The 72089-nt window shown below is 45.7% G+C and overlaps 2 long non-coding RNA genes across 2 annotated transcripts; one reads left to right on the plus strand and one right to left on the minus strand.

The window, feature by feature from the left end:
• The first annotated feature begins 16202 nt into the window (after positions 1–16202).
• Positions 16203–31799, plus strand: LOC115839992 (uncharacterized). The gene is made up of 3 exons (XR_004034313.2): positions 16203–17247; positions 18157–18309; positions 31683–31799. It is a non-coding gene; the product is annotated as an uncharacterized lncRNA (long non-coding RNA).
• A 29088-nt stretch (positions 31800–60887) lies between these two features.
• On the minus strand, positions 60888–61981 carry LOC132594389 (uncharacterized). The gene is made up of 3 exons (XR_009560541.1): positions 61845–61981; positions 61415–61493; positions 60888–61068 (listed from the first exon to the last, which is right to left on the minus strand). It is a non-coding gene; the product is annotated as an uncharacterized lncRNA (long non-coding RNA).
• Positions 61982–72089: the final 10108 nt, after the last annotated feature.

Below are 72089 nucleotides of genomic sequence, written 5' to 3' on the forward strand. Positions count from 1 at the left end.
GGAGGGTGACTACCCTAGTCAATTACACAGCACGTGGAAAATATAAAAACAGCAGCACAATGTCCGAATCTGCCTCCTAAAAGCATTGCTAAGTAATTCACTGAGCCTGAGACATAGGCAGATGGTGGGATCCCTTGAAACGCCACTGTGAAATGTCTGGAGGCTTTCTAGATTAATAGCATTAGAAAAATGCTGTTAGAAAAATCCTGCATTAGAAACATCCAATGCCTGACTTTTCCCACTATCCCCTTCAGTTTATGCCATCTCTCCCGAGGAAAGGAACTTTTAAAATTATTTTTAAACGTAAGAGGAAGAATTATCAATCCAATAAGGAAAACAAAAGCATTCTAATTAACAGCCGTTCATGGGAGAAGAGCTTGCTGCTGCAGGACTAGATAAATGCCAACCCAAAGCTACAGACATCGAGCAAGCCATACAGTCAAGTTCAGTTATATCATCCTCACTCAGCCAAGTAATTGATATCCGACTATTTTGCCTGATGCGTGTTGATGGAGAGAGAGTGATTTCTCCCTGCACAGGACCAGCGTCACGAGCAGCTCTGGACTGCTGCTCAAGGAACAAAAGAACAGGCAGGGCAGGCTCACTGGGGAATCTGTCCCCAGATCAACCCACCTGAGGTAACGGAGACAGGGCAGCCATCTCCTGGAATTCAAAGCAGAGATCACCCCCAGTCACCTGTCACCTTTTACTAAGTCTCTTTGACTTAGTAAAACCTTTGCATTCTGAATAGAGAACTTGCTGAAGCAACTTACTGCTTGGCAGGAAGAAACTAGGTGGTGATGTTTCCCCCTCCTGTTAGCAGAAGTAGTTATGATAATGACAATGAATGTTGCTTTAAAAAAAAAAAAAAGCCTATGTTTAAAAGATTGATTGAGTCCTTTGTTTCATGACCTTGATAGCTAAATGGTTATTTAATGAATGATTTGTAAGTGCTGTTACTTCATATTCAAGAATCGAGGGAAAGTATCCTTCAGATGCCCGTCTCCACAGTGAAGTGGAGATAATCTCCGAACAGCCATTTGAATCATTAGGGAATCTAATCCCAGTCCAGGGACATAGGATTTCAGTACTAACCCAAAAAAAGAAGTGAATTATACAGCTAATTATCATCGCACAGGCAAATAAGTTCTAGCCATTCAAATCTGCTTCCACTCAAAAGTGCTATTTGTTGAACTTAAATAATGCCTTAGGACTTACTGATATAAACATTCTTATTTGCTAGAAAAGCCTTCATAGAAACAAAGCTCCAAGAGTCAAGCAAAGACTGGGACCAAGAAACATCAAAGAAACACCTCATTGTATTAGGTATTTCCGTGGAGCCTTATTGGGCAGCCGACAACCGTGGGACTCTCTTGCTTTGATGACAATTCAGCAGGCAGAACTCTCAGACACCTGCTCTATCAGCAAACTGTTTTCTCCCAAGAGACAATACCATATATTGGTCAATAGAACCCATACTGTTAGGATGAAAAACACACTCATGGGTTTTTTGGGGTTAAAGGTGATGACCTTCTGGTCCAACCCAGAGAGGTTAAGACCCTGTGTGCTCTAGACACACAGAGGCAGACCCAGGACATGAAACCACCACGTTTTCTGGACTGCTGATTCAGTGCTCTTTCTACCTCACTGAGCTGCCTCTTAGGGAACACATTTGAATCCCTGGAGTTAAAAAAATTCAACAGAAATATTCAACTTGCTTTACACTTGAGATAGACAGCTCTCAAGTGCAAGGGAAAAAGAGGCTCCATCTCTCGGAGCCCACCTTGGCCCAGGTTTGGATGGAACTGCAGTTTCGGGGGGGTAAGGGGGGCAGGCAGCGATTTTGGCAAGTCTGAAGACAGCCTGGAAGTGGCTTCAAAATGTCCTAGCGATCGTGAGAGTTTCAGGAAGTACTGCTGGCTTGTGGCCCACAGACTGCAGGAACTGAGCGATAAGGAGGACACATTCCAGGTGGGGGGACAAGATAGAGGGGACACGTTCTCTCCAGGAGGGGAAATCCACAGAAAAGCGAACTCTGTGGGTGTGATTGTTTCACCGTATAGCACACATTTACTGAGTCTTTTCTATGTGAAATGCATTGCATCTTTTCATGAAATGATGATAAAAGGAGGTGTTGGTAGATGGAAGTGAGGATTGAAGACCTGGAGTTATGCTTAGTATAAAAGTCACTTGCCCTGGGGCTTCCCTGGTGGCGCAGTGGTTGAGGGTCCACCTGCCGATGCAGGGGACGCGGGTTCGTGCCCTGGTCCGGGAAGGTCCCACATGCCGCGGAGCGTCTGGGCCCGTGAGCCATGGCTGCTGGGCCTGTGCGTGCGGAGCCTGTGCTCCACAATGGGAGAGGCCACAGCAGTGAGAGGGCCGTGTACCGAAAAAAAAGTTCTATGTCAGGTACAACAAAGGACCCACAATGGGAACAGAGAGAACTATGGCACCTGGACTCAGGTGGAAACAGGAGGCAAGGCCACTTTTCTTGAATGTTTTCGATTATAAGTCACTGTAGAGGAAGAGAAAGAGGAGGGTGTTATCTGCTACTTAAAATTCCCAGCAACTTCCAGAAAAATATTCTGTATCTTCTAGATACACCGTAAATATTTGTTGAGAAATGAACTGCTGAATTGGTGAAAGAATGACTAGTCATGTCTCATTTATTTTGACTCTTTGTGGAATTATGTTGAATGATTTTTCCAGTTAACTAAGATTTCCTCCTATAGATGTGAAGTCACCTGCTTTTAAACGTGTTATATGGTCATGTTTTTAGTGCTTCAGTCATGTTCCTTTCTTCTTAAATGTATTTTATGGAACATAATTTTGCCTTTTCATTGGTTATTTTACTGTGTACAACTGTGACTTTGAGGTTTGGAAGTGTGAGCTATTTGCCTCCACCCTACAGTGATTTTGTTTTTTATTCGGGGCTTCTTCATTTTCCTTCCTTACCTTACCAATCATCACGAGTGTGCATTACCGTGAGCCAGACATGCCCTAGGTACCTGGAAACAACAGTGAACAAGACGGATGTGGTTCCTTTACAAAGTTTCCAGTCTAATCTGGAATTCAAACAAACCAGGCGAATAATTACAACCTGAGGTGAATTCTTTTTTTTTTTTTTTTCTGGCCGCGCAACTTGTGGGACCTTAGTTCCCTGACCAGGGATCGAACCTGTGCCCCCTGCATTGGAAGGGTGGAGTCTTAACCACTGGACCACCAGGGAAGTACCTGAGGTAAATTCTATGAAGATAACTGCTAAGATAGAGAATAATGTTAGAAAACAGGTGAGTATTCCTGTAGCATGGTGAGCCCTGAAGACCTTGCTCTGAAGGTGACAGCTAAGCCACATCCAGAAGGAGCAGGCCAGCCAACTGTGGGGAGAATGCCTGGCAACTGTTTCCACCCCGCTTTCCCCTCAATCTCATTGCTGAAGTCGGCCAGCAAATATCAGAAACACACATCTGTTAAATCATTAATCTCATGTTCACAGAAAATAGAGATGTTGCTCTTAAGGGGATTTCAGTCTTTCCTTAGGTGAAAATATACGTTTATGACAACTATTTTATTTACTCTTCATCCCACTTTGGAAAGATGTGCAAAGCACTGATCCCCAGGGGAATAAACACTGAATGATGCATGGCCCCCTCTACCTTAGGAATGGTGTTAGTCAAGGGAAGTGAGGCTGCTTCGCAGTAACAAGTAATCCCCGAATCTCGGTGGCTTGATGTACTAGTAGTTTATTTCTCACTCACACAATTTCCAAAGCGGGTCAGCAGCTCTCCTGGGTAGCTCTCCTACAAGTTGGTACTCAGAAATCCAGGCTCCTTTCATCTTGTGATTCTGGCCTCTATCCACAGAAGGTGAAGAGTGCACTGGAGGCTCATCAAATATTTAATTAATTAATTAATTAATTAATTATTATTTTTTTTTTTTTGCGGTACGTGAGCCTCTCACTGTTGTGGCCTCTCCCGTTGCGGAGCACAGGCTCCGGACGTGAAAGCCTCAGCGGCCACGGCTCACGGGCCCAGCTGCTCCATGGCATGTGGGATCTTCCCGGACCGGGGCATGAACCTGTGTCCCCTGCAATGGCAGGCAGACTCTCAACTACTGCGCCACCAGGGAAGCCCTCATCAAATATTTTAAAAGACCAGTCTTGCAAGTTGCTTACAATACTTTCACCCAATTCCATCAGTCCGAACCCAAACGTATAGTCTCACTCTAACAGCAAGGAGGACTGAGAAATGAGGTCTCCCTATGTTCCCAGAAAGAAGAAATGGGATTGATAAAGATATAGCTGGCCTCCATTGTAGGAAGCTCTTAATTTAGTGGCCCAGAAAGTCCAGCAGACACTAAAGTATCTTTAGGAGGGGCAACTGTTAAAAACATTAAATAGAGGTGGAATCAAAGATGGGAGTCCACAGGGATGAGATTGATTAATTCTGATTAATCAATAAGGGAGAGCTGATAAGGGAAGTCTGCTAGAGGAACTGGGTTTAATCGGGGTCTTAAAGGATGAATAGGTATTTAAATGGTAGAAATAAAAAAGTGAAGTTAGACAAAGGCACAAAAATGTGAAAGTTCATACCAGCCAGAAACGGTGAGGCATCTGGTAAGAAGAGTGGGGAAAAAAGAGGGACCACATTCCCAAGGGTGTTGGATGTGAAGTTAAATAGTTGGATTTTGTTCTGTGGGAAATAGGACATCATGAAAGCTTTTTAAATAGGTGGTAATATCATGAGATTTGTGTTTAAAAAAAGATACTTTCTTTTCCATGTATTTGGCTGTTGGCTGAGGTTGGTGGGAAGCTTAATGAGTGATAATTAGGGAAGTTGCTGCTTCATAAGAGGTAGTTCTTTTCTTCCAAGAATTGACAACACTTTATATGTGCTGGAGAAGCTCATTAATCCTCAGTTTCTTCAAGAACAGCACAGATGAATTAAATATCCCTCTGTGACCTACGTACTTTACCGAACTGAGAGACCCTCATGCTGGTGGCCCAAAAGACATATAAACAATGTTACAGGTTGCATCATCTGTCAGCCTTGCAGAGAACTCTGTCCAAATTCTTTTGGGAGAGGCAGAGCCATGTCCCAGCTCCCCAGCGGAGCCCAGAATACTGACATACGAGTTCAGGGATTTTTGGCAACACTTTGGGTCTATTGTCATCAGTACGTTTGGGTTCCAGTTTTCAACTTGTTTCTGATCAGCTAATAACAGCCCATATCTTAAACTTTAACCTAAAAGATAAAGCTCCATCTCTTCATGGATTCTCAATCCTACTGTTCCGTCGTCGTGTTGATAGTCAAATGGATTTCTCCATTACAGCATTTGTCTAAATGCATGGAAATTTCGTTTAAGTCCTAACATAGTTGAAGTATCTTTAGTTTCTTTGTAGCTCCTCATCCAAGGTCCCAACCCTTTTCATTCCCACATCCCCAACCTGGAGAACAGTTGAAAATACAGAAACGGAAAAACCTTGATGCTAAGTGATCTTTCTCCAGAGAAGTTTAGCACACTTCACTTAAGTAGAAGTCTCTGTTGGTTCTGCATTCAATGGCCAGTTCTTTCCTTACTTACTCTTTGGTGTCAAAGCCATGATTTTGTCCAGATATCCTGGACTTTTCCCTAATCTGACTCAGGAATAAATCCAAATTAATCTAATCACAGCAATTTTGTGCCCCTTATCAGTAATGGATTTAGGGGTGACCCAGTGTAGACAATGACGCATGAGTACAGGTCTGCTTGGGGGTTTCTTGGAAATGTTGCCTTGATTTTGAAGAGCGCCGATGCCAGTATTTGTTTCTCTTCTCCCACCATCAAGATATGGTACCTGGAACAGCAGTAGCCACCTTGCAGCCCTGGGGAAGCCCAGCTGGAGCAATGCCAGTGCCCTGAGGATGACTGAGCCAGGAGGACAAGAAAAGCTTAGGGCTCTGGTGGCATTGCAAAGTCACCGGCTTAACCAAACCCAAGGAGTTCTACCAGGACCGCTTTTATGTGAGATGATTCATTTTCTTTACTGCTCTAAGATAATCAGTTTGGACTTTTCTGTTACTTGCAGCAGAAGCACTGTAACCAATAACAATGGCAATTCACAGCGTTTCTTACCATCCCAGTGAGGAAAGCAGATGGTCAGAGCAGAGCACTCACGTTACATCACTCTAAGCTATAATGTAATCAGTGCCCCTGGAGTTGCACAAAGCAGGTTCCGGAAAGCAGGGAGTGAGCAAATGGCTTCATTTGAGTCACCAAGGGGATCAAGAAGAAAGCCAGGAAGAAGGCAACCAAGACAGTGGCTTCCTCCTTGAAGGTCAGCTGGAGCATGGAGCCTGGCTCAGCCAGCTCTGATTCCTTTTGCCCATAAACTTGGGCCACTTCACTCCACATCTCGAAGCTTCAGCTTTTGTCATCTGTAAGATATATGCCTCGCAGGATGCTGTGAGAATACAAAATAATGCATGATAATTCGTGTAGTGTGGTGCTTACAGCCCATGCACTATGGGCATTCAGTAAAGGCAGCTTTTATTTTAACAAGCGTGATGATTCCCAAACTTTTTCTGCCTCAGATCTTTGATGGTAGCAAAGAACCTCTGGGTCATTTATCCTCTTACTGTCACTTGACACCATAAATTCATAGGCCAGAAGGGAAGGAGAGTGTTCCATGAATGAGACTCAATTTGCAGCTGTGATCAGTGAGTCACTACTTCATGCCTGAAACCCACATCCAAACAACTCCATCTCCATATGTGAAAGCTCGTATGCATCAGGAAAGATCCTGGGACCATACCTGAGAACACATTTTCTTTTTTTTCCTCAGATTTATTGAGATACAATAACATTATAACTATATATAATGTTATTATATAACATTATAACTATAATGTTATATATATAACTATATATATAGTTATATATATATAACTATATATATAGTTATATATATATAACTATAATGTTATATAACTATTATATAACATTATAACTATAATATAATAACATTATAACTTTTTTTCCTCAGATTTATTGAGATATAATAACATTGTGTAAGTTTAAGGTGTACAATGTGTTGATTTGATACTTATATATTGCAGAATGATTGCAACCATAGCTAACACCTCCTTCACATCATATAATTACTAGTTCTTCTATTGTGTTGAGAACATTTAAGATCTACTCTCTTAGCAACTTTCAAGTATATAATACAGCATTATTAACTATAATCACCATGCTATACATTAGATCCTCAGAACTTATTCATTTTATAACTGGAAGTTTGTATCCTTTGAACAACATCTCCCTATCTACCCCTCCAAGGCCCTGGTAACCACCATTCTAATCTCTGTTTCTATGAGTTCAGCATTTATAGATTCCACATATAAATGATATCATATAATATTTTTCTTTCTCTGACTCATTTCACTTAGTGTGATGGCCTCAAGATCTGCCTATGTTGTTACAAATAGCGGGATTTCCTTCTATCTTATGGCTGAATAGACATCTTCTTACGTATTCATCCATTGATAGACACTTAGGTTGTTTCCATATCTTGGCTATTGTGAATGAAAACACAGTATAGCTATCTCTTAGAGATACTGGTTTCATTTCCTTGGGATATGAAAAGGAAGTGGAATTGCCGGATCATATGGTGGTTCTATTTTTAATGTTTTGAGGAACCCCTGTACTGTTTTCCATGGTGGCTGCACCAATTTACATTCCCACCAACAGTGCACAAGGGTCCACAGAACCCATTTTCTTTTTTTTTTTAAACATCTTTATTGGAGTATAATTGCTTTACAATGGTGTGTTAGTTTCTGCTTTATAACAAAGTGATCAGTTACACATATACAGAACCCATTTTCTTAAGCTATATTGCCACCTACAAACGGCGGAAAACTGGGTTTGTAAGAGTCATTTCAACCAAGTGCCGCGCCACGTACAGATACGCCGCATTAATTTTTTTTTTTTTTTTTTTGCCTTATGCGGGCCTCTCACTGTTGTGGCCTCTCCTGCTGCGGAGCACAGGCTCCGGACGCGCAGGCTCAGCAGCCATGGCTCACGGGCCCACCCGCTCCGCGGCATGTGGGATCTTCCCGGACCAGGGCACGAACCCGTGTCCCCTGCATCAGCAGGCGGACTCCCAACCACTGCGCCACCAGGGAAGCCCCCCGCATTAATTTTTTTCATAACTACTTGTTAGCTTCCAGTTTGAGAGAAAGACAATTAAAAAAAACAAAAACCCTGGAATGTTCTTGCTTGGAATTGTAATTGCTCATTAGAACCCCGTTTCATTATAATTGTGCAATTCATTATGCTGAGCGCTTCATTAGAAGTATTGTAAAACTGACAACTTGAATATTGAAATGAATCTGATTTAGAGCTTTACTGTTTCTTGAGGGCATTTTCTAATTAATGCAAGTCTGAGAAACCAGAAAAAGTTAGAGTCTTCATATTTTCTTCTGGGGGTCATTACTGGAGATGTGTTTTTAAAAAAATCATTTTGAATTAGGAAGCTTTCTTTAGCACAGAAAGAAAAAAATAGTCCATAAACCCGAAATAGTCACAGTGAGGCCACATCTATCTTTGCAGATACAGAGAGCTCAGAATGATCCGCACTTAATGCTAACCCAAATGTTTTTAGAGCGCTGTTAGGGACTTCGGGGTAAAAAGAGCGGATTGAACGTTTTCGTTTATCGCTCTTTCCTCTTGAAAGCCCGCTGAAATGACAGCAACGGAGGTTTCAAAAGGGTAGAAACCCACAAGGACAAAGAAAATGAAGGGGAAGAACAGAGCAACAAAGTCTTGGCAGCTGCAGGCAGAAAGACAAGGACTATTGACATTTCAGACCCAAGAACCAGAATCCGAAGCCGACAGGGTAGGAGGTGAGGTGCAAATGCATTGCGCTCAGCACCCCCCGGATGTGCAGGAATTAGTGGTTCCAGTAAGTGGCGCTAAAGGCGGGGCTCGAGGAGGATCAGCTGAGAGTCTGCTTGGGACACATTTGGGTCCCCGGCAGAGGGACGGTCACTCGTCTCCACTGGTACAAGTCGAGAGGTTTTTTCCCTCTGGAGAGGGTGGAACAGAGGGTCTCTGGACTGGAAGATTCTAGCAATGGTTGATGGCAAGTCTACCATAATACAACAGGGGGATCAGATGAAAACGTACACATCTAATGATTAGACCTTCCCTCTAAGCCCTCTTAGGTCAGCAAAGTGCTAGCAGCAGGGCCTAGACCCTGAGCATGAGATTGGAAGATGCTTCTTTGAGGAATCTGACCATCCCAAGGAGAAATAGCTAAAAATGGCTCTCTCAGGGAGTTCCCAAGAAAACAGACAGTCAGAGCGGTGGCTCCCAAAGTGTGGTCTCCAAACCTGCAGTATCGGCAACACCTGGGAACCCGCTAAAAATGCAAATTCTCACACCCTGCTCCAGACCTACAGAATAAGAACCACTGGGGTAGGACCCTGAGATCTACTTTAAGAAGTCCCCCACCTATTCAGTAAAGTTGAGAACTACTGCTCTTCAGCAAAGCTCACCATGGACACAAAATGTCCCTTCCTTATAAATGTGAGCAGATGATCAAGGGTGAGCAGATATCTAAAGAAAGATGGAGAACAAAATAAATTGAAATAAATAACAATCTTGGAGGAAAAAGAGACTTTTCAGGAAAAATTAAACTTGGAAAACAGCTAACGTTAATACCCTTGGAGGGGTAAGAAAAGATATTTCATCCATGAAAACAAGAAGAGGTGACTATTTTTTTTAAGAAGGGGTCCTTTGAAAAACAATGAAAATGGGCTTTTGAAAATTTTTAAATATGGTAGTAGAAAGGAAGAATTCAACCAAACACTAAAAAGTGAAGCAAAAAGACAGAAAAAAAAAAAAAACAGGGGGAGAAAAAAAGAAACATCTGAAGGTTAGTCTAGGAAAGTGAGCCGGACAAAGGAAGCAGAGGGGAGATATAATGAAAGAACTGAGAACTGTCTCCCAGCATTGAAGACCATACAGCCCTAGATGGGATCCACACCGTGTCCAGACATTGGATGAAAATAGATTTGTATCCAGACATGTCATTGTCAGATTTCAGAATGTGGGAATAAAGAGAAGATCCTGCAAGTTTCCAAAAAGAAAACCTAGGTGCATACTAAGGATTAAGAACCAGCTTCAAATGTCTCTGGAGCAACATTGGATCCTGGAGGACAATGGAACAAAGAAGAGAGCCTGAAGGAAGATGGTGTCCAAAGTTGAATTCTATACCCTGGTAGACGATTAATCCTATGGGGAGACAGAATAAGTATCATCCAATGTGAGGGTAGAATAAAGACATTTAAAAACAGGCTCAGGGACTTCCCTGGTGGCGCGGTGGTTAAGAATCCGCCTGCCAATGCAGGAGACAAGGGATCGAGTCCTGGTCCAGGAAGATCCCACATGCCGCGGAGCAACTAAGCCCGTGCGCCACAACTACTGAGCCTGTGCTCTAGAGCCCGTGCTCCACGACAAGAGAAGCCACTGCAACGAGAAGCCCGCACACTGCAACGAAGAGTAGCCCCTGCTCGCCACAGCTCGAGAAAGCCCGCACTCAGCAACGAAGACCCAATGCAACCAATAAATAAATAAATAAATAAAATAAAAACAGTCTCAGTTTTCGAAGTTCTCGGATCGAGAGGTTAAATTTTATAATAAGAACTGGATAGTGATCACTGTCAAAGTATCAACTTCTGATTCGCAGAGACACTTATCAGAGAAGTACTTAAACCAAGGACTTTGTGACTACTGTTTGTCCTCTGCATCTATTCTCATCCCTCTTCCATCCAGGCTCCACCTGTGACCAGAAAGTTCTCTCTCCTGAAGACTTGTCTTTCCAGCCTTCCTGTACATCCTTGGGATACTAAGCAAACGCTTTTGTTCTCAATGAGGCTTCATCTTGCCTCAGTTCTAGAATTTCTATCAAGAGGGGTTTGGGTAGAAATCTAGATGAGGGGGTAGGAGGCCAGCCCTGGGGTCTTGTCTACAAGCTACATTCTTAAAAACTTAGATTTCATAGCACTTTAAATAAAACTTTTCAACGAGATTTTACTGACTCTAAATATAAGGTTAAGAAAATATTGCTTGCCCCATCCAATGTTATTTTTATTTGGGGTGGGTTGGAGGAGACTGATAGAGATTGGGGCTGTGAGCTCAAGGCCCCCACCTCAGCCATCCTTGGCCCTTCATCCTGGGATGATGGCAGGAACAGAGTCATTCTTCCCAGTAGGTAACTTGGAGGCTGTTTGGATGCGCCTTCTCGTTCCTGGGAATGAATGACCTCAGGTCTGACCCACTCGGAGCCTCTCGCAGTGAACCTCCCTCTTAGAAGCTGCTCTCATAAGCTGCCCAGCTGGCGTCCTCAGAGCTGCAACACCGCTTTCTCAGATAGCTACCCTTACAGAGACTTATTCAAAGATCCCTAGATTGGCCAGGGCAGGAATTCTGGGTAAGGGCACAAGGACACTCTCCTGCTTTCTCAGCTTCACTGGGCCGAGCCTTAAGGCAGGACCCAGATCCACTGGGTTTTGGGTGAACGATTTGTTTAGCGTGGTGGTTAAGAGTCTGTCTTGGAGTGAGACAAAAATGGGTTCGAGTCCTGCCTCTGCAAACTATCTGGAGAATGGGACAAATGAACCTGTCTCAACTAGTGGTGGTGGATTCAACGAGCTAACGTATGCAAGGATTAAGCACATTAAATCCTCAATCAGTGACAGTTCATTAACAAAATTAACCACAACTCTCTAAGAGTTTCCTCTGAGGAAAAAGCACTGCAGAAATAGTCCCTTTGGGCTAAGGTATCTAGGAAACGAGACCAAAATCTCTAGGTTCTTTCATTTATATTCTCCCCTTCCCTTTTCCTTCCCTCCCCCCATATTGGCCTGGGGACACAGCTACAAATTAAGTCCAATCTCAGTACTAGTTCTAAAAGCTCTATAACCTGAAAAATATAGAAAAACAGACATATTAGACGTTTAAAGAAAATTTAAAAGACAAAATGAAACACAATGTAAAGCTTTTCCTCCCCCCTTTTATTCTAGGAGTGTGTCCCTATTTGTCTCTAACTTTCACCAGTGGGTAGAGTGATAATAATGCTAATTGGCGTTATTAGTCAAGAGCTTTCTATGTGCCAGAGCCTTTTCCAAGCATTTTACTAAGATTATCTCATTGAACCCTTATGGGACTCCTAGGAGGTAGGTACCTTTCTTATTCTTTTTCGGAGATAAGAAAACTGGGGCTTAGAGATGATAACTAACACGGGGAGGCATACAGCAGCTCACTGCGTGGAAGAACACCCCAACGGTCTGGGTTCCTGAAAGCATGGTGTCAGCCTCGTACAGGAGGGACACCCATGGACTCCACCCTTCTTGTCCCTATGGCTTCTAGGAAAAGTGTGGAAAAGGTCAGTTTTCTTCTTAGTCCCATGTAGCTAGCAGGGAGCTTTCTGCATGTCCAGGGATATCTCTCTGTCCTCTGCCTCAACATACAGAGCTGTGCAGAAGGAGCTGGTCCATGAGAACTTAGAGGCAGAGACTGTCAGGGCTCAGTTTGACCCTCTAACTTGATTCCTATTCATCTCCAAACCCTTCAGAGGCCAGGACTGGGTCTCAGATACTCTTGCCTTCCCCAAAGGGGTGCATAGCAGAAGCAACTATTCTAACTTTGCTACCCACATTTATTTACTTTTTTTCATCTCTTCAGTTCCCTCTTGGCAAGATTATTCCCAACAGGTATATCAGGAGGAAACCTTGACTAGATGATCTGCAAATTTCCGACAACTCTGAAATTCTCTCATTCTGTTTTTATATAACTTAATGTTCTATAAAAGATAAAGATATGCATCACAGGTGTTAAGGGCATCCAGAAACGTCACTGGATATTAGTGCTTTCTGGGAATCTCTTTTAGGCATTGACAGTTGGGGTCATATTTCCACTAGGCTGAGGAGAAATCAGAAGGGAAATGACCTTGAGCTGACCTTGTGTGGGCCACTCTGTGGTCGGCTGAGAGCTCCTCTCTGACTGCTGCCATCCAGCGCAGCCCTGCAGGGTCCATGAAGAGTAGCTAAGGACCACCCTCAGAGGGTACATCGTGGGTAGAGCATGAGCTTGGATATTAAACTCTCCAGGGTTCAACTCCCAGCTCTGCTACTGACTGGCAGCATCAACTTAACCTCTCTGTTTTCTCATCTGAAAAATGCAGGTAATGCCACCCTCTTCCCTGGGCTGTGGTAATGCCCATCTCATGGTAAGCAGTGCATCATCAGTATCTGTTAATAATAGCATCACTAACTAGTCTAATTGCCCTTCCTGTTTTAAAGGCTCACAGCCTATAATGCTGGGCTGGGGACCACTCTCACCGACATTGGGACTTTGAGTTTTGACTACCACTGATTCTCAAGAGCTAAACTAGGAGTAGTTATGGCTATCCCCACTGTCATGAAAAACAATCAGATTTAATTTTGGAAATTTGAATGTATTTTTAATTTGAGCTGCCTGTTATTATCAGTGACAAAGAATTTTCTGACAGGTAAAGTTAACCAGAGATGGACTGGTTGCTTCAGTGGTGGGAGGGCTCATCACCATAGCAGGGGTGGCTGAAGGGTGGGGCAGAGGACTGCCTGGATGGAACATATTAGAGGACATTGAAGGGCTGGTAATGGTTTTTGTTGATGACTTAGTTTTCTAAAATTCCAGATGTGCCTCACAGCTCTCTGAGCAGCCCTGGTAATCTGTCGTTTTTGCCTCAAGGTTCTTTGGTCTTCCAGACTACCCATCAAGTAATTGAGAAACTATAAATAAACGTTAGAAGCAAGCCCCTAATTGATCAACTTTCAGGTTTTCCGTGGTGAGTTTTCTTGAAACTTGGTTCCTGTGTATAATTTGATTCGTGCATCTCTGGGGGAAAGACCTCTCCCCTGATCTTTGAGGACGGTAGCAAATGGCTGCAAAGTCCAGGCAAGGAGGTGGTAGTGCTACGTTTGCAGAGCTAACAGTCAAACCTACAAAACGAATACAGTTTCCACGCAAGGAGGAAGGAGGAGGACAAATGGCGGCCAGACCTGTACATTTACCGAATCAACACCAGTCCCAGGCCACAGAGCCCCGTACGTAGATGCTTTGGCCGGATTGCTTGAGTACTGACATAGCCTTGTAAACTGAGACCCTTCAAAGGAGTGAAAAGAAAAAATAAGTTTAGAGGAACGTTTACATAGAGGTTTCCCTTGGGTTGCAGCTGCCCAACTGAATTAGCATCAAACCGTTGGCCCTGGAAAAGGGTCATGAGAAGTGGTTTTCCCGGCCTCACACAATGAGCACAGTCAGTATGGAAGCTGCCTGGTTCTCATTTGGAAGAAATTTTCATCTGATCCCACCCCTATCCCCAGACTTCTGCCTTCCTATATGCTTCACTCTATCATTCTGAGGCCCATATATTTGCAAAAAGTGCCTTCACCACTGTCCTTTCTCCTGGTGACGTGGCTGTAAAATTCCTCTCCCTCAATCTTTCTTCCATCCCAAGCAAAACTCCCATTCTTGAGTTCAGACTAGTATCAATAAGGAGTTTGGAGTGAAAACGCTGAGAGAACTAATTCACACTAAATAGCAAACAGCTGATAAATTCTTGGAGCGGTCCTAACACTTTTTATGAATTCAAGTATCTCAGTTATACAATTTCAGGGTTTAAAAGTTAACCTCTTGAATGGTGGCATCTCACTCACTAAGGTCAAGGGCAAAAAAAAGTTTTAGCATCGTAAGAGTTACCTCCTTTCCTCTGTGTTGCTTAATCTGATAATAAGGAAATGCTGCATCTGGGAATAGCAGATGGTTAACTCCCCAATATTCAGAGATCCACCATGAGGATAGATAAGAATCATGGAAGCCTCTTTGGACATACAAGAAAGGAAAAGCAAGCCCACACAGGGTCCTAGAATTACTGGTCCTTATCCTGGGGACCCCTGAGATGGGGGTTCTCAGGGATGGGCCTCCCACTCCTATTTATTCTCCTTTCCTCCCTACTCGCAGTGCCAAGTGAGGAACGTCTTTGTCCTTTGGGAGTGCAGGCAGAAGGAGCACCCCTTGATGTTGGAGTTTTGACATTTAAATAATAAATACTAAAACTTACCAAAGGGGCTTCCCTGGTGGCGCAGTGGTTAAGAATCCGCCTGCCAATGCAGGGGACGCAGGTTTGAGCCCTGGTCCAGGAAGATCCCACATGCCGCGGAGCAACTAAGTCCGTGCATCACAACTACTGAGCCTGCGCCCTAGAGCCCGCGAGCCACAACTAGTGAAGCCCATGTGCCTAGAGCCCGTGCTCCACAACAAGAGAAGCCACCGCAGTGAGAAGCCCGCACACCGCAACCAAGAGTAGCTCCCAACTGCCGTGACTAGAGAAAGCCCGTGCACAGCAACGAAGACCCAACACAGCCAGAAATAAATAAATTAAATAAATTAAAAAGAAGAAAAAAAGAAAACTTACCAAAGGCTTACTACGTGTTGCTACTGCTCTAAATGCTTTAATTCATTCATTTACTCAACAAGTACTTACTGAGTGCATCCTATGTGCCAGTCACTTCTAAATGCTGTTTATTCATTTCTTCATCCAGTGCTTGACCTCTTATGTGTCAAGTATTGTTATAAAGGCTTTTCATTCATTTATTCATTCATTCATCCATTCATTCAACAAGTGTTTACCGAGAGCCTCCTGTGTGTCAGGCACTGATCTAGGTTCTATAGTGGTGAGCTAAACAGAGCTTCTGCCTTTACAGAGATGATACTTTATTGAGGGTTGCCAGGCGATGCACAAATAAACAAGAAAACATACAGTGTATCAGGTGATTTTAAGTCCTACAGAGAAAAATCAGCTGAGGCAAACGGGCAGAGTGCCAGGTAGATGTTGCTATATTTAGGTCTCATTGATGAGGTGACATTTGAGCAGAGAGCGAGTGAACATGGCAAAATCAAGTCACAGGAAACACCAGTACATAGACCCTGAGGCGGGAGTGTGCTTGGCCTACCTGAGAAAAATCAAGGGAGGAAGGGGTGACGGGAACAAGGGGGAGAGGGGTGAACAAGGTCAGATGGAGCTGGGAGGGAAACTAAGCAGGACTTCACAGACTCTGTTGGACGGGGAACACAGTAGAGTGCTTTGACCACGGGAATGCCTTGTTTTAAAAGCATCCTCCAGCTGCTGTGCTGAAAATAGACTAGGGCATCAGGGTGAAAATCAGAGGGACAATTATATGGCTAGTGCCGAGTCCAGGCTGGAGGGGCCGGTGGCTTGGGCTGTGGCAGTTACACTGGAGGTGGTGAGAAGTGGTCAGTCGCCAGTTATCTCTGAAGGTAGAGCCCATGGGATTTGCTGGTGGACTGGATGTGGTACGTGAGAGAAGAGGAGAGTCGGAGATGATCCCGAGGATTTTGTCCTGAGCAACTTCAAGGGTAGAGTTGACATTTCCTGAGACAGTGAAAGTGCTGGAGGAGCTGTTTAGAGGGAGAGCTGGAATGGGAAGAGTTCAGTTCAGGATATTATTAAGTTTGAGATTCTCATGACGATCTCAGTAAAGAACTCGAGGCGGGCATTTCGGTGCTGGTCTGCCATTCCAGGGAGGCGTCCAGACTAAGAATATAAAAGTGGGCGGAGATGGTGTTGAAAAATCCCAGACCAGACACATGAACTGAGCGTGTATGAGGTTAGAAGAAAAGTCCCAGCACAGAGCTGTAGGGCACGCCAAGGTCTAGAAAAGGAGGCAGGATCCAGGCGGGAGATGAAGATGTAACCAGTGAGATGGAAGGAAAACCAGAATCAACGGTTATTCTGGAAACCAAGCCAGGAGGCGCTCGAGAAAGAGGGAACCATCAACCACGTCAAGTGCTGTGGGTAAGTCAGACCAGATGAGGCGTGACTGTTGTCCACTGGGAAGGTGCCCGAGGCCCTAACTGGAGCTGTTCAGAGGAGCGATGCCCCATCAGGGCATGTCAGGAACAACGGTGTTTATATTTAATTCCATGAGGGATATCGTGTTATATTTCTGTTTTACAAATCAGAGAACTGAGGCGCAAGAGAGGGTTGAACACAGCTGGATTGGAAGTCAGACGGTCTACTAGCTCCAGAGGGCATGCCCTTCAAAGCCTGGTGTGCTTGGAACCTGAAGGCTCTCAAATCACCAGGGGCAGTGGAGAGCCGGGAGAAGCCTGCTGGCATCTTAGGACAGCAATCACTAGGTAAAGGGGACAAGAGAACAGAGAATGTGACCTCACACCCCACACCATCCGCCGCTGCCTCAAATTCATCTTAGCTTTTGGAGAGAAATGCTGGCTAAGATGGGCTGGGCAGGAAAGTTACCCTTTGCTTTTTTGATGGTATTTTATGTTTCTAGAAATTAATTCAGAACCCTTAGAGCATGCTAAATCTTCTAATAGTTAGAAGGTGTGGCATTAAATTGTCATTGGTAGAGAAGATGACAGTGGCTAAGGGTTGGTGCTGACATAGAGGTGTCTTGCTGTGAACTCCGTGCTCACCAAAATTTATCTACGAACTGATGGCAGTCTCTGTGTGATGAGTGGCAGCAAACTCGTGTTTTTGCTGGATAAACGTCTGGTTACAGGTGTGTTTCCATGTCCGGAACAGAATCCGGGGGCCTCTGAGCTAGAACGGGCTTGGAGGAGGGTGAAGGGCAGGTTACTGCACGGGAGCCAGGCTGGAAGGTCAGTGCTCCAGAGCGACCTCGCGGTCGTTCCTGGAGTGGGACTGAGGGAGGGGGCAGCTGGGAATATTCTTCTTCCTGTCGCTCCAGCGTCAGGGCTCCTTTCCTGCGGACCTGGCAGGCTGTCCTCCAGCAGTTACACTGTAAACCCTGGTCAGCCAAGTCTCCGTTACGTTTTCTTGGGATTGAGGTGTGATTGGGGTGAAGATGGCAATCTGGATTCCTGTCCTTGACGTTAGGAAGACGACCAGGTGTCTGATGGGGCCCCTGGAGGGGACGCAGAGAGGGGGATGGGAGAGCCCCAAAGACCTGCGTCCCTGTTTCACGTTTTGAGGCTGGTCTTTCCAGCCGGACAGATGGCAGGGATGGGCTCTAGCTGAAGTCTGCAACGACCTCAGTAAGGCTCTTGTTCTCTTGTTCCTTCCAGAGGATTCTCCACCTTGCTTCTTTGGAGCCAGGGGAAAGCAGGAGCAGCCAGCATGCAGGCGACCATTTACCCTTTCCAGGCCTGGGAGAGAGAAAAAGCAGCTGACCCAAGGCCCTGGGCCCTCAGCTCTCATGAGCTGACATCCGAGAATCAGTGAGTTCTCTTTGGTGCTAAACTTTCTGCATTTTGAACAACTTCAACAGGACCTCCCAGTACTTACATGGCTTTCTCTTTACAACTGTTTGTTCAACTGTACTTATTTTTCTCTGTGTGTATCACACACACACACACACACACACACACACACACACACACACACACACACAGGTAAAGTATCTCTCTTTCCCCCTCACCTCATCTCCTTCAAGAAAAAACCTCTCTGAAAGGGGCCACAGTTTTGCAAATGAATTTTCAAAGCTGAGCACACAAACCTTCCTTGTGGTCAAGGTCCTTATAAACTTGGGAGCTTCATTTTAGCCAGTAGAGCACTTCTGGCTAAAGCCAAACTTTCTCTTTTGTCCTTATCTGCAAACTCAAATTATTACCATTGTCCTAAGGAGGGTCTCAAACCCCCTTCCCAAGCATCCCAAACCAGAGCACTTTAACATCCCTGATGCACAAGAAAGAGTCACGGTTACACTCCTAATCCTGTGGTCGTAACACTGAGCTGTAAGTCTAGCCCCTGCATTGGCAAAGAAAGAAGCCAAGGCTCAGAGAGGCAGTGAGATTTGCTTTCTATCACACAGCTACTTTGAGGAAAAACCATTTCTCCTCACTCAAAGTGATTTGCTCTTGCAATCATGCCCTCCAAGTAATGCCCGATGGTTCCCATGTACGAATTCAAGTCGTGAATTAATGGGAGGGCCAGAAGTTCAAGCCACCAGCATCAAAGGGATGAGAGCTGACATGTACATCCAGGAAATCTGATATGATTGGAGCCATGTGTAGATCTACTTTCTGGGGATAGAGAGAACTGAAAAGCTTGTTTAAACTATTAAGAAAATATGAAGAGAGGGGGAAGATGGCGGAAGAGTAAGACACAGAGATCACCTTCCTCCCCACATATAAATTATTAAGAGAATATGAATCTAATCTTTATCTGCAGTAAGCAAGGCGGGGAGCTGGGGAACGGAGTACCAGAGGAAGCTAGGTGATCTGTTTCAAGACAATGTTCCCCTGACAAAATGATGCTTGGAGAGAAATCTCCTGGAAGTATGGAATGTCTTCCTGCTCTCTAGAATTCCTTGATTATTTCTTCTAAAAGATATTGGTAGGTCATAACATATTTGGAACTCAGAACTTAAATATTTGTTGCTTATTCCATGCCCAGGGTCTCAGAGGTACTCGAGTTTTTGTTGAATGAATGCAAGATGATTTGTGCTAAATGAATACACCAATGACACATTTAAATGTTTGAATACTGCTAACTGATGGATTACTCTGAAATTAGTAAGTTAAAATATAACAGGAGCGAATGTACAGCCATGTATTCAGTCTCCAAAACATCAACAGGGACAAGAGGGAGGATACTTGTTTCAACAGCAGGTCAAATGAAACAGACGTGAGAGCTTTAGTTTACAGCTTAGTAAGAGCCAAAGGTGTGAAGCACGTACTAAAGAGCTGACATGATGTTAGACTGTTTCCGTAAAAGAATGGTTTCTAGATCAAGGCTGGACGTCACTACACTGTGCTCTTAGGTGATTCAACCTTACCTGGAGTTGGTAATTAGTTGTCACATCTTAAGAGGGACGTGGATAAACAGACCATGTTCAGAGAATAGAGGGCATGGGGGCTAAAAGTCTAAATGCCATGATTTATTATGCCCTGAGAGAACTCAGAATGTTTGGCTAGAAGAAACAACCAAAAGTGACACCAAGATTGATTAGATGGTACTCTAAAATTCGTAAAGATTTTATGACTGTGAAGCAGTATCCATCATTTATCACCAAAGGACCTGGGGTAGTTTAAGGTGGCAGCCCCAACACGGACGTCTCTGCTCCCATCGCCTGAAAAGTATTTCAGGTATAAATTAAAATGCTCTACGAGACATTGTTTTCCATAAACAAGGGGTTTAAATTATCCTGACCCACAAATAAAGATCAGCCATATGTTATCTACCCAAATAACCACAGTCTTGTCTGAAATGTTAGATCATGCCACCAATAGATTTTTTTCTATTGCTCCAAATCATTAATAAGAATTTTGACGGCATTAAAAGCAACAAAATAAATCAATCCTTAATAAATAATATATAAATGCTCCTCTTCATTCAGCAATGATTTATTAATATCCACTCACAGAGCTGCTTATTCTCTATCGATTCAGGTTTTTAATCACGTATGAATTTGCCAAACCATATTTCATCCAATTAATATACTTCCATCTGTTTTTAAGGAACTTTAGCAAATGCTTTACTCTATCTATGATTCCCCTTACGTGCTAGGATATGAATGCCGTGAAAGATAATGAGGTTAGTATTGCACGACTTCTTTTGTGAACGCTTAGCTCATTTTCTAAGAAGCTTCACTTCTTTCACTTAATATTCAATTGTCAGACTGTGCCAAGAAATAACAGGCCTCCTGCTCCCATGTTTGAAATTCATCTTTTTGAAATTTGGAAGATCCTGTTCCCCAAAGAACGTCTCAAAGATTATGACCAGGGTTCTGGGATCTTTCCAGACTCTGTGAGACCTCGTCTGGACTAGGGAGGGGGAAACTGACGTAGAAGAGGCAGCTTCACGGGGGCAGACAGGTTCACTTGGGGGTGATTGCCCAAGGGAGGCACCGTGCTGGCAGGATCCTTAAACCTTGTCCAGTCTCAGCAGGAAGTCATGCCATCACACCACGGCCATGTCTCTCACTGACCCCCATGAGAAGAGTGTTTGTGTGGGAACTCAGTATTTCCGATCTAGAGCTAAGTGTTTTCTTACTATTTCTTTACCATTCTAAGCTTTATTTTCCTTCAATGTATCTTTGTTTTACTTTTTTCATTTTGAAGACTTTTCGTATTAAGGGATAAAATTGAAGAAAAATTGGAGGTAATTAGTTCTGTTGTTTATTAGTTGTTGTCACTTTGGACAAGTTGCTTAACCCTACTTTATGGTGTTCAGTTTCATTCTTCCTTAGGCTAATCTTATGTAGCAGTGACTGTCTATACCATCTGTCTTCTTAAGTTCTCTTTCTGTCCATGGAGTCAATCAAGGCACTTATTACCCTTTTAAAAAATGTAATTGCCACAGCTTATTTTTTCCCAGTTTTACTGAGATACAGTTGATATATAACATTGTGTTAGTCCAAAGTGTAAAGTGTAATGATTTGATGTATGTATATATTGCAACATGACTACCACAATACGTTTAGTTAACATCAGTCACCTCACATGGATAACAAGTGCTGGAGAGGCTGTGGAGGAAAGGGAACCCTCCTGCACTGCTGGTGGGAATGTAAACTGATACAGCCGCTATGCAGAACAGTATGGTGGTTCCTCAAAAAACTAAAAATAGAGCTACCATACGATCCAGCAATTCCATTCCTGGGTATTTGTCCAAAGGAAACAAAATCACTACCCTGAAGAGATATCTGCATCCTCATGTTCATAGCAGCACTATTTACAATAGCCAAGACATGGAAATAACCTAAGTGCCCATCAACAGATGAACAGATACCCATTTAAAAAATTTTAAAGGTTTCTTTCTTTAAAAATTTATCCAGACTCACTCACTCTCACAATCTCATGCAGCCAAATCTTTGCTTCTGATTTTGATCCCTACCTCACCCCTTGGACTGGAAACCTTGGGTTGTCCTGCGGTTCCCTGGACCCCTTTTGCCAGGGACATGGCTGGGAGTTCCCTGTGCTTTCTGCCTACACTTTCAGGCCAACCACTGTTCACTCCTGTCCTGTCCTTTTCCCGACACCCTCACCCAGGCTGGACAGCACAGCTGCCTAGGGCCAGAAGGTCAGAGAGTAGCATTGGACTTGAAAGCAAATTGGACTTGAATGAGAGCACTGAAAAACCCATAAGACCTCTAGACAGCTCTATCATTACAAAATGTTCTCAATCCTAAAAAGCGATATATTTGAAAGCAGCATCAGTTCAAAAAGCTTTTTTAGGGAAAAAATAATAGATGTGCGCTGGGATTTACAAGGGATTGGATTTCAGAAGTATTTTAATGTTAAAAAAAAAAAGCGTGTCTTAGGATCGGGGAAACGCGGTGTTGTTCTTAGCATTCGGCGCCTGCCCACACTTCCTAGTGTAACGGGTTATTGAACAGGTTGGAGTGAAATCAGGAAAGAGCTTTGTGTTTCCCCACTGCAGTCTCCCTCAAACCTATCCTGTCAGCTCTCCCCCCGAGGCCTTAGTGTCATCTTGGGCAGATTTTAGAATGCCCTGGTCCCCTTCAAGCCCCAGAAAATCCAGTATAATCCAAATCAAAACTGCACTCCCTCATCCAACAGAAGCTTCTGCATTCTCTCCCAGCCCCACCGCGGCTCGGGTCAGACCTGTTCCTTCTTCCTGTCCCTCCCCTGCTCTCTCTGCTGCTTTCAGGTCCCCGAGGGCCAGAGCCGGGGCAGGGAATGGGCTCCGCACTGTGTAATGTTCCCTCTCACTGCGGATGCACATATATTGGAGAATTGCTCTGGCGCCTTCTGTGGGTTGGTTAGGCGAACCTCCCCGCTGCTCTCACCCCGCCATCACTGCCCACACTCCCTCAGACGCAGGTCAAGGCTGCACAAGGACCCCAGTCCCCGTCGGGGAAGAGGCACTTGGAGATGCGCTCTTAGGAGGCCCCTCGGCTCTTCCTCTCTGCACTTTGCTGCTGGGCTCCCTTCCCCCAAGCCGCCAGCCCTCTTGGCTGTGGTCCTTTCCAAACTGGGGCCTCACAGGTACGCCTCCCTCTGCCCTCTCTCCTCTCCCAATCCTCAGTGGGGGCTTCAGCCAGCGCCCTCCTGCAGGCTGCTTCAGTGGTGAGTCAGGCCTCACGTCTCACGACCAGCAAACCCAGGGGCCACATTTCAAGGCCCTCCCAGGAACCCTCCCATGCCCCTCCAGCCACAGCAAGGGGAAGGCTGGAGAGTTTGAGGGGACCAGCCAGCACCTGGCCAGCGAGTGGGCTGTCCATCCCCCATCCTGAAAATCACTCGAATCTCCGCCGGTGGTGCTTTAAGGTCCCTCTTCATTTATCCTGGAGGCAGTGGGAGGTGGAGGAGGCTTGAGGGAACCACAAGGCTCTCCCTGGTCCTACCATCCTCTCCAAAGAATCCTTCTTCTCTCCTAAAAGCCATGAGCCCCCTCAGATGCCTAGGAGGTTGCTGGGTCGCTTGGCCTCCTCTGTCTAACTTCAAAATGGACGTGGTCAGCCCCTCCCTTTAGAAGGTGGGTGGTACTTAACCTTGTCTTTGGTTTGGAGGCTTTGGCAAAAATAAGACACAGGAGGAGTCTCGACCTACCTGTTACTCTTGTTCAACTCAATTTAACAAACTTGGGGGCTTCCCTGGTGGTGCAGTGGTTGAGAGTCTGCCTGCCGATGCAGGGGACACGGGTTCGTGCCCCGGTCCGGGAAGATCCCACATGCCGCGGAGCGGCTGGGCCCGTGAGCCATGGCCGCTGAGCCTGCGCGTCCGGAGCCTGTGCTCCGCAACGGGAGAGGCCACAGCAGTGAGAGGCCCGCGTACCGAAAACAAACAAACAAACAAAAAAAACCTGCAGGTTGGAGACTCCCATGACGTTGGGCGAGGTGCCAAGGGAAGACCCTCAAAGAACCCATGGAAGTGCTAAGTAGGAGAAAGAAGCATCCTGACACCAGACTGCAGTGGTCTCAACCAGGTGAGCCCTTTCTTGCTCCCACCCTTTCCTTCACTCTGCTCCTGTTCTGGGGAAGCCTGAATCGAGAAGGAGTTCAAACAGTGATGGAGCCAACAAGCTCCTACACCACCGCCACCTCCTAATCTTGCATCTGGCCCAAACTGGCAGGAAGAGAGGACTCTAGATTGTATGACAAACTTGAATTCTGGATTGAACTGGACATTTTTATTATCTGAAAAATGGGGCTATTTGTTAATTCCACAGGACCTGCCTGAGATTTCATCCAGGAGCAAAGAAGAAGCATTCAACTTAGCACAGAAAAAATAGTATAATTGCTTTCTGCTTGCACTCTTTTGAGTCCAGCTCATTTAAGGAAACGCTGGCTCAGTAACAAGAAAGCAGAAGCCATAACCTCTAGGGTCTAGATGGTCTGTGGTCACAGAGGATGATTTGGTTGGAGTCTTGGAAGCATGATCCCCACATTAAGAAGTTCTTATGCATTAGGAACCCACACCGTGAGTGGTGGCCCTTTAATCCTTTCTCCTTTTAGTTTCATCCCTATAATTTGGTCGTCCATCATGAATAAAAGATGCTATAGGACCAGAGGAAATTCCTGTTGCCATCCTCAGGAAGGAGCTGAGCTCAAGGACACGACAGACATAGGAAACATTTGACAAAAGACTGAACCCAAGGAGTGAGAGGGAAGCTTAGCCTCCAAGGCTGGACACAGGGTCTCTCTGGTGGGAGCACCCTGTCCACAAGTTCAGCACTTCACGGTGGCTGAGTGTGGGTGCGGGCTGTGGAAGCAAGCAGGTGAGTAAGAGCTCAGGGTGCGGGCCCCCCCAAAAGATGGGGTAAAGTTGAGGGTGAAGAGAGGGAAGGAGGACTGGGTGGAAGAGGAGGTCTGAGGAAGTTAGAAGGGCTCTGGCAGTGGGTTGCCAGACTTAGCAAATAAAAATACAAGACGTCCAGTCCTTTGTTTAATCTGGTCATTCTACTATAGAGACTGTTGGACCAGGGGAGTGAGAATCAATGTCTTTAGCATTTGCTGTTGTGGCCAGTGGAGTCATCCAGAATTAAAGAGAGTGAAACAGTGTGGAAATAAGAGTGTTCTCCATGTGAATCAGAGCCAGGGCAAACGTTAGAAATACTAAGCTGCATCAACTATCATCACCAGGAAACAGAGTCATATGGAAGACACATTGCTTGCTTTGGTGACGTAAAAGACACTAGAGAGAGCAAATTTACATTACTTGCTTTAAAGAAATACGACTTAAATATAAATGACTCTAAGGGAAGTCACATAACAACGTAAAACATATTAAAAAGTAAGTACCTTCAGCCTTTCATTTAATTTTGAGTCAAATAATTTGTTAAATGTATTCTTTGTGTGACGCATAATTTCAATCTTTTATTTTGCATTTCTGACAATTCAAATTGTGAGAGTATGTTTGGCACAATTAATGATATTTACTGTCTGCTGGATATTCCTAAAAGGCAGAACATCTTGAAAAAGGTCTTCAGGTTATTTCAAACCACTTTCAGATCCTTGTTAGCAAGTAAGAGCCGAGCTCCCATCAGCAGAGGCTTTTGAAAAACTGACAGACACAGGTCCTGATCTGCTAGCAGTATCAGAAACGTGATTTTCATATCAACAGATTCCTGTGCAAGAGGAGGTCATTGGTGCCACCTAAAGGGTCCCCATCACAGGACCTCCCAGCTTCAGTCATGTGATGACAGCCAGCATCAGACATGTTCTTAGAGCAAAATAAAGCTGCACCCACCTCCCCAATATTTGAAAGTCTAAAGCTCTGGGAGACTGAGCGAAAAGTGCCTCACTTACTCATGCCCTCCCCACACCCACCTCTCAGATGAGCCGTGAGCATCTTGAAAAGTGACGCTGAATATACTTTAGGATAACAGATAACAGGGCATCGATGAATAAATCAAGAAACCCTTCATGGTGCAAATAGAAGCTGCTAGCATTAAGGGGAGAGCTGAAATGCATCTTGCAGATCTAGAGGGAAACTTGAAGCTTAGACAGGTGAAGTGATTCACTCAAGATCAATGAGACAGGGCCAGAGATGCATTCCTGAGACCTGGACTTTATTCAGTATACTCTTTAAAAATATTTTCTTAAATTTTTAATACAATTTTTAAAGGTTACTTTCCATTTACAGTTGTTACAAAATATTGGCCATATTTGCTGTGTTGTACGATACATACGCTAAGTGAAATAAGTCAGACGGGGAAAGACAAATACTGTCTGATATCACCTATATGTGGAATCTAAAAAATACAGCAGACCAAGTGAATATAACAAAAAAGAAGCAGACTCGCAGATACAGAGAACAAACTAGTGGTTACCAGTGTGGGGTGGAGGGACAATATAGGGTTGACGGAATGGAAGGTACAAACTATTGGGTGTAAGATAGGCTCAGGGATGTATTGTACAACCCAAGGGATAGAGCCAATGTTTTGTAATCCCTGTAAATGGAAAGTAACCTGCAAAAATTGTATTCAGTTTACTCTTAACATCCAGTTCCAAAGTCCAGATTTTTTTTTTAAATTGGGTTTTCTTAAACCGAAGTGCACCTAGATTTGTGCTGCCGTCAGCACCTGAAATCACAAGTTCCTCTGTGAAAAATGTTGTGATGTCTCTAGAAATTTCTCTCACTGGGAGTCCCAAACTGTTAGTTCCTCACAGCCCCAAAGCCGTCATTTTGGGGGGCCAAGGTAGGTCTCCCCGATGATTCGCTCTGCCCGAATTTGAACTTCGAACATGACCTGGCATTCTTTCCCTCTTTTCGGATTCCACGTGTCCTGAAAACAGAACAGCAGCTCTCGGGAGGTCTGGAGAGCAGGCCTCTCTCAAGTCACCCTCCCGAGGAAGGAAGAGCCCTTCTCCCCCCTCCTGCCTGCAACCCCTGGGGTCCCACGAGGGGCTGGCCTCAGCGCAAAGCACCAATGAGCTGGTGAGCGGCAGCAGGGCCTCTGCTCAGAGAGGTCTGAGCCGCGGGGAAGCTGATGGGTGTGAGGCAGGGTGCATGGAGGTTCACGGAGGAGCAGCAGGCAGCTCTCTGATTATAACTGGGGCTGCGTTTGCCTTGTCGAACATTTGAGGCTGGGATCAGAGTATGAAATAAGAGGATTTACAGTAGGGCGCTTGCATCTTCGAGGGGAAAGGAGTGTGCAAACTCGAGGCTGCCCCGTGGCCTTGGTTTTCTGGGCAGGAGAGCCCCAGGTGGGCGATAATCATCGCTCTCCTGCCCATCCCCATGGTCTCCTGGCCGGTCTTCCCGGCCAGACTCTGGGGGGTAATTTGCTCTTTCACGTTGTGGTGTGAGACGCCTTTCCTTCTGTCTTCCTTTCTTTTATTCCTCATTTTCACAGTTTTACTATCTATTTAAAACTTGTACTCTTTTAGAAAATATAATACAAACGCCTGGAAAAATAGAACCAGTGCAAAAGGAATGCAGCAAAAATTGTCTTCCTTCCACCGCTGTTCCTCCACGAAAGGGCCACCCTCTGGTACCAGTTTCTAGAGTTTATCTTTCCAGAGGTATTACGTGCATTACCAGCAAAGTCTCTATGTATCCACGCGTACGACGCACTTCCTGCCCCTTGCTGTTCCAGGCATACAGTTTCCAAAACACCATCCTGCTTAAAATACATTCATAGACCCCAGTTTTCTGCAGGATAAAGCCCAACCTCTTACTTGTGCAGAACATCCTTCACATCCGTCTCCCCAAATGAGCACCGCCTTCCAGCCCGGCACCCACCTCCCTCTAGCTCCCTCCGCCTCCCACCCCACTTCAGGTTTTAGCCTCAACAGATCTCCAGGCCTGTGAGTCTCACTCCTGTTAGTTCCTTGGTCTGAAGACACTTGCCTCTTCCCTCTTCTGCTTGTCAAAAATCATTCTCATCTTTAAAGACTCAGTTCCACGTGTCACTTCTGCTGTGAAACCTTCTCCAAGTTTCCCAGTCGTGTTGACTGTTTCACCTGTCTTAGGACGCTCCCTGGAAAGTTCTGCATCCCTCAATGGGTGGTTCATTTATTTCCTGAACATCCTTGAAATGCCAAATGTGCTAAGGACCAGAGAGACCATAAGCCATAACACAGTCTCCACCCTCAAGGAACTTAGGGTCTAGTGGGGAAAAGTAACACACTACAACAGAAGTGTGTGATGAATACAAGGTGTGGGGCTACACCAGAAAGGAGCCCTTTCTGCAGACTGGGCCAGGACAGATGAAGAGGCAGAACCGAAGCCGATGCCTGAAGGTCTAGAAGGATGAGCCATACGAGAAGTTATGGAGAATGAGTAAGAGTTGAAATATCCCCAGGAGCCGTGGCACACAAAGAGAAAGGCACGTGCAGACGTTGAGGAGCACCAGAGCTCACATGACGTCGAAGAGCTCAAACAATATGGCCGGAGGCGAGAGCTGTGAGGACAGAGTCAAGTGACTAACGGGAGACAAAGTCTTCTGCTCCGACACAAACAGTTGGCGTAGGAGCAAGTGACTCAACAGGGCTGGCAGTTGGAGATTCATAATCTCTGACTTCCAAGTTGCAGCAGCTTCTGAAAGTTTACAGAGGATTTGGGGAAGGCCAAGGGTTGCCACTTACACGATTGCCCTTGAGTACTCCAGTTGTGGGTGTCAATGAGGTGCTGCTAGGAAATATTTGAAGGTTAGGATTTTGGTGAATTGCTCTGTAAATCCAGGTACACAGTAATAATGCTAAGAGCTGTAGGGATTAGCCTATATTGGGGCCTTACTCTGCTTCCAATGCTATTTTAAGTAATTTACATGTTAGAGGATATTTAATCTCAACTACTTAAAGGGGTGGGTATACCATTACTATCCCCATTTTATAAATGAGGAAACTGAGGTCCTGAAATGAGGTTCTGAGGTTCAGAGGCTTTCCCAGTGGTGCAGAACTTGTCCTTGGTGGAGCCAGGATTGAAACCCCAGCAGTCTTGTTGGAGCCCATATTCCTAACCATTAGGCACCACTGCCTCTGCCCAGCTGCAGTGGGCGGGTGTTTGGGTGAGCACACTGCCAGGCCTAGGAACCCAAGGCTCACTGTTCCAGAGACAGAGTCCGGGAAATCAGGGACAGATGGACAGTAGGTAGGGTGTGCACGGTTTGCCCTTGGCACCCTGAGGCAGCCACTGTCTGTAAATAACAACTTGGGGAGTTTAATTAACAGCCCACTTGCAGGAACGCCAAGAACAACAGGAGCTCCATGGGGGGATGACTTGGGGGTGAAAATCAGAATTGAGGGGCCGTCTTTGCCATCTTTCAAGCTGCTACGGATAGCAACAGGCAGGCTGAACTGGCCAGGTTTTGGCAGGAGAGTGGCTCCATTAATTACACAGATGGATCATGATGCTCAGAAAAAGCCAGTGGATGCTTTGATGGAGTAACTTCTGCAACCATAAAATCAGGAGAAACGTATGGCTATCTCTGTGCTAAATGGGGCCCTGAAGAGATTAACCTCACAAACAAAGTGCAAAGGATATGCATGAATTTCACCAGATGGGGGAAACTCCTCGTGATACTTGATTTCATGCCAGGGACACTGGATTCAAATGTCAAACGATAGAAAAGTTTTCTTGAAAGATGGCGTAAGGAGAAGTGCTGGATTCTGATATGCAGAAGATTGGAATTTGATGTCAATGCCTTGAAGAGATCCCTGAATACATAAGCTTTAAGGAGGGGATGGAGTTGGGGGTTATAGTTATTTTATAGTCACTGTATATATTCAAAGCAAATGCATTTCAATGCCATCAACCCAGCTGTAAGCACTGTGACCTTCTTCCTCTCTCAGGGAAGGGTGATAGTGAGGCCAGTTGGAGATGGCAGACCAGGCCATTGGCCTCTGGGGCAGCACACCTTACCATCTTGTTGGCCTTACTCGCTGGTCCCGCGTGTGGGCTGCATTTCTGCAAGCTGCATGGTCAATGCTTTGACAGGCCGCTGCGGGGAAGCAGGATGAACACAGCATTTCAGGTATGAAGACAGGTGTTCAAATCACAACTTTGCTACTGGCTAATGATATGCTGTTGGGTGAGTCAACTGAGCCTCAGTTTATCCGTCGGTGCAATGGGATAATAATCCCCCCACAGAGACGTTGCAAGGATTGAGGTAGTGACATATGAGAGCACCTGTAAGCTGCAAGCACCATGAAACGCTAGCTTCTGTAGTTAGCAGGATTTTGAGGCATAATTTACCTGATAGCCTTCTTCTACCTCTGGTGTTTCACATTCCCCTTTTGTTTTGTTTATTTTTGCTATTTTTTGTTGCACTAAAATATACAAACATAAAATTTAGCATTGTAGCTATCTTTAACTGTACAATTCAGGGGTATTAAATACATTCACAATGTTGTACAACCACCACTATCCATTTCCAGAACTATTTCATCATCCCCCACTGAGACCCTGTACCCATTAAATAATAACTCCCCATTCTCCCCTCTCCTCAGCGCCTTGTAACCTCTATTCCACTTTCTGTCTCTGTGAACTTGCCTATAATACATATTTCATATAAATGGAATCATACAATACTTATCCTTCTATGTCTGGCTTATTTCACTTAGCGTAATGTCCCCAAGGTTTATCCATGTTGTAGCATGCATCAGAATTTCCTTCCTTTTCCAGGCTAAATAATATTCCATTGTATGGCTAGACCACAGTTTGTTTATGTATTCATCTGTCAGTTGTTTCCACCTTTCGACAATTGTGAATAATGTCGCTATGAACATTCAAGTCCAAGTATCTGTTTGAAGTCCTGCTCTCAGTTCTTTTGAGTATATATCTAGGAGTGGAATTGCTGGATCACATGGTCATTCTACGTTTAACTTTTTGAGGAACTACCAAATTGTTTTCCGCAGCAGCTGCACCAGTTTACATTTCCACCAGCCACGGATGAGGGTGACAATTTCTCCACAGCCTCACCAACACTAGTTATTTTCCTTTTTAAAAAAATAATAGCCACCTACTGGGTGGACGTGGTAACACCATTTGCTTTGAAGAGTATCCGTTATATCTCCATGTGGTGAGAAACTCCAGAGTAGATAAAGTTGCCCGTCTACCCCTGGAACTCTGGCATATCAGGGAGTATATCTGGCACCAGGATTTCTTTTTGCAAAAGTTTTTATCCAAAGCAAAAAGGTTTACCAGGGAGGAACTGGGAGAAGGGCTTGGAACCATAGTCACTTGACAGTTCTGTCCATCTGTTTATTTATTTATCCATTCATTTTTTCCACAAATATTTATTGAATGCCTGTTTTGTAGGGAGCAAGGAAAAATTGTGTCGAATTCTGTGGCAACTGGATTTTAGAATCCACAACACCAAAAATTGGAAGGGACCTTAAGAATCCTCTTGTCCAAACACCTACCCCACTCAGCAGTGTTTCCTAAAACTAGAGAGATAGGAACAGAGCTCAGGTTTCCAACTCAGTGATCAGCCAGGAATAATGTAGCCAAAGCCAGGGAGCAAAACTCCTCAAACTTGCAGGAGAATGGGTTTAAAACAAGGGCAAGCATTTGTAGGGAAGCTCTCTTTTCTTACATCTCACTAGAAAGTCCAGTCACTCGATAAGCCAGTGGGATTTGAACACAATAAAACAAGTGTGAAGAAAACCTGATTAGATAAGGCTTGAGTACTCACATAGTCCTTACATTGTGATAACCTCCCTCCCAAATGTCACCTACAGGCTGTGTGCAGTGGAGAACACCGCTGACTTGGAATCTGAAAGCCAGGCAGGAGTGTGAATATTTGATTTCAATCCGGGAAAATTCCAGAGGACTAAATTCAGAGGATTTATGAACACCATCATATCCAAACAACTGGATTTCATTGACAAACACAGACTTATTTTGTAGCTCAAACTGGGACATTTCAACTATATTAAAAGGCAGAGATAAAGAAATGGAAACAGTAGATAGAATGCAACTCACAGAGTTTCCACATATATGTTTATTTTACTCTGGTTAACGTTTAAGCCTCAGGAGTCCAAAAATAAATTAGAATCATAGACAGCATCATTTCCTAAAGCCGTGTTCTCTTCCTATACACCCTCCAAAGCCACACAAAAGTACAAGATGGACCCCATCTACTCGTAACAGGGAGAGAGCAGCATTTTCTCAGATCCAGGTGGAGCTTTGCAGAAAGGGCTTCCCAATCTTCATGACCATAACCACGGTGTCCAAGATGATAGCTGGAAAATAAGGTTAAATACCATTATAAGAAACTTTCCATAACTTGGATGCCAGCAGCCCTAGCTTCCATTCCATCTGTAATCTGGTTTCTCTACCTCATTTAATATTTTACTACCATTTTTATGTACATGGAAGTACTTCACAGAAGTAATGAATGTCTTAACTATATATAAGGCCTTTCCACGTAGGACTATTAGGTTCAGCATTATTCTGCTGGGTGCTGCAAGGCCCTTTGTTGTGTCCAGGTTTCTGTGCTTATACAGCAGGATGCTGGAATCTTAAAAGGAAGCAGAAGGCTGAAGACTAAAGGTCACCGTGCAACCCGGTAAGTGACAAGGATTCAGCTGGTGACTGAGTCATCCTTGACCCCCAACCTCCCTGACTGCCTTCTCGTCCGCTCTTCTCGTCTGTGGCTGAGCACCTTGAGGTGCTGGTCCACGCTCCTGACCTGCTTCCTGCTGCAAGCCCACCACCATCTAAAGAGTCACCCCATCCCATCAGCCTAGTCCTGTCTCACATGAATCCCATCGCAGTGGCTCTGCAAGAAAAGCCTAAACTCCTTCAATATGTTTTAGAAAGATTTACATTATTACAAGCATTTCAAAAGAAGGAGCGAGGCATCAGTTAAATTGACCATGAAATTAACCATAATCCTGCCACAAAGTATTCAACTAATTGAGATTACAGTCCCAAAACTAACACAGCATTCAGTGCAGTTACTAAAGGAGGTTATGCAAAATACATGCTATGCAAACACCTATCTAAAAGGAATGGATAAGGAAATTTTTTAAAGTTTTTCTTCCCAGTTTTACTGAGATATAATTGATGTATAACACTGTATTAATTTTAGGTGTACAACATACTGATTTGATATATGTATGTATTAAAAATGATGATCACAATAGGTCTAGTTAACATCCATCACCTCACATAGTTACACTTTTTTCTTGTGATGAGAATTTTTAAGGTCTACTCTCTCAGGAACTGTCAAATATACAGTACAGTGTGGTTAAGTAGTCACCATGCTGTACTTTTTTTTTTTTTTTATAAATTTAGTTATTTATTTTTGGCTGCATTGGGTCTTCATTGCTGCGCACGGGCTTTCTCTACTTGCAACGAGCAGGGGCTACTCTTAGTTGCGGTGCGCAGGCTTCTCAGTGCGGTGGCTTCTCTTGTTGCGGAGCACAGGCTCTAGGCACGTGGGCTCCAGTAGTTGTGGCACGTGGGCTCAGTAGATGTGGTCACAGGCTCTAGAGCGCAGGCTCAGTAGTTGTGGCGCACGGGCTTAGTTGCTCTGCGGCACGTGGGATCTTCCCGGACCAGGGCTCGAACCCGTGTCAAGTTCAGGACTGGTAAGATCAATCCTAGTTAATATCTAGATCTGCCGGTTTTCTGTCCCATGGGGCGGATGGGGACCAAATCACCAAACCTTCAGTGAGTGCAAAGTGCAGAGAAACAGTCAATTCTGGGAGGGACTGAGCATGCGCCCTGCGCTCCCGGAGCGGATGTTTCTGCTGGAGGGAGGAACACTTCGGTACCGCGAGAAACCCCGAGGTTTCCGGGTGTCCTTTTTAATCTGCATAGAGACTCTTCTTCTTCTGGTCCCGTTACTCACGCTGCACTATTAAAACGTACTGGCCTCTCTGGGCCTGGAAAACCGAGCCTGCTGACCGCCGAAGCACCAAGGCACGTCTTGGAAGTCCACGGGACACTCAGAGAGATGCCTGTTTCCTGTCAGGTAAGGGAGACCTTACAATGTAGTGATTCTAGATTCTAGCTGTTGCTTTATGTTTGCGGAGAACTTGCTAAGGGGTGGGGACTTCTTCTGCTCGGTTTGTACTTCCATGAGGAGGACTTCTTTTAAGGGACCCCCGAACCTCCATCCACCCATTCCGTCTGGTAAGGAAGTCATTCGTCTGGTCGGGGTATTGGGAGGAGAATCTGAGCCCGCGTGGTTCAACTTTTCCTGGTTCCTCCTTGTTCCATACGTGCCTGCGGGCAGCTCCCATCCCTCCTGTGCAGCCTGCAGGCAGAGGGGCCCAGCCCTGTGGGAAGACCTGCTGAGCTCTGGTCCCTGTGGGTATTTCAGAGGCCAAGTGTTAGCACAACCCGCAGGCTGCAGGTCTACAACCACGCTCGCTGGCCGGCTTATTTGTAATAACGCTGACATGTGGCTCCCCAACTGTTGACCGCCTGTGTCTTTCTCTCTATGGATTTTGAATTCAGGTGAAGATGGGTATTATGTGTGAGCCCCTAATTCGCAAACAACATCAGTGTTCAGAGCTTTACTTGCTTTATTCTAATTGTCCCCCAGTCCAACACATGTGGGTGCCACACAATGTGCACGCCTGTACATTTCCCCCTCCTGTTTCAGGGTCCCCAACCCCTGCTTTCTTCCTCTCGAGGTCCCAGGGCGTCTAACACATCAGGCTGGGTGTCTGGCCTGAAAGGGCTCCAGGCTTCCTTCCACTGTCGGGGACGTATCACTGACGAGGCGCCACGGGTCACACCCTGGCTCCATCAGTGTGCGTGTGCCTCTTCCACTGGGTGGACAGATAGCCATCACTAAGCCCATTTTCCTTGGGCGCTCTGGACCACCTCCTCTTTGTCTGGCCTGACCCCCTTTCCCTTCAAGATTCCTGGGGCCGTTTCCCTTAACTTTGACGCCAGGAGCCCTGCTCTGCCCAGCGGGTTTGGCGGGTCAGTTATAAAACACAAGCATTTTCTGGCAGGAAACTAACCACCAAGGAAACAAGACTGTCTCCAAAATCAGGTCAGCATCAGGTCAGATAAGCACAGCCTGGAATTTTTAAGTATCTGCAGGAGCTGATCCCACAATCTTGTCTCTCTCGTGTGCGAGGGAGGGACACTGGTGATTTTCTGACAGTTGCCAGAACACGGGGCTCTGTGAGAGATAGGACGTGAATGCCAAGCACTTCCCTCCAACCATGGTGGTGAAGGAGCGTTCATTAATACGCGGTTCCTGACGCCACTCGCTCAGCTGCCAGAGCCCGAGGGGGCCCAGGAAGGGGCTCCAGCTGAGGCCTCCTAGCTCTCCAGCCTTGAGAATTGCTGGGGACCTTCCGGATATATTTATTAAAGTTTAAATGGGGTCATGCGGGGTGGCCAGGGGTGTGGGTGATGACACCTCTGGAGTCGTTCATTGCCCAACCAGAGAGACATGCAACAGCCCTGGGGTCCTGCGGAGACAAGCAGGTCCCCACCGAATGGCCTTATGGGACAATTTGGCCACAGTCTGGGCTGGATTGTCAGTTTCAGAGACTTGGCCACTTCACTTATTAGGGGAACAGAGGCCTCTCTTAGGGAAGGAAGCACCTTAGCCATGTTCACAGAGCCTGCTGTGATTAAAAATAAGAAATACACATAACACAGGGAATATAGCCAATATTTTATAGTAACTCTAAATGGAGTATAACCTTTAAAAATTGTGAATCACTATATTGTATAGCTGTAACATATATAATATTGTACAGCAACTATACTTCAAGTAAAAGAAGAGGGAGAAATACACCAGCCACTCAGAGTGGACCACCTGGGTTGGGACAGGTTCTCTGTGATGGGCCGAGTGGACACTCACCCATGATGTTCTTGGCTCTGTGATCAACTGTCCCTTTTTCTGATGGCCGCAGTCTCTTTAGAGATGGAGAAAGGTCCCTCAGTCCCCATTGTTACTGAGTCCTGCCAGGCTGGAGGCAGTCTCTCTTAGATGACTTTGTTCTCTTGCTTTGATCCGCTGTGTGCAAGTTGAGTAGTTTAACTCATAACGTAACAACCTCAATTCCGAATTATCTGGGTTGCTTTGAGACACCCGGTTTATCCCAGCCCCCAGATACGGAGGTGCTCCTGAGGCCGGCCAGCAGCCCTAAGTGCTTCGCTGCACACCAGCCATGAACACACCATGTTCTTTCCCCGTTCCGTGCACTTACTGATGTAATACCCCCCGTCCGACCTCTGCTTCCTCCAAGGCGCAGCTCAAGACCCACCTCCTGCAGGAAGCCTTTCTTAACCTTCCCGCCCTTGATCATCTCTCATCCTTCGAAGCTCCGTAGTACTTGGAGATAATGGAACATAATTTAGCCCTTAAATGGGTACCGGCTAGTATCAATCACTCATTTCCTCTGTGCTCTCTTGCACCAACCAGACTCCAGGCCCTTTAAGACTAGAGTATGTATTCCACATTTCTTCAGCCTCCCCACCATTTCTTGCCCTTCCTGACCACCCGTTATTGTCTGAGCGGTGCATTGTGTCACTCAATTCCGTTCCATCTGAGTGCGTACTCTAGTGTAAGGTATAAGAGTTCTGTCTGCACAGCTGTAGCCAAGGTGGAGTGATGTTAGCTCCAGGCCGAGGTGGCACTAGGCACGGCCCTGTGTCAGGGTCTGATCCTCACGGGTCTTAGCCAGTGTTTGTGGTTGCCCTGAAGGTGGCCCCCACCAGTCTCGAGGGGCAGGCTTTCGCATCAGGTCGATCTGCGCGTGAGTCCTGGAGCCGTCACTTACCAGGCGTCCCTCCAGGCAGGACCTCACCTAAGCTTTCTAGATCTCCATTTACTCATCTGTAAAATAGGAGAGGGTATATATAATACCTCCCACCACACAGATCTATTTTGGGTCTTAAGTACCATCATCCCCTGAAAATATGAGGCATATGGAGAATAGGAGTTAAGAGCAGGGCCCTTTGGGATCAAATCACATGACCTTGATTGACCAAGAGACTTCACTCCCTAAACTTCACCTGTATAATAGAGATTATCATGTGAACCTCCTGGACTTCTTGGGGATCATGCCGGACGATATTAGGTACTTGTGTGTTATTATTATTATTGGTAGTAGTCATCGTAGAAAACTGTTAGCACAGTAACTGGCACATGAAAAGTGCTCAAAAATTGTATCTCCACCATGCTTGTTCTGTTTCCCTGAGGTATCAGGCTAGGTCCGCGGGTCCCTTTTTCCACATCTGCCATCCCCACAGCTCAAAGCAGGGCTTGCAGCCTCGTCGAATCTTTACACCGTGGCAGTCCTAGGAAAGCAGAGGTGCAGCATCTACTGCTGCACAGCGTGCTCTCAGCCCCACCGCACCACCCGTGTTATCCTGCACCTCTAACTCCTCCATCCTACAGAAGACTTGCCATAAATTCTTACTGGAGCGTGGGACATAACAATTTGTAGCGAAATAAAATCTGCAAGATTCTTCCTGTAGCAGAAATTTTGACAACAGCTCTTTTCCCAAAGAACAGCACAGAGGATGCCTGCTCTAAGGGAAAAGCTCTCCAGGAGAGGGGGAGAAAATCCCCTCTCCGCCCTACAGTGCAGGGGACCAGCGGCCTTTTCAGGAGCTTGGCGTAGCGCGTTGATTCCTGCGGCTGCAGACTGATGTGCAGGCTGTCAGCCCACCTCGCTTGTGCGGGATGATCCAGGCAATTCCTCAGAGGACAGCAGCCTTCCACCCTTTGGCCCTGGACTGATGCTAGAAGCCTCTCTGACCTCTCCGTCCTTTACCGTATACAATCCAATCTTGGAATCTACAAATGAAGGCTCAGAGCCCTGGCCAGGTTGAGACGGTTAGTACAGATAACTTCTGAAGTTCTTCCTTCAAGTTTCTGTAGCTTATGGTTTATTACTTAATTTTTATCTCTACCTTTTAGGTAGTGATTTTAATGCAGCTAAACAGGTGCCGTAAGTTACTCCTCCAAGGGCCCTGCTTTTCTGTAATGATGGAGAGATCCACTGTATTCCTGCTTAATCAGATTAGCTTAGATTTGTGGACTGCCTCCAGGAAAAGGAGAAAGGTGTAAAGATGCAGCGTGGCTGTTCTTCATTTTTACTGTAGCTCATTCTCATCCATTTAATTATTGGATTTCAGGAAATCAGGACCATCTAATTGTGTCAAGGCCACAGCAGGAAAACTGCAAAGAGGCTGTAATGACTCGGGGAAGAAGCAAGTCCAGATGTAACAAAGGATGATTCTAGAAGCTTCACCATAGCTAAGCATAATGTGCTACAAACCCAGAAGGAAGGGCTAATGAAAAACAAAGCAACACAGGCATACTTAAAGCCATGATTAGCTGATAGAGGAAGGGAGAGATGAAAAGAACATTAAAACCACTGATAAGTCTAAAATGCATTTACATTTGCCTGTGAAATACAGTTATGCCCAGAAACACATGCCTAGGTCCCCAGAGTCACAGAATAACATCTGTGCCTCCAAGAGACTTCCTGCCATCCAGTAATACATCACTGACCCAGAATCAGTCTTGGTAGAGGTGTGGAGGGGACTGATTCAAGAGGTCTGGCATGGGGACCCCGTTTAACAGACATCCCAGCACGTTCTGATGCAGCTGGTTGATAGACCACACTTTGAGAAACTCTGGAGGAGATGACTCCAGGATTTTTCAGCTGTATGTAATATACACAGACTCTCTAAACATTCGATGCTTTGTATATCTTACACATTCATAGCCTCTGTGTACATATGCAGGGAGAGACTATACACCATCTGTCTCTCCTGTGTATATGGATTCCACATGTGCCTCATTTATAATAGAGCAACTGAACTTTATAAGTTTTTGGTAAAATCAAATAAATACGGTGTGTAGATTTGAGTATTTTCTTTCCTCACTTGGCCCAGGAGGAGAATTTAATTTATAAAGGAAGACCAGAATCACAAACAAAGCTCCACATCTCTGAGAAGTAAATACAGAAGTGTCTGTGTGCCTGACTTCACGGACCCTTCCAAACAGACTTGGGCGTCTCGTCCTTGCTGTTTTGATGGCTTCTCTTTCCTTTCAGCCTCAAACCCAACGTTTGACCTCCAAAGTCGGATGGCTTATGGAGGCTCCAGCACTGGGAAGTTAGTAATGCTGTGCTGTGCTCTGCTCTGCCCTGTCCTGCCCAAGTGGAAATGAATTTGTTTCTCCTCTGTTAATCAGTCACCTTCAGGGATGGCAAGTAGGCTTCAGCTCATGGGCTGATGATGAACATTTTGTAGAGGCGGAGCAAAGGAGTGAGTAGAGAAGGATTCTGGGGTTCTATATGGGCTCCAAATGAAAGCGTGTGACATGCGCCCTTGTTGGGTAGGATGGGGTCACTTTTGTATCACCTATGTGCCAGTCCAGCCCTGGGTTTTATCTTTCAAAGACCTGCTCTTTGTATAGATAATTTTAGAACTGTAAGAGAACTTGGAGGTTTGATAGCTAAGGGGTAGATCTTCCATCTCCTGACTCCACATTTCATGTTCCTCCCAATAACCCAGTTCACAAACATTATCCACACTAGTGGGGCTGGGACTGTGGGAGGCTGTGAAATGTCATCGCCCTCCCATTCTTCCAGGCCGCCTGTTCCTATTCATAGCAGAGGCCTCTTCTGTGTAATCCAGACAGGCTTTGCTAACAGTAGTGATTTGGGGTTGAAGATGAGACAATAGTAATCCCAAACCAGGTTGCTGGGGGTTCTTGGGGAGGACATGCCTTCACTACGCCAGTGTCCTTATTTCCAAGTGGCATTTTCAAGCCTTCCATAGCTTATCAATGATGCCCTGCACTTGTTGAATTCCCCCACTTCCTTTTATTTTTTTCCCCAGCTTTATTGAAATATATTTGACATATAGAATTGCATATATTTGAACTATACAATGTGATGTGATATATTTATACATTGTGGAATATCGTCATAGTCGTTACCATATCCATCACTTCATAGTTACCTTTCTTGTATGTGGTAAGATCACTTAAGATTTATTGTTTTAGCAAATTTCTAGTATACTATACAGTATTATTAACTGTAATCACTACGCTGGACGTTAGATCTTCAGGAGCTGTTCATCTTATACCTGGAAGTTTGTACCTTTGAACAACATCCCCATTTCCTCCACCCCTCAGCCCCCCTGGTAACCACCACTCTACTCTTTGGTTCTATGCATTGACCTTTTCTCTCTCTCTTTTTTTTTTTTTTGAATTCCACATACAAGTGATACCATACAGTATTTGTCTTTCTCTGTTTTGCTTATTTCGCTTAGCATACTACCTTCTAGCTTCATTCATGTGTCACAAATGGCAGGATTTCCTTTTTAAGGCTGAATAATATTCTGTTGTGTATATATCACACCACATTTTCTATATCCGTTCATCCAGAGATACATACTTAAGTTGTTTTTATACCTTGGCCATTGTAAGTAAGGCTGCAGTGAACATTAGAGCGCAGATATCTCAAGATAGTGATTTTGTTTTCTTTGGATATATACCCAGCAGTGAGGTTGCTGAATCATACGACGGTTTTATTTTTAATTTTTTGAGGAACCTCCAAACTGTTTTCCATGATGGCTGTACCGATTTATGTTCCCACCAGCTGTGTACTAGGGTTCCCTTTTCTCTGCATCCTCACTACAGGTTCATTATCTCTTGTCTTTTTGATAATAGCCATCCAGACAGGTGTGAGGTCATATCTCATTGTGGTTTTGATTTGCATTTCCCTGAGGATTAGTGTGGTTGAGCACCTTTTCATGTGCCTGTTGGCCATTTGTATATCTTCTTTGGAAAAATGTTTACTCAGGACCTTTGCCCATTTAAAAATCAGATTATTTATTTATTTATTTTGCTGTTGAGTTGTATGTGTTCCCTATATATTTTAGATATTGACCACTTATCAGATATATGGCTTGCAAATATTTTCGCCCATTCCTTAGGTAGCCTTTTCATTTTATGGATTGTTTTCTTAGCTGTGCAGAAGCTTTTTAGTTTGATGTAGTCACAGTTGTTTAGTTTTTGCTTTGTTGCCTATACTTTTGGTATCATATTCAAAAAATCATTGCCAAGACCACTGTCAGGGAGCTCTTTCTGTATGTTTTCCTCTAGGCATTTTATAAGGTCTTTTTTTCAGATCTTATATTTAAGTCTTGAGTGCACTTCAAGTTCATTTTTGTGAATAATGTAAATGACATTCTCAAGCCTTTGGTAGCTTATCAGAGATTCCTGCTCTAGTTGGAGTCTTCCATGTCCTAACCCAATATATAGACTTGTCAAGTTTGCTGATTCTAAAGCTATATATGTTCATGAACTGACACAGGACAGTTTTTACCCCCTGTGAAGTGTATGACTCTTCCTCCAACTGGCAAGCATTCCAATGGACACAGTTTTCTCTAGAGATCTTGCTGTACACACTTATGATTCATTGGCTTTATTTATTATTATTTTTTGACAGGGGGTGGGGGAGGAGTGGAAAGAGAGATTGAATTAACTGGAAATAAATATTATGCGTCCCCAGCATGTAACTTCTTTGATTTCAGACAGGATGATTTAGGGACCAGAATCTAGGTGATAGGAGAGGAGGATAGCACCAGAGACAGAAAGGGAGGGAAGCTAGTTAGAAGTGGATGAAGCTGAAAGAGGAAGTGAGTTATTGAGTTATACTGTTCTCATAGCATTTTTGTTTTATTGTTTTATTGTAAAGAAGAATCGATAAAAAGATGATGCTCAGAGCTTTTAATTCAGTAAAACTCATCTAGGGCCAAATACAGCTGGCAGTAGCCTGACATTTTAAAATGCAAACACTGAGCTCAGATTTATTACTTTTTATGTTATGAATATTTAAATCATCCTGTCCCAATGGAATCATTTTACACAGAGCTAATGCACTTACATTTTTAATTAAATGAGTAGTCAACCATTAAAAATAAAATATTGATATGAATTATTAGACTAGTTGATTGGGGAAGAAAGTTATTGTGCAAGCAATCAGAGATTTAAGAAAAATGAATAGAAATCAAACAACCCAATTATCGTGGCCCTTGGCCTTAAGGAAGACTGTGTCCAATATATCTCATTTCTTTATGAACAATCACTTTTCAAAATGTCTAAAGAAAATTATCACTGCAAATCCAGCCTCAGGTAGGAAGTCTGAGAGGACAGTACTTAACTGCTTAGTTCCTGCTACAAAATATGGGGGTAGTAATTTTCTTTGTATATCAGGCCCCAAACTTGCTTCTTCCTGGATTCTACATAAAATACAACAACTGGAACTGAAGGTGTCTCCCCTGAATTTCAAGACACCTGTGCTCTTATCAAAGTGTGAACAAATGTAATTTTTAAAGTCACTTGATTAAAGACCTTTTGAAGTCTTTTATTTTAAGTGGAAGAATCATGGTTTAAAGCAAACCCTGGCATTCCTTCTTCTAAGTATGGTTTTCTGTGTTTGATCACCTTTAAGTGAGGCATACCTTTCTTTGAGTTGCACGTTGAGGCTTAACTAATGAAGACTGCTTATTTCTCAAATTCCTTTTAGCAGCTGAGCCTACAAATGGACGAGCACAGATCTCCCTGCCTTCTCACATTTTCTGTGGGCCAATGAATTCTCAGTTTCTGTTCGGTTAGGAGTAAGTTGATAAACAGAAACAGCAAAAAGACCTTTTACCCATTCAAGAGAAGAGCTCAGATTTCTTGCTGAATCCCTCTCACTTGGCTGTTTGATGAGCAAGATGTGTATTGAATCAACAAAACAGGAGACGGTAGCATGGTAGGTGCCGGGTGATCAAAGAGCAAGAAAGGAATGGAGGAGGTGAATTGTTGGCGTTTTGGGGACGGGAAAGAGAAACTTGAGGAGTGCGTGAATTGAGGGTATTGGAAAGCAAACGGTTCAAGTGATGCACTGGGGAGGGAAGGGGAGGGGCTCGGGACGCTGTGGGGAAGAGGCAGGGATGGGGGAAGCAGAAACAGTGCACCAAGTGAGGAAGGCAAGCTCAGGAGCTTGGCACTTAGTGTCATTTAGATCAGTGCTTCTCACACACACAGATCCCCTGGGCACCTTCTTAAAACGCAGATTCAGAGTCAGTCGGTCTGGGGCAGGCCTGCAATTCTGCATTTCTACCAAGTTCCCAGAAGATGCCGAGGCTGCTTGTCCAGACCGAGCTTTGAGTACCAAGATTAGAGGACCCCAGTTTCACCTCTTGGAACGTGAAGAATGTCGGTACCAATGAACGAATTATTTATTAAGTGCCTGTTATGTACCTAGCAATCTGCTAAGTGCTCTGAAGAGGCGAAAAGAAGATAAGAACCCCCTTGGGCAGGAGTTTAGAGTCTTAAAGAGGAGATAAGAGATGCAAACACAAAACCACAGGAGTGAAACAGAGGAAGCTGTGTAGGCTGGACTGGGCCGGAAGTCTTCAGGAAGAGAGGGGTCTGTCTAAGCACAGTGGGGCTAAGACTGGCGGACGAGGGGGAGTGACCTGAAACTGAAATGCACGCAGAGGGGAGAGTGTGGAAGGCAGATGCAAAGAACTGCAGAGATCTCTGCGCCGCGGGGCCTTAGTACCCACTCCACTGCGGCCATGGCGACCATCTCCAGGCTTGAAAAGGCTAAGTGCTGGGGGCTGGGGCTGAGTTCAGCTGAAAAGGCAGGTGTGCCTCCCGAGCCCCCGGCACATTACTGGACACAGTAATGGTCATTCAGTGACCGACTTGTGGTCAGAGCGCTCAGCAGACCACAGAGCACCTACCCTGCGTGTACTAATATGCCCTGCCATAGGCATTGGGATCCAAAGATGGGAAAAAAATGGATTCCCACTGTAATAGTGGGAGAAAAACATAAATGATGGTGGTGGCATGGCAATCTGTTGAAGATACTCAGTTCTTTTTTCTTTTCTTTAACATTTATTTGTTTATTTTTATTTTTTTAGATTAGGAAAGTATGTGGTTTTTAAAAAAATTCTATTGGAGTAGAGTTGATTTACAATGTTGTGCTAGTTTCAGGTGTCCAGCTGAAGATAGTCAGTTCTTATTTGCTTTTGCTGCTGATGGGACTCCAATATTAAATTACGTTTTCCTGTCACTACCTTCTTAGAAGAACAACCACGAGTTTATATTAGGTTTCAGATGCTCTGAGTTTTGAAGTCTTGCAGAAGCAGACATCAGCTGACTTTGGGAGGATCTGACCCTCTCTAGGTTAGGCTGGAGTTGACCAAGGAGGAAGACCTCCCATGCCCACGAGTTACGTGGGTCACATATTGTAATGCGATGACACACATAGGCATCTCGATAACTCAGCTGGGGCCAGGAGCAATGAATGTGCCTGGGAAAGAGGGAAGGCTTCACCCAGGAAGGACGTTTGGCCTCGAAGGATGAGGGGGAAGCTGCCAGCAGCTCCAGCAGAACCGTGGTGAAATCCCTATGTTAAGAGAATGATGTGCCGTGGATTTTAGTTGACACGGGAGCCCATGGGGGGCTATGACAGGAGGTGAGCATGGGAAGGCAGGCTGAGAGAGATCTTCAGCACCCAGCAGGAGAGTGTAGATCTCATCCTTGTTGCATAGTGGTGGTAGCCATGACTTTTCCATCTTGCTTGGATAAGATGTGATTGTCTACACATAACACTGCAACTGGCTTTGGACCATGGTCAAGAAAACAATGATATATTTGCCTAAACTACCTTTAGAATTATTTATTTTCACTCAGCTATTTCCTGAATTATGTGGGGATCAAAGCGTAAACTGGGACAAGTGAACCGCAGGTCCCTTGCTGTGCAGTTTTTGTCAAGGAGCAACTTCCCTGAGCCTCAGTTTTCCCTGCTGCACTAGGAGGAATGCTCATTTTGGGACAAGAACCATAGCAGTTCTCCAGGTGATAGTTCCTGAGTGCTTCCTGTGTGCCAGTCGCATGCTTTGTCCACCTAATCCCCAACCGCCCCACAAGATGGGCTCTGTTCTCAGTGCTTATACAGTTAAAGAAACTAAGGCTCAAAGCATTTAAGTCATTGACCTAAGGACACAGGTGCCTGGGGTCAGACAGGTATTCTTGAAGCTAATTGACAGTTCCTGACAAATATCTGGATTCTGATGTTTCCTGGGAGGAGGTTTGGGTTGGTAGGTGTTGCTTCAGGAAAGTTTGAAAAACTTCAAGTATTCTCATGATTAAAATAAATAGGATATTCTTTAAGAGAAAGAAATGGTGATGTTGTCATAAAATGTGCTTGAAAAATTAAGACCAAAACAGTATCAAGAGTCTTAAACTGTTCATACTCTTCAATTTAGTTAACTTATTTCTAGGAATGCATTTTAAAGAAATAATCTGAAATTCACAGAGATAAGTGACAGAGATGTTCATCTCTGTATTACTAATAAAAAATTTTTTTTCAAGAATGTAACTAAAAACAACCTAACTGGTCAACCACAGGGCAATGCCCACAACATAGAATATTTGGAAATCATTAAAATATTATTTATAAAGGACTTCAATAACATGAGGAAATGTTTATTATACCTTCGTTAAGTGGAAAAAAGGATGAAATAGCATGATCTCAACAATGGAGAATATAGCAAAATGCTACCAATTTATCTATGCGGGAGGGGTAGGATTGTAGGATTAAGAATAATTTTACCAGCTTCCCTGGTGGCGCAGTGGTTAAGAATCCACCTGCCAATGCAGGGGACACAGGTTTGAGCCTTGGTCCGGGAAGATCCCACATGCCGCGGAGCAACTAAGCCCGTGCGCCATAACTTCTGAGCCTGTGTGCTACAACTACTGAAGCCTGCGCACCTAGAGCCCGTGCTCCACAACAAGAGAAGCCACCTCAATGAGAAGCCCGTGCGCCACAAGAAAGAGTAGCCCCCGCTCGCCGCAACTAGAGAAAGCCTGTGCGCAGCAACGAAGACCCAACGCAGCCAAAAATAAAATAAGTAAATAAATTTTTAAAAAAAGAAAAAGATTTTTTTTAAGAAAAGAATAATTTTACCTTTTCTCTAAACTTATCATAGTTTTCCAAATTTTATGCAAGAAAATGAGTTCCTTGTATAATTAAGAAAAAACTTTTTTTAAAAAGCATAGAAAATCTTGTCTAAATAGCAAAGATGATCTCTAATGATATACCTGTTTTATTTCCCACTTGGAGCTGTCATCCCACCTTGACATAAAGTTGTGTATTATGACTCAGAATGGACAAGATAGGTTCAGTAACACTGAACTGGCTGTGAAGGTCCTTTCCAGAGTTGTGGCTAAGAAAAGGAACCCACTCAGTCTCCTGAGGTGAAAGATTTGGGGTCTGGGCTCATGAGACAGCAGAAGTAGCTTTACAATGCCGATGGATGGGATGGGAGAGAGGGCCAGGCAACAGACTTGCCTTTAGAATGAAGTGAGTCTGACTGGAGAAATAAAAGACCTCAAAGAACCACAGCGTTTGATCTGAGAGGAACCTCAGAGATGAACCAATCAACCCCTCATTTTTTCCCAGCTTTATTGAAATGTAATTGACATATAACATTATGTAAGCGTAAGGTGTACAAAGTGTGGATTCGGTACGTTTGTGTATTGCAGAATGATTAACAGCATAGCGTTAGCTAACACCCTGTGATATTGTGATTTATAAGAGAAATATTTCATATATTTGGTCATTCACATTCTCATATGTATTTGGTCTTTATCCACAGTTCCTGGCTCACAGCTCCCAAAACCCTTGGAATTTTCTGCCAGGACAATTGGGCTTATGTTAATGAAGGTGACTTTTGGATCTCACCCCAGAACGGAGGCTGCCTGCCAGGAGAACCGATTCCGTAATTAGAGGGTTGGAACTTACAGTTGCACCCCCTAATTTCTGGGGCTGGAGGTTGAAGGTTGAATCGGTTGTCATTGGCCAGTGCTTTAGTCAATTATGACTATGCAAGGAAGCCTCTGTAAAAACCCCAAAGGACAGCTTTCTGGCTCTTTTTCCCAGAGCTTCCACGTTGGGGAATCAGATGCTTGCCTCTATGCTGGGCCCCATGCTTCATGAGAACAGAAGGACCTTGCTCTATGTATCTCTTCATCTGACTGTTGATTCGTACCCTTGATATCCTTTTTAAATAAATCAGTAATATAGTGAGCTCAGGGGTTTTCCTGAGCCCTGTGAGCCATTCTAGAAAATTAATGGAAAGCAAGGAGTGGGTTGTGAGAACCTCCAGCTTATATCCAGTGGATCAGAAAGAAGCACAGGTTAAAACCTGGGTGTTGCACTAGCATCTGAAGTGGAGGACAGTCTTGTGGGGCTGAGCCTCTTACCTGTGGAATCTGATTCTGTCTCTCGGCAGATAATGTCAGAATTCGGTTGCATTCTCAGACACCCTGCTGGCATCTGAGAATTGCTTGTTGGTGTGGGGAAGCCTCCACACAAGTTGAAATTGGGTTTGGGACCCCTTTTTCATCTCCATCCCATCAATCCTCTCATTTTATAGAGGAGGCAGCTGAGTCCAAGAAGACCAGGTGACTCTGTTAAGAACACAGAGTGAGTGACCCAGACTCCCAGCCCTTAGTCTGTTTCGTTTTTATCATCCAGGGCTGCCTCCCAAGCTTTGAAATAAATGTCTGAGTGCTTTAAATAGGCATCTGCAATTTATTATTATAGTGGAAACTCTGAGTCTCCGCTGTCCCTCTACGTGATCCTAGCAGCAAGCCCAGTGCCAGATGAAATCACACTCCTGACTCTTGGCCATTGTAGCTCTGAACTGGTTAGATCCCGGATGTCCCCGACCAGAATGGCAACAACTCCAGAAGCTGGACTCCTGGCAGAGTGTCTGTCCAGGATCTGGGGTTGGAATCTGCATTTCTGGAATTCATGAAGCTGAAAGGGAGAAGAGTGTCCAACAAATGTGCCATTTTCAAACCGGATACAGCGCCCTGGTATAGTGGGAATATTCTTAGCCCACTTTGTGGAAATTGCTCACCTCTTTCTTGGCCTTGGACATCAACCCGAGGAGATGGCTGCCCTTAGAGCAGTGAGGAGAGGTTGGGGTCCATGATGGTAGCAAGGGGCCCCAAGAAGCAGAACAACCTCTAGACACAGTGCAGAAAATCCTATTAGGATGAAGATGTTGGATGTGGCAGTCATGGAGGAAATGGGCTGGGGTGGAATATAGCTGGGGGCAAAGGGAAATCCCCCCCTGACTGGGAGAAATGGGGCTACTCCTTACTCCTTTCAGAGAAGCTTTCTAAGCTGGGGATGTACCTGGGACTGGTGGTCTCAACGTCAGACTCTTGTGCTTTCTGCACTGAACCTTGCTCAGCCCTGTCTGGTTCCTGGATGTGTCCGCTTCATTCTAGTTCTCTTGGTACCTGGGATCCCAAAGAACCAGTAGTAATGCCTGGGAGCAGTGTCACATTGGTGGAGACAGCAACACAGGTGTGTCGATGACAAGCAAAAGGAAAAATTATCAGGGAGTGGGGAGGAGCCTCTTCCAAGGTTTGAGGTACAGAGTGACCTACTGGTGACAATAGAGGTCATCAATGTTTCCAGCGACCACAGGGAAAATTTGCCAGTTTCCCTACATTCTGTCTGAGGAAGGGGAAGGAGCAGAGACACTCGGCATTGCCATAGCTTTACTAGAAAATACTTATAATATCATCTAACAGGGATCTGTAAGACTTCGTTAAAGTAAAAAAAAAAAATTAATTCAGTATGTATTACCTGGCACACATTATAAGGGCTATATGCTGGAGGATTCAGGTATAAGAAAAGATAACGTTTCTGCCCTTGTGGGGCTTTCAATCCAAGGAGAGACAAAGAGTGAACCATTATTTGTAAGTGCAGCAGGTAGCACAATGGGGAAGCACAATGGACTCCATAGACCGTATGTGAACTTAGGGGAGGGTCCAGATTAAATGTGGTTATGCATAAAGTTCTTAGCATGGTCTCTAGCACATAGTAGGTGCTCAGTAAATTGTAGCTGTTATTTTTGTTATTACTGATGGCCTGAAAAACATGCAGCACCCTTTTGGGGATTTGTGACTTGGGAAGGAAAGTCTGTGATCCATTCATTCATTCATTTGTCCTTTTTTTTTTAAGCTTTTTTTAAAAATTAATTTATTTTTTGGCTGTGTTGGGTCTTCGTTTCTGTGCGAGGGCTTTCTCTAGTTGCGGCAAGTGGGGAACACTCTTCATCGCAGTATGCGGGCCTCTCACTATCACGGCCTCTCTTGTTTCGGAGCACAGGCTCCAGACGCGCAGGCTCAGTAGTTGTGGCTCATGGGCCTAGTTGCTCCGTGGCATGTGGGATCCTCCCAGACCAGGGCTCGAACCCGTGTCCCCTGCATTGGCAGGCAGATTCTCAACCACTGCGCCACCAGGGAAGCCCCCCATTTGTTCATTTTATATACTTTTTTTTTTTTGGTTATATGTTTAAGGGGCTGTACTCAGTGAGAGAGATACAAAAACACGAAGAGTCCCTACCCTGAAGGGGCTCCGATTCTAATTCGTTTAATTATAAACAGATACTTTCAAAATGATGCAGTAAGAAACATATTATTTAACACAAAGACCAGTGATTTCAACTCTGCCTCTCAGGGTCCAAAAAGTCTTCACTGAATGGATGGGAGTTTAGTCTAGAAGATTGTTCTCCGGGGTCCTTTGTTTTATTACCAGTTCTTTCCTGGGTGTGGGGAGGTAGGTAAGGTGATTTTTATTTTTGTGTTCTTCTTTCTGTATTTGATCTCTCAGTTCAATCACATGATGAATTGCCAAAAAAAAAAAAATGTTGGCAAGGGTTCATTGCCAGGCTACCTAATTTTTGGCCGTCAGAAAAGATTCTGAGTAGGCATGTTTCTTATAGAGGAATTCACTTCCAAATTAACCATAAAATGGTCCATCTCCACAAGGACTAGGGCTCAAAACGAATTGTGATTTGATTAAAGTCTCAAAGAATACTAGCTGTGTGTCAAAGAAGGTGAGCCATTTCTGCCTCTGGATCCCCGTGACAGTCATGAAATGTTTGCAAGAAAACAAAGCCTGGCCTCACAGAGGCCATTTCCCAAGCTGTCACCCTCAGGCAGGTCCTGCCCTCTGCATCTCACTGCCCGGGCACCTCGGCATCCTGGTGGCAGAGATTGTCTAAAATGTCTCACAAAGGGGTGAAGGAAAAAAGAATGAACACTTATAGCAGATTCCAAAGTCCTCCTCAGACAAGGAATGTGATGATTTTTTTGTCCCTTTAAGCCTGTGTGTGGCTGAGAGATGAAGACGTGTCCCACTCTGCAGCCTCTTCTCTGCCAGGAGTTGGGACCAAGTCAAGAGTAAAGGCCAGACTCAGCATGTTGACTGATGATGGCCCAGAGAAGCACGGGGCCATCTGATGCTTCCTGCGGCGCCTGCGTCTACCCCTCAGGAGAGGAACGGCGGAGCTGAGTCTGCCAGGCCCACGCCCTTGGAGAGCTCTCTCGTCTCTGACCCTGGGGGCCACCCCACACAGCAGAAGGCAAAGTTAGTTCCTGCTAACTCTGACTGGTGCCGCAATCCACTGGAGAAGAGCCCAGCTTGCCTCTTTCTAATTCCTGTTCAGCACGAGCAAGCAAACTAACACAGCTCTGGCAAAATAGCAAAAGGGGAAGGAAGAAAGCTGAGGACGACCGCTGTTCCCAAGCCCTCTCCCTTCCACCCCAGGACCTGTGCCTTCAGAGAGGAGGCCTGTTCTCCAGCAAGAGGAGATGAGATGGGCAATGGTTTTTTGTTTTTTTTTGTCGTCGTTGTTTGTTTCAGATCACAAGAAAACTCAGGACGGCTGATCCAACTGTGAATTTCATAAACCAATAAATCTGATTTTTCATAATGCCCACACTCCAAGCCAGAGAAAGAAGAATCTGCTCTAGAAAGCCTGTCTCTGCAAAGAAATGCAAAGAATGCTTAAAGAATGCAAGGTTTCCACCATAAGATGCTCTGAAAGTCAGAAGCAGGAAAAGTAGAGACAGAGGAAACAACCCTTGGTAAACACTTGCCTACCCGGACTGCTTCCTTTTTCAGTAAAGCCCTGGATTGTGGTTGCAACCTGAAAAGTAGTGAGCATTCCCCTCTATTTGTTCCCACCTTTGGCTTAACCGGTCCCGGAGGGGTAAAGGCTCAGAGATAAAAGTGCAGGCAAGTTCCCTCTGGAAATTCCACACAGAGCAGGAAAAGCTGGTAGATTCCGGAAGGATTTTCATCAAGATGCTAACTGGGGTTACTTTCAAGTTGTAGGATTTTATGGAGTTTTCCTTTGCTTTTTATATATATTTTTTCTGGATTGTTGGAAATTTTTTTTTATAATAAAGCTGAGCTATGTTATAATCAGGAGTGAAATAAAATATACATATGACTGTGGCTTTCTCCTCTTTCCAGAGACCTTAGTAAAACAAAAACATGGGAATAAACTCAAACTCAAGATAATTGAAGGAGACAGTGGGGAAGAGACCCCAACACATTTTCAGAAGAAGTAAAGAGAATAAAAGCCCGTTGATGGATAATCAGATCCCAGAAGCCATATTCCAGAATGGTGGTGGGGAGAGCGGGGTGAAGATGCAGAGGTAATTCCAGTTGTCTGCAGATGCGCTGGCCGTGGGTGGCACTCCACGCTCTCCTCACCCACCCCTGAGTTTGGAGCCTTTGCAGCCAAATTCCAGTAAAAATCAGAGCTCCGTTTTCTACAGTTGTTGACATCTTTCTGAGAATTAGGGCTTCCAGACCCCTGGGTAACCACCCCCCAGCTTTTGACACTTGAGAGCCTCCCAGCCAGACTCCTCTTTCATCTCAACCAGAGTGAAGCCTGCCTGTCAATAAGCCCCATAAAATGGTGGCTGGTGGACATTACCACGGGAGGGCAATGAATGGAGTCCATTTAGCCCGAGGGCGCAGCACACGCTTCCTGACATTGGGCCTGTAGTATAATCCTAGCTCAGCGCCGGCCTCGGTGTTTATGGAAAGAACTGATTTGATGTATTAACGATTTCAGCTTATATTAAAATAAAGTTTATTGGTTTCCCACCTTGACAATCAGACTAATAGAACACAGAAGACTTAAATATGGTTATAGGAAAAAATGTAATATGATCAACCTTGACAGTGTAAAAACAAATTCCAGCTGTCAGAAAATGAGAAGGGTATGAGAAGAAGGCTGGAGCGCTCATACCTTAATCTAATTTCGTTGGGAATCAAGAGGTACTTTCTATGTAAATCAGTGTAGCCAGTATGGAAAATAGTATGGAGCTTCCTCAAAAAATCAGAAATTGAACTACCATACATAGGATCCAGCAATCCCACTTCTGGGTATATCTCCCAAGAAAATGTAAACAGGAGCTCAGAGAGATACCTGCTCTCCCATGTTCATTGCAGCACTGTTTACAATAGACAAGGAAACAAGCTACGTATCCATCAGTGGATGAATGGATAAAGAAGATTTGGTGTATATATACCGGAAACAATTCTTGCGAGTGACGAGAACATTTCAGTACAATATTTTCAGGTGGTTGGGTAGTTTGGTATGCTGTGATTTCCAATTTTCACCGCTGAACTTTCAAATCTCATTAAAACAGCTCTTTGTTGCTATTTGCTGAGTTAAATCAGCAGTGATTTCAGCAAATAAGCAGACATAACAGGTTTCCTCTTGGCAGGTAGAATCAGGGACCTCCAAAATACACGATTGAGGAAGTGATTTCGGAGCTAAAGCACTGGGGGTGCCTTTACAAGGATTGTCTTCTGTCAGTCCTAACTGCTCTTTACAAGTGAATGACTTTGAAACAAAAAGAAGGCCCTTTCTTCTCCCCCATGGTTGCAGTGTTTGCGCTGGCAGGAGTCTGGGACAGGTGGATTGCTCAGGAGTTTGGAAATGTGTTAGTGTCTGATGCAACCTGGTGTCCTGAAGAACATGAATTAAAAAAAAAAGTTCTGGACTAGAACATCTCTCTCTTAGTTTTAGAGTGACCTTCAATCCCTTAGCTGGCCCTTACCGAGGGCTTTAAAAGTTTTTCTTAGCATCTGGCCGGAAGAATCGTGAGGAAATTCTGCAGTGGCTCCACATTTATTGCGTGTCCCCTAGGGGCAAGGGACCGTGTTGGCGCTGCTGAGTCAGACAGAGTCCCTCCCTCAAGTGGCTCTCAGTCTAATGACAGAAGTAGGACAGGGCTCTGAAAACTATAATTCAAGGTCCAAAGAAAGAAGGGCCGTGAGAAACACCGGCAGGGACAAGTCCTGCAGAAGAGCTAAAGATCAACGTGCTCTTTCTGATGAGACGTGCGGGTTTGCAACGCGCTTGTGTCCAAGGACCCAGTGATGGAGGGAGGACGGGCAGCGCTGGGGTGAGCTGGGAAGACGGTGACTTGTATGAGGGCGCAGGGAGAGACTTACCTTAGGTCTGAGTCACTGTGGAAACAGGAACTGTAAGGACAAATCAGAGGCAGAGGTAAGGAGAGCCAGACCTTCCCCCTGCCGACCCCCTCAGTGCTGTGGCCCTCCTCCCTGACCTTGACACCCTGCCTTTGGTCTTCGTGTGCACCCCGAGAGTTCTCAGGCTCTACTTCGTCATCGGGGTCCCACTCCTGCCGGTCTTCATCCTTGTCACCTCTCTGTCCCCCTCCCGAGAAGCCAGGTCTCTGCCTAGTAAGGACTCAATTACTAAATGACCCAAATGACTGAGTTGGTAATGATTGCACAGATTTGCCTCTTAGTAGCCTGTCTCTAAGAGTGCACCCTGTCACTCCACAGCAGGCCGGCAGAAAGCTGTTTGTGGACTTGTAAGGGCAGTAGAGCCCTGAAAAGTCACCCACTCCAGCCTCCGGCCATTTGTATCCAGACTTCTGAAATCGTCCCCACAGACAGCCAGGCAGCCCTCAGCCCCTCCTGCCTGTGGGTGACTCAGAGACCCATCCCATGTGTGTCTTTATTTTGGGTCTCTACCTTGGTAGCGTTCAAGGGGATTAAGGTCTGAATTAAGGGCACAAAGCCCCTCTTCAGCCCTGGGGCAGCAGAGGAGGGGAGGGAGAGGAGGAGGGTCCCAGCATCGGGGAGATCTGGCCCAGGAACAGCGAAGAGAACAAGCCAGTACTCAGGCGGGCCAGCTGTTTACACCGAGGACGCGGGCCTCACAGCAGCTGCACAGGTCTGTGGCTGCTGACGGGCTGGGGGGACAATGTGGGCATTCATCCCTCCAGCTGCTCCGCTCAGCATGCGCTTGGGACGCAGAGGGGAGCGAATGAATGAGAGGGGAAAGCAGAAGGGGAAGGCAGGCGTCCGACGGCAGGGCCTCTGTCAGCTCTGAGCTGAGCCATTGGCTGCAGGGGAGTGTGCACTTCTGCTGCCTAACCTGCCAAAATCTATAACGAGGCTAGTTAAACATTCCCAGCATTTCCAAAGAGTCTTCATGATATTTTCCCCCAATGAGCTGCCTGCTAAGAAAGGGTGGACAGACCCGGTACCCTCAAACCAATTTGGATGCAATTCAACCCTCCCCCGCCCCCCACCGTGAAGATGAGCTGGGTCAGTGATTCTCTCTGTGATCTCCTGATAAGAGTCCTGGATGGAAAATGAGGAGAACTGGCCTCACCACCGTGACCGTGACCTTGGAGTAGTTGTGTAACTGTTCCAGGCTTCTGTTCCAGGCTGCCATTAAAATGGACATGATAACAGCTGCCCTACCTACTTCACAGGGTCACCATAAGGATGAAATGAAAGAACAGCCATAAATCACGTTATACACGACAGACCAATAAGGCCTCGAGACCGGGGGTGGGCAAGCTTTTCTGCAAAGGACCAGGTAGTAAATTATTTCTGGCTTTGTGTATCACATAAGGTTGCATATTCTTCTTTGTGTGTGTGCGCGCGCACGTGTGTTTAACAACCCTTTAAAAGTGTAAAAATTATTCTCAGCTCCTGGCCTGCACAAAAAAAGCCCTAGCCAACCTCTGCTGGAGAAAAACCGCAGGAGAGGGCTGGAAGTAGGGTCAGCCCTCCAGTGGTTGTGATAAATCTAAATCTAAATAAGTGTTAATAAATAAATAGTATATGGATAGTCTGTGAATATAAATAAATATACATACACATGGTATTTTCTAACTTGGGTCCCTATTAGTGAAACAGCTTGAACCCCAGCCCATGGGCCGTCTCGTTCAAGAGTTCCTAGGCTGTCTTGCCATTTACTGAGCTCTTTACTGTCTAGACTACAGTGTCCATGCTGACTTTCTTTTTTTTAATTAATTTATTTAATTTATTTATTTTTGGCTGCGTTGGGTCTTTGTTGCTGCGTGCGGACTTTCTCTAGTTGCGGCGAGCGGGGGCTACTCTTCGTTGCAGTGTGTGGGCTTCTCATTGCAGTGGCTTCTCGTTGCAGAGTATGGGCTCTAGGTACGCGGGCTTCAGTTGTGGCAGTTGTGGCTCGTGGGCTCTAGAGCACAGGCTCAGTAGTTGTGGTGCATGGGCTTAGTTGCTCCCCAGCATGTGGGATCTTCCTGGACCAGGGCTTGAACCCATGTCCCCTGCATTGGCAGGCGGATTCTTAACCACTGTGCCACCAGGGAAGCCCCATGCTGACTTGCTTAATCATCTTAAATTGGAGGCCAGCCTTCAGCCTCAACTTGGCTTCAGAGCTTCACTGGGTCCCCATATTGATGAGACTTGGGGCAGACCACCCTGCCTTCTTAGCCAGTGCCGCCCGGGCATAGCTCCTGTAGGAAGAGTGGGTTAAGACCTTTATTTGGGGACCACTACTGCCCATGTAAGAAGCAACTCGTGTTACCTGTGACTGCACACAAACAGTACTTTGTTGCAGTGATTTTTTTAAGCTGTGTCATCATTTCTCCCATAATGCCCTAATGAGGTAAGCTGGCTTTGTCACTGTCACTACAAAGAGGGGAATATTGAAACGCAGTACTCAAGACATTAGCATCAACCTTCATGATTGTGTGGGGCAGTGGTTTCTGGTTCTTTCTGTCTCTGATGAAGAGTCATGTCCCTGCTTCCCCTGGTATGTCTCTTTTTTCTTTCCTTGTCCCTCACTCCTTGTTTGAAGATATTAGAAGAGCCTCAGAATGAAGCCCGGATGTAAATAGCAGAGAGCAAAGGGTGTTTGTTTCATTCTCTTCCCTTCCAAAGGATTTCCAAAGAGAAGTGGCAGATCAGTAGCATGATCTAGACTAGAATAATAAAAGCAGCCAGATTCCGATATAAGCACACAGGAGGCAGTGCTGACCTAATAAATCTTGCTTTTGTTGGTACCGTATGGAAATATGATGAAATAAACACAACACTTTAGAACCAGGTTCTTAGATAGCAACTACCTCGTACCTTCTTTTGACAGGAAGGACTGTGTCAGCCAGAAAGGGTGGGAGCTTTCCAGGAAGATGGCTGGTGTTCAGAGCTGAGACCAGCACAGTAGTCTCTTGACTCTGGGCCAGCCCATTGTCCGCTACATCCTGCTGTTTCCCAGGGTGTCAGCTGCCCCAGTGGCCGCATCCCTGCAGGGCTACGCTTCATGTTTGTCATCGCATTGTTGTGATCTTGAGAAGTCTTTTCCTAGTTTAGATAAAGAGCTCTATCATTTCTAATTGGATGCAATGTTTTCCCTCTGAATGATTATTTCATTCTGTTAGTGCATAGGGCTAAAAGCTCAACACTACTGTTGCAGCACTGCATAGAGTAAAGCTCTATTCTGCAGAGGAAAGTTCTAGTCTTTGAACACAGACCACCTCAAACATGGACCAAGGATCTTATAACTGCCTGGCCCTGGTCACAAGAGGGAAATTGTGGAGGGTTCAGGGTAAGTCTAACATCCTCCTGGGAAAAACAACCCAAAGGACCCATTGTAGAGAAGGTGGCCATGTGTGTCATTTTCACAAATGAAGGAAAATACTTTAGACATAAAAGCCTAGCCAAGGACAGTGCCTGGCAACCATTCGGCACACAATGCGGGTTGATTAAATGAATGAAAACTCTATTCTAAGGAGATTTTTATGGTAAAGCTTCTTAGGAGAGGAATTGGACATACTAATGACCCTAACAGATGAAAGGCTTATTTGGGAACACTGTATAAACATCAGTTTCTTAGTAAGAGTGTAATAAAGAGAGAAGGTAGATGGTCGTGTCTGCCACCCAGAAAACTGGGGAGACAAAGAAATAAAAAATTCTTACTCTCCAATTTCAGTTTCGTTTACGCTATGTGCATCTGTTATTGTGTTATATTCCAAGACTTTGGTTTTTACTAAAGTTTGGGTTGATCAACTCCTGAGAGTGTACGAGAGACATGTCCGAATCTCGTAACGAAGCCTTCCTAATAACCATTAATCCCGGACAAGGAGTGTGAGTCCTTGTTAGCTTCCATCCTAACACTGGACATTCTTGAACTTGCCTTTAGACTTTGGGGAGGGGCGCATCCTGCTGTCTGGCGGCTGTGGCCCTTGCTGTAGGACCTCCCAAGTAGCCCAGGCCACCAGCTTCATAGGCACCCTGAGAAGGGACAGACATCTTTGGTGGCACATTCAGGGGAGGGAAGGTGTGCCAGCCCTGCCCTGAGGAACTGCTGATTTTATTTCTACTTCATATTCTGCCATTCCTCTGGGGAAGACAGGTAAAAACACATTTAGAGGAGAATGTAGTTTGTAAAAACATCCCATGACTCCCACTAACTTCAGGATAAAATCCAAACTTAATTGGTATGGCAGACAAGGTCCTCCATGATTTGACCTCAGCCTTCCTTTCTAATCCTCATCCTCTGTCACTCCCCATGTAATCCACCAACTTCTGTGAACTACTTGTCCCTTCTCAAATGTACCATATTCTTTTATTACCTTTGTGCCTTTTGCCTATGCTCTGCTCTGTGCCTAGAAGGCCCTTTTTCTTTTTTGTGATTTGGTGAACTCCTACTCATCCTTCAAGACCCAGCTCACATAGTCCTCAAGAAGCCTTTCCTGACTCTCACAGGCAAAGTTATTTCTTTTCTCTATTCTCCCTTAAGGTTTTGTGCAAACATCTCTGACGATACATAAGTCTCTCCAAGAGTTAGTTAGTTATGGGTTTATCTCCTCCACTCACCTGTAAGCTCCTGATCTATTGGGGCTCTAACTACTTATTATCCCCTGAGCCTAGCCCCATGCCTGGCCATATTAGTCACTAAGAAATGTTGAGTGAATGAATGAATGACCTGGAACTAGGTCTTAGAAGGCTTTGGTGACCCAACAAAATGATTCAATCTCAGCCATTGTCAGTGGTGTCCAAAATGGTCCATTGGAGTACAGGGAGAAAATATTAGAACTGCTGTTTATATTTACGTTTGTCGAAGATTAACAATGAAAGTAAGCTTTCCTAATATTTTATATGAATCCATAGTAGCACATTGATATATACGTTGAGAATCAGGGTATGCATTTAAAACACTGTAGGCCACTGTTACATATAATGGGAAGAGTGAAAAATTCTGAACAGGGAAAAACCATGAAAAAAGCAAGTGTGTAGGAGAATTGATCTTGTAGACTGGAGCGAGGGAGGACGTGAATCGGTGTGGAAAACACTACAGTGATCCACTCACAAGAGATCATAGGAATGGAGTGGGGGGAGGAAGATCTACTAAAAAATTACTTTCATCACCATTATCTTCATTATTATGAGCAGGACAAAGTTTCCTATTGGACAACGATAAGCAGAATGTGTCAGAGACCCTAAAATGCAGTCCGAACCTGGGGGAGCCGACAGAACTCCAAGGTAGAGGCAGAATACTTTGCCCAGGCTTGGATTCTTCTAAGTGACACTTAAAAATTTTTTTCTCCACTTGTTGGAAGGGGCAGCAAATAGGGATCACGCATCCGGCCTGCTCAGTCCCCAGGTGTGGCTTCTTAGTAAAGACTATTTATAGCCCCAGGTGTCAGCAACATTGTGAAATTGCTGTGTGGGAGGGGAGGATGGTGGTTCTGGGCCCTGGCTGGGTGAGTGACCATCTCCTGGCTGCTTCCTGTTGGCTTAGGAAAGAACAGAAGAAGGTGGATTTGTTTGTCAGTTGAGCAAGCAGCCGTTGCCCGGCCTATGCCTGACTCTGTCCCTTTAAATATTAACCATCTCTTAAAACATTTGTGTTTTGTGCCCAAGGCCAAGGGGGCCCCCAAGAGAAAGGAGAGGAGGAAAGGATAGGAGAAAAGAGAGCAGGGTTTGCTACATCAACAATTTATTCGTTCCACGAACAGTAGTGGAGCGTCCATGGTGACCCAGGCACCACCCAGGGTTGGAGAGCCGAGTAGAACCTGATGTCCATCCTAGAGACTCACAGTCCAGCAGAGGAGACAGATGAGTTAACACAAGACAACCGGGAAAGGCTAAGCCCTGGACTGCTCTGTACCTTCTCAGCATCTCCATTTACCAAAGAAGGTTCCATGGGAGAGATGGAGGAAAAGATCGGAGATCTGAAAGTTTCCAGTGTCTGGGTCCCCAGGGCAGTGATTTTCAAACTTCAGTGAGCAAAAAGTGAGCTGGAAGCACTGTTGAAAATGCAGCTCCCAGCTCGGCAGGACTGTGTCAGTGGGTCTGGAGCGGGGCCCAGGGCTCTGCATTGGTCCAGCTCTCCAAGTGGATTCAGATTGAGTGGCCCGTGACCACAGCGGCACGCTGCCCTTCCAAGCAAAAGTCTGGGCCTGGAGCTGCAGGCCCTGGGGCGAGTCCATCAGAGGCTGATGGAAGAAACTGAGAGAAAGGAAAGGGAGCATCAGAGACGGTTAAGGGCAGAAAATGGAAAAAGAAAAACTCTAGTTTTCGAGAGAGAAAAGGGATGTCTCTCTAAGGAGAAGTGAGCGAATATTACCAGGGGCCCTGGGACTGCTCAGTTGACTAGTGTCCATGTGTTAGCCATGATTTTAAGAAAGCACAAAGCAATGCCTTGGGCATCAATAGCACCTGTGGGACCCTGCTTTTCCTTTGTCACATCTCTCGTCTTTCTTCCGGATCTGTCCACGGCCACACTTGGCTCACCTGCAGGCACTGAGGCTGAATAAAGCCATGGGCTGTGGAAAGGGGGACCGTTCTGGAGGAGGTGCACTGACCTGACGCGGTCTTCAGTGACTTGCCTGGTTCGTGGCAGCTCTGTGTCGCCGCACCCTCACCCTCCACAGCCCCCAGGCTAGTCTACCCTGGAGCGGTGTCCAGCTCGCTACCTGGGGAGGCCACAGTGGGCCAAGCTGCAAGGAGACAGCGCTGACGGCCACCAGCAGTTGCCACCAGTGGGCTGCAGGTCTTAGAACTCGTGCTGATTGCAACAAGAGTGTTCTCTTTCTGAAACTGGCTTTAGGCCCAAAGCTGAGTCTCTGGGGTATGGTTGGTGTGACCCCAGCACCATGTGGTTCTTCCTCGGCTCCAGGTATGATGCTTCTGGTTATCGTGGCACAGTCCCTAAAGCAAACTTTCCCCACTTCTCTCCAAGTGGACGTCTCTTCCTTCATTCTTTAACCTCCTGCTCTAGTGTTACCTTCCTTGTGACTCCTCCTTAACTATCCCCTTTCCCAGTGGGAGGCCCTATCATTATGGACTCCTTGTTCCCGTGCGCCCTACCCTTCCGACTACAAGCTCCAGGGATCTTTCCCCTGGGAGTCACTAGGGCCTAATGGTTAGGAACTCTGGCTGACCTGAGTCAGAAACTCAGCACCGCCACCTGCCAGCTCTGGGACCTCAAGCAAGTTACTTCCCTGTCCTAAGTTTCCGTTTCCTTACCTGTAAAATGGGCAAACAGTCATACTTACGATTAAGGTTAAATGAGCTAGTTCTTAGCCCAGCGCCTGCAACGTGGTAGCCCTCCATAAACGTTTGCTCTTCTCATTATTCATATGTACATCCTTACTTTTACTCTAATCCCCATGGACTTAGTACAGATCAGATGCCAGTGATGTTTATTGAATTCACAGTTAAGACATATAAACTTCTCACTGGATCTGTTCATTAATACATTTTAAGAAGGAGTGGGTAACTCAGTATTTTCCTTTATTTCATCAATATTTTATGGTGTTTCCTCTATTCGAGGATTTCTTTAGAGTGGAATTAATCCGAATGAGTTCAGGCAGCCTCTTCTTAATCACGCTTCTTTTCGTGTCCATTGGTTCAGCGTGTTTTCCTCACTTCAGTCCCCATCCTCGTATTTGCTGTCCTGCTTCTGGAGAATAAATCAGGACATGGTGGTCATTTAAAAGCACTTTAAACTGCATCTCAGTTCTCTAGGGGAAATGAGCTATAGAATTCTACTAAGTCTGTTAGAAAGTTTGAATTCCACTTCTCCCACTGTCCCTTTCCATCTTGTGAAATGAAATGGGAAGAACTAAGTAAACTCCAAAGTCCCTTTTAGTTGCAATGGTCTGTGACTTTTAGGCTCAGAAAGGTAAAGCGACTTCTATAAACAAACATAATTTAACGACAGTTCTGCCTCCCTCATGTGGGTAATCTCAGAAAATAGGTGCAACCTCTACTACTCGCCCTGTTTGCTGGGCACCTTTCCTACTTACCTGGGGTCGCTAGAGGCTGTAGGCACTGCTGAGCTAAATGTCCGGATGTTTGGTTTAAGTCCCTCTGAGTTCAGGGATTCTGAGGAAAGATAACAAGGGTGGACTGAGCTTAGACTGAACTAAGCTCTTCTTAGTGATCTTAATCAAGTAATCGAAGGTTAACTATGAAAAGGAAACATCATAAAAGTAAGGGAAAAACTGGTAAATAATTTATGAGTTTCCCTCCCCATCCAGGAGAAGCTGAGCACAAGCGTAATCTATGCCAGGGAGGCTGAAGATGGGGAGTTTGCCCAGCCTGACCCCCAGCCGGGAGGTCTCTGAGTCCAGGAGCCCCTCACAGTGCAGGAGGATCCCCCTTCACCCTAGCAGGGGGCCAGGGGACAGTCCTTTGCCCTGTCTCTTCCTCCCTTTCTTATCCAGTGTGGCTCACCTTGAATGCAGTCCTGGGCCACTGTTTCTCATCCTCGTATAATCCATTCTCTTTTTGAAAAGCATCTTCTAAAAATCTCATATATACCTCTTTCCCCAGAGATTGCGATCAGCGCCCACTGGGCCCAGGCCCGTCCCTTCCCTCACTTAGTGAGGCCAGTGCCAGCTCTGGCGCCTCCCTCTTGCCGCTCTCCATTGACTGCTGCTGATTGGTGATTGGTACGCTTTTTTGTCTCAACACAAACCCAGAGATTCTTCTGTCAAAGACAGTGCCTAACTGAGTCATCCATTCAATGAAAGTCTCTTCAGCACCGTCTGTGTGCCATTAGGCACTGCACGAGGCCCAGGGCGTGCCATGATGGATGAAACGTAGGCGCTGTTTTCCAGAAGCTCCAGAGGGCACACAGACAATTCCAGAAGGATCGGTGTTATCTAGAACTATCTAGAACTAAGTACAGAGGACTGGGGGGCCCAGGGGAAGGAGTGACTGGCTCTGCCTTGGGGCTGGCAAGGTTTTGCAGGCAGAGAAAGGAAAGGACAGCCAGGAACAGGACACAGAGTGTGTGTGTTGAGATGCAGGGTTTGGATGAAGCAAGCCCTATTCAGGAAGTGGCTGGTGGTTGCGGGGGAGCGGGAACACCGTGCATGGGGTGGGAAAGTGATTGGAGGTGAAGTTGGAAAGCTGGGTCGCTGTCAAATGTGAAGAGAAGCTAAGGTACTTGGACTTGATCCTGTTGGCAACAGTATCATCATCAGATAACTCAGCAAGGAACTGAAAAATAATATGAGTCTTAGGTTTTCCAATATAAAGTTACCTGTTCAGCCAGCATCCTTGTCAAGTAATTAGAGGTTAAACTTGAGAAGGGATCAGTGGGGGAGGAACCTCTGAGGCAGCCGTGAGTGTAGTCTTGACCAGTGGAAGCTTCTGTAGAAAGTGGGGATATAATTACTCTAAATCTTCAGCTTTCTGATTTAACTCCTCCATAAACCAAACTTGTTTTGCTGCACTCCTAGAAGGGAATCAGCTCAGCTTCCCACATGCCGTCACTGTATTACAGTGAGAGATGATAAGTAATCAGATTTCTGTCAAAGTGCTTTGTAACACAGGATGTTCTACAAATACGTTGACAGTTAGTACCGCGGTTTCCCCGGGGGATGCTCAGAAGTTCCAACCAGGATACATCCCTACTCAGATAACCTCCTTGGAGAAAGTTGTGCCCTTCAAATTTAACAGGCAGTTTTAAAGCGGAAACACATGACAGTGAGAGGGGACGGGCACAGATGGGCCAGATCAAATTTGGTGGCCGTGAATATTATTGTCCTTGTTATTCAGAATAATAAGCATAAGGCGGCGAAGATAAAGCACGTTTTGTAGATCTCTAGCTTTTCGGCATGTTTTGGGGGTTGATTAAACTGGGTTTTTTAATAGCAGAACTTCTCAGAGCCTTGAATATGCTCACGAGCATGTGAATTCAAAGGAGGTTTTAGACACAGGGTGTCTCAAGTTCATTTGACCACCAAACCCTCTCCTATTTCCTGGTCCACACTGCCTGGAGGCCCTCCAAGACCCTCAAGAAATATTAGAGTCCACTCTCTGGCCACACTGTATTTTAAGAGGAAGAAGCCCATTTCCAGGGGAAGCTGGAGGTGACCTGTGGGGCAGGATTCGTGGCAGAAGCCGCAGCAGAGGCCCAGCCACCTAAGGCCGTGAGTGTTCCTCTCTGCTGTAGCCTTGGGGGCTGACCTGAGGGGCTTCTCCTCCTGTTCTCGGCCGAGAACTGCCCTGCTTTCCATCGGCCTCACCCCACGTTACCTTCTCCTTGTTACCAGCGCTGGCTGGTAGCCTCATCCCTAACTCCTGACTATTCCTGTTCCTTGATATTTTTAGCCCTGGCCCAGAGCTTGTTACAAGAACTCAGCAAGCAGGGCCCAAGGCTACATCATGAATATTCTCTCATTGCTGTAACATTGGCTTATGAAATGTGACTATCTTTCCTCACATTTTTAAGTTACTATTTGGTTCTTTTTGGGGGGGCAGGGGGTCTTTTAGGACTCCTTTTGTTCTATATTCCACCTCGCATAGTTAGTAATTAATTGTTTTGGTTTTGCACGTGTTCTCTAGGGTTTGCTCTGTTTTCCGATCTTTGTCTATTGTCTTCTTTTCATCTCTGATGCTTTGGTTTTCTTTACTTGGGGGCAAGAAGAGACCACAATTTGGTTTTGCTTTCATGGTTAGTATTAATAACGTGATTTTTTAAAGCACGATGTTGTCAGAATTGCATGCACAAAGTGACCTTCTCTGGGGGTCATGGTGAGGACAGCTGCATTGAGCAGGAGAAGTCGTCGTCCCCGTTTTATTAGGAACAACTATACTCTCCGGATTTGGCCCTTCGGTGTTGTCCTCCGTGGGTCTCTGCCCCTCTAAAGATGCTCCTGGGTTCTCTTTTTTTATTATTATTTTTTTTGTGTGTGGTACGCGGGCGTCTCACTGCTGTGGCCTCTCCCGTTGCAGAGCATAGGCTCCGGACGCGCAGGCTCAGCGGCCATGGCTCACAGGCCCAGCCACTCCGCGGCATGTGGGATCTTCCCAGACCGGGGCATGAACCCGTGTCCCCTGCATCAGCAGGCAGACTCTCAACCACTGCGCCACCGGGGAAGCCCTGGGTTCTCTTTTCGAAGCAAAGCTGATTTCTGAAACCTCATGATCCATTACAAAAATTAAACCAGCCCCTCCATTTGAATAAGAAACTGTCCACCAGCTTCAGGCTTTACCTTAATCAGTATTAGTTTTATTCAAGTTGAAAATGTCCTCCTGGGGAGTTTCCTGGTTGCCTAGTGGTTAGGATTCCACGCCTTCACTGTGGAGGCCAGGGTTCGATACCTGGTCGGGGAACCATCCTACATGCCTCATGGTGTGGCCAAAATACAAAATAATAATAATAAAAAAATTTTTTAAATTGAAAAATAAAAATAAATAAAACAAAAAACTGTCCTCCCGGTGCCTCTCCTTCCACTAAAATTCTTGATTCCTTTTAGAGCCTCATTTTACTTAAAATAATACAATTTCTTCCATTCTCTTATGCTCTAGGCCTATATTTCCATCTGTTTATGGAAGAAACCTCTCTCTGGAGGGCCTATGAGCTTGTCAAATTCAGCCTGTCCCGAGACAAAGAGCACTACCCTCCTCATCCTGTCCCGGCCTTGCTGTTCTTACGCATCTGACAGCCTCTGTGCAGACGAACAAGCTTAGATTTCCCAGGCCTCATGGCATCTTCCTTCTTCCCCATTCCGTCCATCTAATCTGATCTAATTCATATTTTTTTCAGTTCTGAATCAGTAATTCCTCTTGCGTGCATCTCCTTCTCTTCCTCCTTTCTGTCGTTGCCAGCTCTTTTCCGAACAGCTCAGTAACCTCCTTGGTGACCTTTTATGAGAACTGCCCCTCCTCTGAGTGCATTCTCTACTCTGCAGCAAGAAAGGCTTAATCAGCAATGAATACTCCCGCCCTGCCCCACCTAGACCCCCACACCAGGACCCGGCATCAGGTCCTCAGCAGTAGACTGAGGGGCAGCCGAGGCAGCTCACGCCTTCAGGAGAAGGTTGTCGTCACTGTGTGACTGAACCAAGCTACTCGAACTGCTCCTTCACTTGCTCAGCCCAAACCACAGGGGCCTTCAACAAAGGACACGTGTTCTTGTGGATCTGGGAATCCCTCCAGGCTCTCTCTCTGGGCCGCTTTCCCCACTTTATGTTCTATGCTTCATACCAGGATCTTCCTGCTAGCCTATCCTCCAACTAGTTGTGGCCCAGTAGGACTCTCTGATGAGTTTTGGAGGCTGATTTTTGCCTCACCCCAAATATCATGGTCTACTAGCCACAGGCAAGCCCTGGGCTTCCCAGTGGCTGGGATGCTGCAAACCAGCTGAGGTCCAGCACCGTGGCCTTCCAGGGGGTCCAGATGGGACTCCCAGTGACAATGCCTGACACTGTTAGGTTTGAGCGATGAAGTTCACTGGCAACCTTTTGGAATCCATAACAAAGATTTCTAGTTTGTTCATTCATTGACTAATTTAACAAATGTTTGTATAGAGAGCCTACCAAGGGCCAGATACATTACATAGTGTTGAGGATACAGCGCTGAGGGTGCCAGACTAGGTCCCTGGTCATGGAGTCTCTATTCTGGTGCTGGAGGGACAGAGAAATATATGTGTCAGCTCATACACGGCATCAGTAATTGTCAGTCGTTCCCAAAGTCTGAAGACAAGCTGTACAATATGTAAGTGACTGAGTGGGGAGGACTGTTCTAGACAAGATCCCCAAGGAATTAACCTCTGAGAGTTGACATTTAAGTAAAGATCTGAATGCTAAGAAGGAGCCGACCTGCCAGTTTGGGTGGGCAGAGTGTCCTAGAGACAGGGACCAGCAGAAGTGCAAAGTGGGAATGAACTTGGATGAGTCTGAAGAACAGAAAGGAGAACAGTGTGGCCGGGCTTGAGGAGCAGAGAGGTGAGGGAGGAGAGTGGGAGTCAAACGGGAAGACACAGACCGTGGAGTGTGAGGCCTTGGTACGCCTGCCTAGATGTTTGCATTATTCTGTGAGAGCAAAGGGGAGTTATGCTCTGCACACCCAGAAAAGGGGTGATACTAGAGACCACGGTGCCTGAGCATCTACGAAGGTTTCTGCTGATGACACAGGGAGTGGAGACTCCCAAGGGAGTGCCACATTTCTTAGACATCCACAGCCGGGGATGGTATCTTGATGGGACACCTGGCCCCTGGGGCTGGTGATGAGTTCAAAGACAAAGAAGACGAAATGGACTGAGGAGGGAGCAAGCAGAGACCTACTGTTCTTTCAGTAAAGTTCCTGGAGGAAAGGCGGGTGGGGAGGTAGAGAGAGGGTCCTGAGATTCAGGCAGGCTGCAGATGCGAGCTCTAAGGCTAACACCCCGAGACAGATGCAGGGTTATGGGTTGCAACAGGGGAGCCATGTTGGAGAAGCAAAACTACTCACACTTAAGCCTGGCTGGCCCTGCACATACCCTACTATTCATTCTTAGCTCTGCTCTCCTGCACAGTGGACACTCTGAACCAACACACACAAGTCTGCAAAAATACATGCAAAAATGGCACTCTGATATTTATGCAGGAGTGTCCAATGTGCTAATAGTATAAATTCCAACTCCAGGCAAAATGATATCCTTGACTTTTTAATGCCCTGATCAACAGATCTCCCTTGAGAAGGGCCTCCTTCTTTCATGATTGTCCTTTTTCTTGGATAGTTGTTTTACCTTTACTAATATGCAATGGTTAAAAAAAACAGAAAAAGAAAAAAGAAAAAAAAAGCAACCCTACTAAATAGAGGGCACTTTGAAAGTGCAAGGACCGCTCCGTTCTCTGACGAGCCCTGCAGCCCTGGCCAACAGTGAGGCTTTGGGATAAAGTTAGGCCTGTATGAAGGATGAATGGGCCCAGTCTGTCTCCTGCAGAGCTCTGCTGTGCACATGGGGCCAGAGTCGTCACTTGGCTCATAAGCTTTAATAGAGCGTCTTTCATTCAAAGATCCCAGGACACTTCACAGCTGCTAAAATGATCCTAAGCAAATATTTGTAGCCACACAGTACAGGTGGGTCTATGGAGGCACTGAGAAGAAAAAAGGACTGACCAAAGACCCCAAGAGTCAACGCAGAGGCAGGACCAGAATCCAGGACCTGAGCCAATTCAGAGCTCCATCTGCAGGACCAGGCCTGGAAAGGACCGTTGGGACTTTGTGACTGAGATGAGACATCAAACAAATTTGAGATCCACAATAACAGCCAGATGTGAGCCCGCTTCGTCCTAATCCTATGCTGTTCAGGTACATGTGCGTGGTGACTTGGTGACCTGCCGTTCTAAGTGGTTGGGAGCATTAATAATTAAAGCCCTCTAATTAGATAGACAGCATCTGTCAGAGTGAGCACGTGCAGTAGAGTGTGTTCTGTGTTCCTGTCAAATTCACATTATAGCTTCAATTACACTCATTTCCTGTGTGCTGGGGCCAAAAAGGCCAATGTACAAAAGCAACCACATGGCCATATTGCCAAGATAAGGGCAGACGCGATACAATCCACCTGCGTAGGTTGCAGTCTGGGGTCTGAGTCAGGGGGGCAGGGTGAAGATGGAGTGCTATGGTCTGAATGTTTGAGTCCACCCCACATTCGTATGTTGAAATTCTAACCCCTAAAGCTGATAGTATTAGTAGGTGGGGTTTAGTAGGAGGTGATTAGGTCTTGAGGGTGGAGCCCTCATGAATGGGATTAGTGCCCTTATAAGAGACCCCAGGGAGCTCCCTTGCTCCTTCTGCCATGTGAAGACACAACAGGAAGTCTGTGACCTGGAAGAGGGCCCTCACCCGACATGCTGGCACCGTGACCTTGGACTTCCAGCCTCCAGAACTGTGAGCAAGAAGTTTCTGCCATTTATAGGCCACCCAGTCTGTGGTATTTTGTTATAGCCACCCGAACGGACTAAGACAAAGAGTGCACTTTAATAGGGTCCTTCAGGATGGATGCTGCCCCATTCTTGCCACTGCTGACATGAAGACAAAGTTGAGCTAGGGTAGTCAGGTCTCCTTCTCTGAATTGGCTGAGCTGGAGTCGATTAGCTTAATGACAGACAAGGCAGGAAGGATTCGGGAGGAAGGATGGGAAAGAGAGAAAAGAACAAGGTCTCCAAGACTCATGGGGTGCCACCAACAGTACTTCTCACTCCATTTGCTCCACAGAGATTGGTTTGTCTTGGGGCTTCTCCCAAGGGTCAGATCTCGTTCAAGACTTCCCTGGATAACAGGAACTTGGTGGAGCTCCAGAACCCATAGGCAACCTCCAACATGGCCATGTGAAGTCAGGGGCCATTTTGGTACTGAATGGTGGTTACAAATTCAAACTCAAGACACCTCCATTACTAGCTGTGGGATCTCAGGCAAGTCACATCATCTTTTTGTGCCTCATTTTTCTGGGCACAAATAGTATGTGCTTGCCAGGATTCTGAAGGAAGAGGTTGGTAGAGTGAAGCACTTAGAACAGAGCTTGGTCTGCAGCAAGAACCCAACAAATGTCTGCCACTCTTGTTACTGTGATGTAGCAAAATCAGGGTACCCCAGAACTTACTAGATTTCTGGTTTCTCTTCAATGCAGATCCAATTCACTCTTGGGTCCAATTTAACTTACAGGTTACACATAAGACTTGATTTCCAAATTAAAGGGTTTTAGCCAAAAGACCACATTTATTGGCAGGTGTTGAATGTAGATTAGCTGAAGCTCATACAGAAACACAACACACAAAATCTCATATATATGTATATACCTGTATCATATACATATTTCGTAGATACAAATAACATCTATGTAGATATACACACACGTAATCTCTGGGACTGTGGGTCTAATCTGCTCACACTCCCTATGGGTATTTTTCTTGGGCTGTTCCTTGGGCTCTTTCTTGGGTTGTCTGAGCTGAACCGAGGCGTCCCTTCATCACTGATGTTTTCCTGAGCGTCAGCCAGGGCTGGCCCTGGGTACAACTGAGAGGCCAGGTTTGCTTACACAGAGCTGCTCTGCTCTGGCGCCCACCTTCCCAGGCCCACCCAGGATCTATGACCCCAGAACCCCCAGGACACTGGCAGTGGCAGCCTCCCAGCATCAAGTAATCAGCAGGCTCGCAGTGAATCGGGGAGCAAGGGCCAGCCCAGCGGGGAGATCCGTGGCTTGAGGCCATGGTGGGGGGTGGCCAGGGAGAGAGCCAGAGCAGAAGGGGGTGGACCTCAGCGCTAGGATATGTCTCACCAGGTCTTGGGCAATGGAAAAGCGTTTTGTATACAAAGAGGACCACCCAAATGTTAAGGGGCGTTATTATATAACTGTTACAACTTTTCATTCTAAGCCACTTGTTCAGTATGCAGCGGGCAACACAGCAGAGAAAGCCCAAGAGCTCTGGGTGTGCACTGCCTCTGTGGCTGACACGTGTGTGGCCTCAGGCAAGTACCACTGTCCCCTCTTCAGACCTGACTTGCCCCTCTGTGAGGTCCCAGGAGAACAGGGTCTTTGAGAAACAGACAGTGACGATGTAAAATGCCTGGCCTATAGCAGACAGAGTGGGAAGGACTATGCTAGACAAGATCCCCAAGGAATTAACCTCTGAGAATTGACGTTTAAGCAAAGATCTTAAATGTCAATTCGGTCCCCTCTGGTGAAGAGAGAAGGTACTTTTCTCCACATAGCAATGGAACTTCCTAAAACTGGAAAACAAAACTGGCCCCAGGAAGGGCTTCAGTAGTGAATTATTTTCACAGCATCTTTTCTCTCCTTAAAGACCATGCAGAGTGGGACTATCTATTGTGGCGTGGTTCAGACTTCAGCAGGAGTTGCTCACAAAAAGTGGGGTTTGGGGATGTTTTCCATACATGGGGCGCTTTTGTTGACGGTCCTGTCTCCGTGGACTGTGCTTGGCAGGGGGCTTCAGGTGTGTCTTGAAAGGGCAGAAGGAACTTGCCAGCGAAGCCCAGGGCCCCAGGAGCCTCAGCGCCGGGCTTTGTGTGTCAGCTGGAACGCTTCCTGCGGCGATCAGTGACCACAGAAGACAACCCCACCGGCCAGGGAATGCGGAGGGGTGTCCAGGTACCGTGGGAGCACGGCGCTCAAGCCCACTGGGGACACACATGGCTTCTCACATGTCCCCTTGCCTGGGCTGCTCCTAAGCCTCCAGCGGGGCTTGGTCTAGGAGCTGAGAAGCTCTGTTTGCGAAATCACCTGCACCCTAGAGGCCCGGGCAGGCGTTTGTCGAACGTGGGGATGGGAGTTTGAGGAGATGGCATGGATTTGTTATTCCACGATCCATCTGATTGGCTTCCCTCTACGCCCTGACCTCATTCCCTCCTGCTTCAGTTGCACTAATGACGCCACCTCATGGACAGACCTACTCACTGCAGGTGACGTGGATTTTTTTTTTTTTTTTTCCCCCTGTCAGTACTGTTCTCTGGGAAAATAAACTCTTCACCTGACATCCACTGCAACCTTCTAGGCCTGTGGGGATGCGAGAGAAGCTGAGGGCTCCACGAGCTTCACCGCCAGAATTTCTGTGTTGGCTGGACACTTCCGGTGGCCATCAGTGACCACAGAAGACAACCCAGGAAAGAGCCCAAGGAACAGCCCAAGAAAAATATCCATAGGGAGTGTGAGCAGATTAGACCCACGCTCCCAGAGATTATGTGTGTGTGTATCTACATAGATGTTATTTATATCTACGAAATATGTATGAGATGAGATACAGGTATATACATTTACATGAGCCTTTTTGTGTTGTGTTTATGTGTGTATGAGCTTCAGCTAATCTATATTCAACACATCTATTTTCACTTACTTAAAATGTTTAAATAAAGATTTAAATAAAGATTTATTTCTTTGAGTATATAAGGTAAATATTATATATTGATTTCTGGACCATTGCTAGGTCAACCTGGAGATGCTCTTGTATGCCTTTTCCTGTCTTCTCAGATTTCTTCTCTGGCTCCAATGTATTTTTTTTTTAAGATTTTTTTTTTTTAATGAGGACCATTTTTGAAGTCTTTATTGAATTTGTTACAATATTGCCTCTGTTTTATGTTTTGGTTTTTTGGCCGCGAGGCACGTGAGATCTTAGCTCCCTGACCAGGGATCGAGGCACGTGGGATCTTAGCTCCCCGACCAGGGATGGAACCCGCACCCCCTGCATTGGAAGGCGAAGTCTTAACCACTGGACCGCCAGGGAAGTCCCATGGTGTACCTTTTAAATTGATAAAAATTTCTCAGCTTCTGGGCCTCAGAACACATATCAGTAAAGAAGGCTAGTGGTGGGCATCAATAAGAGGTCTAGGACACCTTGCCCAAGCTGGGCGCCTATAGGTGTTTAATAAACGGCGTGAGTGGAGGTGTGGCTGGTGGGTGGTGAGGCTGTGACTGTTCCTGTGGCGCTGTGGACTCAGAGAGGTCGATGTGCCCAAGGTCAAGGACATTCGGGAAGACTCCACATTCCTGTCGGCAGGAGCAGCCTGGTTAGTATCTCTGCTCTTCGGTGCCGCAGTTAGTTGAATGAGTTAACTAATCAGAGCCTGGGAGCTTGATTTCTGAGCATCTCTACTGCTGATGATTCTTTGGCATCGTGAAAACACACAGAAGATGGAGAGGAGGGCTTCCCTGGTGGCGCAGTGGTTGGGAGTCCGTCTGCCGATGCAGGG

Source organism: Globicephala melas, chromosome 21 (genome assembly GCF_963455315.2).
Source record: "Globicephala melas chromosome 21, mGloMel1.2, whole genome shotgun sequence".
Classification (NCBI taxonomy): domain Eukaryota; kingdom Metazoa; phylum Chordata; class Mammalia; order Artiodactyla; family Delphinidae; genus Globicephala; species Globicephala melas.